This window comes from Artibeus jamaicensis, unplaced genomic scaffold (assembly GCF_021234435.1).
Source record: "Artibeus jamaicensis isolate MK-2021 breed Jamaican fruit bat unplaced genomic scaffold, CSHL_Jam_final contig_482, whole genome shotgun sequence".
NCBI lineage: Eukaryota > Metazoa > Chordata > Mammalia > Chiroptera > Phyllostomidae > Artibeus > Artibeus jamaicensis.
The window spans coordinates 324,363-396,451 of NW_026521857.1; the positions used below are offsets into that span (position 1 = coordinate 324,363).

At 41.7% G+C, this 72,089-nt stretch overlaps 1 long non-coding RNA gene and 1 pseudogene across 2 annotated transcripts; one reads left to right on the forward strand and one right to left on the reverse strand.

The window, feature by feature from the left end:
- Positions 1-682: 682 nt before the first annotated feature.
- On the reverse strand, positions 683-26,505 carry LOC128627879 (uncharacterized). 2 transcript variants are annotated; one of them, XR_008392174.1, is made up of 3 exons: positions 26,420-26,505; positions 20,801-20,925; positions 683-880 (listed from the first exon to the last, which is right to left on the reverse strand). It is a non-coding gene; the product is annotated as an uncharacterized LOC128627879 (long non-coding RNA). The 2 variants fall into 2 exon arrangements; XR_008392173.1 differs by lacking the exon at positions 683-880 and having other exon boundaries at positions 20,644-20,925.
- Positions 26,506-33,875: 7,370 nt separating this feature from the next.
- LOC119040233 (ubiquitin carboxyl-terminal hydrolase isozyme L1-like) lies at positions 33,876-34,549 on the forward strand (annotated as a pseudogene).
- Positions 34,550-72,089: the final 37,540 nt, after the last annotated feature.

The window sequence follows — 72,089 nt, forward strand, 5'->3', positions numbered from 1 at the left end:
TTTGGAACCCGTGCGTCTGGATTCTCGCATCTGGATTCCATGCCTGGGTCCGTCCGACCGGAGTCCTCCTGTGCAACCCCTCACCAGTCGCCGGTTTCGCCCCTTACCGGTAGGGCTGAAGAATTTGTTGTTAACGGACTTCCGAAAAGTTCAATTTTCCGTGTTCTGGTTGTGTTTTCTGATGCTAATATTTAGTTGTCCCTAAACTTGGTTGTGTGAGAAGGCACGGCACATCCACCTATACCTCCATCTTGGTGGAAGTCTAAGTATATTTTATTGACTATGCCATTACAGTTGTCTCAATTTTTCCCCCTTTGCCCTCCTTCACCCAGTACCCCCTTTCCCTCCAGCACTACCTGCTCTTAGTTCACATCCATGGATCATGCATATAAGTTCTTTGGCTTCTCCATTTCCTATATTATTTTTATTTTTTAAATATATAATTTATTGTGTTTCAAAATAATCACTTAATCAACTATTGTTGAACTAAAGCTTGGTCTCATCCTCAGACTCTAATTAGAATGCTCCATTTTACTTTAAATATTTAGTTTTTAATCAAATTCCTTCTTTAAAAAATTTTGTATTTATTTATTTATTTTTCCATTGTTGTTCAAGTACAGTTGCCTGTATTTTCCCACCACCACTTTACACCTCCCCACCTCCCACCTCCTACCTCCCACTTTCCATACTACCCCGATTTGGCTGGGTCCCTGGGTCCTTTATACTGAGGTTTCTTGATGCCACTTCTGTGCCACTTTGGGGACTGGTTGTGGCATACCTGCATCTGTAGGACGACAGTGGAGATTGGGGCTGGGACTCACAGGGCTGGGCCTAGCTCTGCTGCCCCGATCCAAGCCTGTGGCTCCCAAAGCACCAGGAACTGGATAAAAAAGAGGAAAAATGCAATAATACATTTTTGTTGATGGTATTAAAGACCACAGCTGAATAACACTTTCAACCCATTGCAAACAACAAAGGAAGATAATTTAATCCATTGTCAAATGATAATATTATTGAAAATACACAATAACAAAAACAAAACCCCAAAGTTATCTTTCCAAAATCTCAAATCGAAAGAAAACAAAACAAAACAATTGTCTCTATAGTTTACTATCAGAGCAGTAGGACCAGCAAGAGCAGGGACCTCAGATTCGTTGCTCTAGAGACTTACACATTCGATTTCCCACTTTGATGAGTGCCTCACTGTAGGAGCAGGGCACTCACGCCTATTTAGAAAAAAAAAATCTAGATTTGGTTTTGTAAAAGGTAAATGATATTCACATTTTCCTTAAACCCAAAGAGGTAATTTAGACCCAAATATAATTAGGTTGAATTAGCATAATTTCCTGGGGTGCTATTACTCTTCCATTTACTTTGTATGTGACCTATCACTGAGCAAGAAACTGAAATCCTTTAAACTACATTATTGCTTCTTCCACAGGCCTGGTAAAAAATAGCAAATTCTTAAAGCTTATAATCTCATTGCTTTGGAAACAGAAGCTTAGAACCTGACAGCTGAGCCAGCATCTAATTCCACCTCAGGAATTAATTCCACACTATACCTCGAGCTAGTGTTTTAATATGTTTTCTCTCCACTAATGAAAATATTATGAATGACTTAATTTCACAAGGTAATTTCATGCAGTAAGTAAACAATCAAGCTGATCTTCATTTTTTGCTCTTTGACCTGGACTCTTCTTCAGGAAAGAAAAAGGATTTGTATGTCTACTCCAAATGTACTCAGTATTCAGGCATCAAGAATAATTACTAAACAAAGAAATCAACTAAGTGATTCACCTCTAAACATTGTGGGTTTTAAAACATTATTATTTATCACTTTTTATGGTTTCCATGGATGTACAATTTGGGAGTGGCCAGCCTGGGCGGTTCTGGCTCCCATGAAGTCCGTCATCAGTTTTTGGCCAGATCCATAGTCATCTGGTGGCTTGATCCACTCTGCACGTGGCTCCCTCACAAGTCATGGAAAGCTGGTGTGGCCGTTGGCCGGGGTAGGAGGGTGGTCATTTTCTCCCCACCTGCTCCTCCCCACAGAGCTGTTGTCACACTCAGTGTGTCACATGGCTTAGTGGTTAGCTTCCCACACAGCTAGCAAGTCAAGAGTCTAGGGTGATGGGTACTCTGCTGGGAACAGTTTGGATGCCTCAGACCAAAGAAATTTAGTAATTTTTGGAGGCATTTTTTATTTTTATATTTGAGCAGGAGATGGTACTGGCAGTAATGGGTAGAGGCCAGGGATGCTGCTAAATATCTTCCAGTGCAGAGAACAGCCCGCAACTGAGAATTATTTGGTCTAAAGTTCTAGTAGTGCTGCAGTTAAAAAACCCTGGTGATAGGTGGCAGCTGCAATGTCTTTGCGACCAAGTCTGTGTAGTTACATATTGCCATTTCACCATATTCTATTGGTCATTCAGGGCCAGCCCTGGATCCTGGTGGTAGTGATACAGGGTACAGCCGGGGGGGGGGGCACTCAAAAAAGATTTGGAATGGTGTCCAGAACTCAAAGTGTATAGGAATATTGGAGAGACATATAAGATGTCCTCGCCTCTTCCCCCACAGGTGTGAGTTGGAAGGGACACACGGAATAGGAACATGCAGGGCTGTTTTGTACAGCCACAGCCTTGCAGCCAATCCATGGCATGGTCATTGAACATATCTACAGCCTTTGGCGGGTCACTTGGATATGTTAAATGGCTGTGGCCAGGCTTGGAGCCAGGGGAATGAAGTCACTTCCCCAAGATGTAACTGGGGACAGGTCCCCCAAGTTATAGTGCCTGTGTGGAAGCTTGGAGAAGATTGGCTCCAGGACATGGGGCCATACCTGCCCAGACTAATGATGGCAGCCCAGTAAACTTGGAATAATACAGAAATACTGGCAGGTGTAACTGATCATGGGAGGAGTTGGAAATAGGGGTACCGAGGAAGATTGGTGTGGGGATTTAAACCCAGACACGGCAGCCATTGAGGGAGAGCCACATGGTTTCAGTAAAGTAAGGGTCCCCTCTTAGCCAGGTGAAGAGAGAGCCATGTGGTTTTGGCAGAGTGCAGACCCCCTCTTTCCCAGGTGAAGGGGAAAACCACACAGCTTTGCCAGAATGGAGATCCCTGCAGCCAGGTGAAGAAGAAAGACACATGCTTTTGGTGGAGTGCGGACCCCTGCAGCTTTGGTAGAAGAGGCCCAGGCGACTTTGGGGGCCCCGTTTGGCCACGTGGCCTGGAAAGCAGGAGAGACTTTGACTGGAACTTGGTACAAAGAACTCTTGCCAGTGGACTGTGAGAGGGTGCCACAGGACTTTGGATTAACTGGAGATCCTGCCTGGACTGTCAACACAGCTGACGGTGCCAGCGGCCTGCAACACGGACGTGTGCTCTTTTCCTGATTTACGGTACCCAGAGTTGGGACAGTGGGAGAAGGGAGCGCTGTGTGTGTAGGTGTATACCCTAAAGGACTTTGATATTTTAATGGAAGTGTTAGGTCTGAATAGCATTAAATAAACATTTCGTTTCCTTTTCACAAATCTCCAGTGTTGAGAGATTTCTTTCCAATTGGCGGCGGACAGATGAACCCAGTAGGTATTAGTATATTGTCCTTGGGAGGAGCCCCTGTTGTCCTGTAGCAGTTTTTTGCATCCCTTGGTGGGCCAAATATTGCCCCCCTTGGACTCCTGTTCAGTAACAGTAGGGGGCTACAGAGGGTGTGAATAGTGGGAGGAAAGGATTATTGGGGATCATCTTGGAGGTTAGTTAACGCAGCACCCAAGTCTTAAAAGTGGTTAACTTTCTGTGGTAGGACTATGATTGACTTTTTCCCCCTTTCTGCTTGTTTGTATTTTCTGAATTTTCTGGAATGAGAATGCACATTTATATCATACTATATACACATAACTTCTACATAATGCAAAGTAAATATTTAAAACAATGTACTAAATCCATTCAATATTGTCTAATGCTTTGCAAGGCATTATGTACTAAGCTTGTTGGGTCACTGGCCTCAAATAAATTACAATCTGACTAGAGGCCATTTGAGCTCTGACAGCTAGAGCTTTACTTGGTATACACTTTCTCTCTAAATCCTATTTTCCTATTTTGACACTTAAGTAAGACCAAACTACCAAGCAAAACTGTTATATATAAACTTAGATAACACCACCCAGCTATTTCCTCTTATCTCAAAGGTTATTGTTAAGATCGGCTTCCTGATGCCCATGCAGCCTGTCTGGGCTGCTGTGAGCAGAAAGGAGGAGCCACCTGGAGATGGAACCGCAGCCACTTCTGCATGAAGCCATGTTCCCCAGGGCACTGATGGCATGGTGTGCAGCCAGACAATCCCTTCACAAGCTGCCTGGGGCTGTGACAAGGACATTGAGTTTCACAGGATTTCCGAATGACCATGAGGCTGTGTTGCTCACGCCTTGTAGTTGCTCAGTTCCATTTCCAGTCAGGGCACATGCCACCACTGGTACTGAGGTCCTGCTTGGATGCCCCACCCCTCCCAGTAGGGCTGTCCTTGGCACTGCCTGAGAGTCCGGGTAGGGTTTCCAGGGTCCCTTTACTCTGTCAGTGGGCTCTGAGCAGGAACAGCTCACTACATGTGGGAACTACAGCATGGGGGGTGTGGAGTTAACAAAGAGCCACAGAATCTCCCCTGCTCCTGGACAAGATGGTGGCAGAAGGAAGTATTACACTGAGCACACACAAGGCTAGCTACATAACTGGGAAGGAGAGAAGCCCACCTATACCATTCTGGTACCTGATTGGGGGTGCGCTGGGGGAAGGCAGGCACACGTGCCATAGAGGACAGAATGGTGGCAGGGGGCCATACTGGACCAAAGATTCCTGGGAAAAGGAAGGATTGGTCAGGAGGTGAACCCACCTGGAGTGTGTGGAAGTTGAGAAGTTAATTGAGCATTCTGAGAGCACCTGGTCTGTCCTAGACCCAAAACTAGTATAAACCCAGGGGAAGGGAGGGGCGCTCTCTTGTCCGCCTGGTGAATGCACTGGCCATTGTATTAGCAGGACCTTGTGGCCCTAGAGGCTGTGTGGCTAATGGCAGCACCGGCCCCACATGCAGTTTCTAGGAAGAAACCTGAAGTAGACAGCAGCCAGGAACGAGCTAAGCTACCTGGATGACCACTTCGCAGCTGCCTGTGGTTCCCAAAGGATGATAATGTTAAATGGGAACAGGAACTCTGGACACTGCCTTCTGTTTTGGTCTGGCTGAGTATGACTGCACTTTCCCTAGGTTTTCTGGAGGGGTTGGCTTCCCTTCTCCCAGATCATGCAGCATCTGAATAAAAAACCTCTTCCCTTCCTCACCAGCCTCTGCCTCTAGAGTTTGCTGGTTGGTGGTGGCAGGCAGCCAAACTCCATTTTGGTTCTATAACATTCTGACTTGAACGATAAATTACCTTCCTCCTCTGCAAAGCTGGCTGGTCATCCATTGGGGGTCATCCATTGGGGGTACATCAAGGATCTTAAACCTTCTTGTCATCTCTGGGACTTAGCCTCATTAGTCATCTTTCATTCTTTCATTATCTTCAATCTCTCTCTAACTATTGGTCCTTTCATTTCAGCATATACACTTAAACATTTCCATTCTTTAAAACTAAAAAAAAGAAGTATGTAATATTGTCCTTCTCTCTTATATCCACCATTAGTCATTGTTCAATTTCTTGTCTTCCTTTACCAAACTTCTTAAAAAGAATGTCTGTAGTATAGTCTATACTTCTTGAGTTCCCAATACCCTGATCCTCAGCAAGGTCAACAGTCTGCTAAAGAAAAGATTTTCTGCTCAGTGTGTCTCAAAGTCTAGAATCTGCATAGAATCCTCTGCATGTTCACGGCACTACATTTTGGGGTGGGAACCTGGCAGGATCTTACAGTTGCGAGGAGTTTTCTGTAACTGTTGCTCACAGAGCTCCAGGCTCATCCATTAGTGAGATGTCCTTCCCACAAATAGTATTTTGGTGCCTTTTTCAAAGGCAGAGCTGAGTTTGACTTATAGCAGATTCTCACAATGTGAAATTCTATATAATGAGAAACCAAAAAGGAAACACAAACACACATATTGTCCTGAAGGAAAACTTTAAAGTTTGATCTCATTTCCTTTTTCTTTTTTTTGCTAGTTCTTTACAATTAAAATTGAGATTAGTCTTGGCTTCTTCAGACTTTCGTATAAAGGCAGTAGTGGAGAAGACATGAAACTCTGCTGAATAACACAGATCAGAATGACCCACCTGATATTTGACACAGGGGGTTGTAGAGGTAGGGAAATCATTGTGCAAAAATGGAAGTAGGTTTGGAAGACCAAAGTGGTTTTCTCCAACTCTGTCACTTCATACTCTATAGCTTCAGATTTTATCAGTGACACTAGATAACTGATACAATTTATGTGTTGTCTTGAAAACCGTAACTTCCTTAAAAAACCAAAACTATCCTAAAGCAACACCCTTATCTTCTGGTTAAATATTTGCATTTCTTAAATCTGGAGGGTTGTAGACCTGTGGCTGACAGAGCCCTGGGCTGCAGTGAGGGTGGAGATGCATTGTGTGGAGGAGCTGGCAGGGCAGCACTGAGCCTGAGGTCGAGTCAGCAGGAAAACACAGGCTGCTAGGTGGCCATTCTCCAGGAAGAAAGTCTTAGTAACCCTGGGTCCTTGTCACAGTCCCTGTGATTCTGAGCAGCAGCATGGTGGTGGTTCTGGCCTCCTTTTCCTCTTTCAAACAACCTTTTCCAATTCACCCTTTTCTCTCCCACAGGCCCCCGCGCTGACCCCATGCTAGGTCCTCTGAAAAGAAAACAGGAAAGGGGAAAACTCCCCATCTTGCAGCCCCAATCAGATAGGAACATCATTTATGGGGGAGGATTCTGCTTTGCTGGGTTTCAAAGGCAGACCTGGCCCTAGGCATCCACAGAAATGTGGAGGGAATTTATCCCGAGTCACCTTATCTCGTCCAGGTAAAAACCCCAAAGCAGCCTTGCTGCCTCCTTGTACACACTCATTCAAAGCCACACAAAGGCCCAGTTTGAATGGCATTTTATTCTTCTCTGTCAGCCTTCTGATGGGGACCATAAAATGACTCAGAGGACCTTCGTGTCCTCATTTCCTCCTGTTTAAACGATGCCTTGTGGTGGAGAGACAGGGTAAAATTGCCTTTGCATTTGGAGGTGGCATTTAGAGGCATTTAAAGATGGCTGGAGTGATAGGGAGAAGGGAGGGATGCTATACCAGAGAAATGTGCAGTTTATTGTGTATTAACAGGAAGGAATGGAGTAATGCAACTTCTGAGCAGGGAGGTGCTCTGTCCTTTGCTGGTGGACTGCGATCAAGTCTCAGTCACCACACCAGGCTCTCAGAAAAGGCAAAGGAGTTGTACCAAGGTGGGGGTGGCTTTTAAAGCCCTTTTTAAAAAACCAGAACAATATTGTATGTGCACAAGGGGGAGTTTAATGGGGAGGAGCGGTATTCCAGGAGCAGTTTCATAATTTAAAAGAAAATGTCTTCCCATCTCCATCTTTCCACCCCCAAATTGAAATTAAATTCTTCACCCCACAATTAAATCAGTTCAGTCTAGAAGAACTTCCCTTTCATAGTCATCAGGGTGGGTGTCAGAGCCTTCTATATGCAAGTTTGGGGAGGCTGTGCCTCGGGTTAAGCGCACTGTGACCACAAATGGTGTTTTAATGTTTTGGGAAAGAAAAACTCACCCCACAATTACTGGATTTGCAAAGACATTCGCTACTTTCCCCCATTCTAAAAAAAAAATTAGTGTTTAGATTAGTAGACCTTCAACTTTTCTGAAAAGTAGGAAAGGACTGTATGTCTCTTTCCCAGGATATGCAAATGAATGTCTAAATGACCACATACAGATCCATGGGAGATGCAGCCAGCAAGGAGAGAGGCCTAATTTCAGAGCCACTGCGGAAAAATAAAAGAGAGGCATGTGTTTTCTTTACTTTGTCCTTTCATTACTGAGGATACTAATTCAAAAAACCTAGTCCAATGAAAATTGCATCCTTTAAATCTTTATAATAATATATTTTGAAGACATATATAAAGTATACATATAATTTTAAGTAAATAAAAAGGAAGAAATTAAGATAAAAGTACTTTGTGGGCTGTTTTTGAAGACTATATAGGGACAATGCTTCAATATAATGGTGAATTTAAAAACAATACAAAATTGCAAATATAATATATGATAAAAATATATATCGAATATATACAAACATACAGATGTTTGGGAAAAATGACTAGAAGAAAAAAATTCTCAGAATAATTACAGTAGTCTCCTCTTAGTATGATTACGAGGAATTTGTTTCCTCTGATGTATTTTAAAAATTCTGTATAAGTATGTGTTCCGTTATAACATAAAAATAATAAATATCATTTAAAATTATAAACAAGCTCCAGAGAAGGCAAATGAATCCAGGTTAAACAATATTCCAGGACCAGTATGTTGATTTTATTTTTCTTAAATACTTGTGGCTTCACCAATTTTTCTTGCTTTGGGAGTTTACCTATTTCATCCCCCAGCTGCCCCTGCTTCTCCCTGTCCCATGGGGGCTGCAGGTACCCAGCAGTCGAAGTTATTCAAGCTCCATATACCCACAAATGAGCATGCCCCTTTGTGCCCCATTTTAAAATTTTTTATTTACTAATTTCAGAGAGAGAATAAGCAGGGGATGGGGAGAGAGAGAGATATCAAGAGATCAATATCCATTTGTTGTTTCACCCATTCATGCATTCACTGGTTGATTCTTTCCTGGATGTGCCCTGACTGGGGATCGAACCCACAACCTTGGCATAATGGGATGATGCTCTAATCAACTGAGTCATCCTTCCAAGGCTGTTTTAATATAAATTAAATTGTTTTTTTTTACTAATTTGAGAGAGAGAGAGAGAGAAAGAAAGAAAGAAAGAAGCATCAATTTATTGTTCCACTTATTTATGCATTCATTGGTTGATTTGTGTATGCGCCATGACCAGGGATTGAACCTACAACCTTGGCACATTGGGACAATGCTCTAACCAACTGAGCTACCCAGCCAGGGCTGAATATACCCTGTTGTAACTGTGTAGATGTTAGATATGGCCCATTGGGAGAAGTAAAGTGATGCCATTGCATTTAACCCAGGGAAGAATACAGAACATATAAAACAAACTGAAGAGCAATTAGTAAAACAAAATGGAACCAGGACATTTGTGTTTCAGGTAGCAAGAGCTCTTCTAGAATAACAAAGAACATCTGTCTTCAAACTCACAAAGCTGGGTATGACATCTAAGAATAAAGTCCTTTGCTATCCTTTTCGGAACACATTTGTTTCTTCTAGACAGAATCTCTTTTCCAGTGTTGGATCAGGACCCTCATTTCTGACTATGTTCATAATTCTGAACAGAGATCTCTGTAGTGGTCAACCTGCCAGCTACTGGTGTTGGGTGGTGAGGTCATCCAGACTCTGTGAAGTTGGCCTTCTCAGGACTAGTCAGAGAGTTCAGGGAATAGGTACCTATGGCAGTGGAGGACACAGGGACTTAAATACCAACCTGAGGGCAGGTATGGGACTAATAGAGTCCTGGGACAACATTTTGGATCCCTGAAACAAGTGACTTCCTAAAAACCACACTGTTGGTGGTTCAGCAAGGGGAGAGCTGTCTGAAAGGGCTGTAGTCTTTCCTCGGCCATCACCTGTTCTCTTTCTGCTTTATATCTGGATGGTCGACACTCACTGAGCTCTGTTCTCTTACTTTGCATGTTTGCATCTCTACTTGCTAGTCCAGGAGGCAATTCTGCTTTGCAGAGGGTGTTTTCATGTCTCTCCCTTACTTATAAACTCTCATAGAGGAGATATATAATGAGTCTTGGCTATTGATTATTTATGGTACACCTTACTATATTATCTAAAAATGATACTATAAATATAATATTTAGAGCAAAGCATGTCGACACTCATTATTCTAGATAAATAGGGTGTTAGGTTTTTTGTGGGCGGGGTGGGAGGAGCTTGGCGTAGGTGACTGTACTCATATTCCTCACTGTGGAACTTGAACTTTGCTGGGAAGCATGTGGGCATATTTACTCAGAGGTTGGAGAGCTTTATAAAAAATAAAGGATTGAAATTCTTACCCTGTCATCTTCACATATTTATTTTGAATTTTGATCCTTTAAATTTTAATCAAGTATGAATCATCTAAGTTTAGTCTATTCACTGATACCTATAAAAAGTTTACAGCCATGCTGATTTGGGTACTTTTCTTTCTCTTTTTCATGTAGCAAGAGTGTCACCTCTCTCAAGGAGGGTAAACTGTAGAGTAGAGAGGTGACCTAAGGGATGGGAAGGTCTCTTTCTGAACACAAATGTCCTGGTTCCATTTTGTTTTATTAATTGCTCTTCAGTTTGCCTATTTAAAAATAGTCACCCCTTGGTACCTATAGAGGACTGGTCCCAGGACCCTTGTGGATACAAAAATCTAAAGTTGCTTAAGCATCATAAAACTTGCATATAACCTAAATACATACTCTTACATACTGTATATCATCTCTAGATTACTTATAATACCTAATACAGTATAAATGCTATATAACAGTCATTATACTGTGCTGTTTAGGGAATAGTGATAAGAAAGAAAAGTCTGTACATGTTCAGTACAGGAACAGCCATGTAGGCTTAACTATGTAATACACATGTGCAACAACTTTTTTCAGATATTTTCCATCTTCTGTTGATTGAATCTACAGATGGAACCCATGAATATAGAAAGCCAACTATAACTAAACTTATGATGTATTTTAAAGTTTTCAAAACCCTCCTTGAAAATCAGGTTCTTGTCACTTAGGATATTTCTGAAGTTAAAAAATTTCAGTTTAAATTTAATGTTTTATACTTTAATATAAAATACATCTGCATTGTTCAAAATTCAAAAGGTACAACTGGATAATCAATGAAAAAATTTTTTCCACCGTTGTATTCTAGTCATTCTATTCCTCTCTCCAGAGCCAAACAATGGTTTCTAGAGTCTTCTGTATCCTCTTAGAGATATTATTCTAAGTGCAACATATATGAGCAAATCCATGTAATTGCTTGTCCTTTCTTACACAAACAGTGGCTTACAATACATATTGTTTTTCATCTTGGGTTGATTTTTTTCCCACTTAAAAACATATCTTAGAGCACAACAGCAGTGTGAGGCACTTGGAAAAAACTCTCCTCCAAAGAAACATTTATTAAACAGGGCAAAATTAGCAAAGACAATCAATCAAATTCTTAAAAAAATCAATCAAAGTGCTTACAACAAATTGATAAGCACATATTCAGCAAAATCTACAGAGACATGATAAGAACAGTGGGAGACTCTAGAATTTAGGTTCAGGGCTGCAGCTATTTCCCCACGGCTCTGTGCAGTCAACAAGCTACTCCAGCAGGTTTGGCAGCTGAGTTGAGTGGCAGCTCCCATGTCCATCAGCTACTTGGGGTAGAAGAGCTATTCCCAGTGAATGCAGCAGCCAGTAGATATCGACAGATCCCACCTCCCATAGCTCCATGCTGCAGAAGTCCTATACTGAATGGGTGATGAGTGGTGGCAGCTAGATGGAAGTGCCTGTTTTCCTACCGCCAACATAGAAAGAATGTGGGTAGAACTGATGAGAAATGAAACCCCCCATCTTCTCACAGCACTGGTTTGTGACAGAACACAAATATGTGGGCTCGACAGCTGAGAGACAAATCCCATCTCCCTCAGCTTCCTGCAGTAGAAGAGCTATTCCAGGTGATTTGACAGGTGGTGAACATTTGCAAATCCCATCTCCCAACCCAGCCTTGAATCCCAAAATTTTGTTCTAGGCTATGGAAAACCTATACTGGTCAATTGTGCAGCTACCCAGTCCATGCCCCCTCAGTCCTCCACACACACAGTTTTTGCTCATTAAGGAGGATCCAGGTGGTAAAGCTGGTAAAAAGTGAGTTTCCACACCCCCTTACCCCTCTGACCCCTGATTCAAAGCATAGAGATTATCCCCAGGAAATAGTTGGAGTAAACTTCAAGACTGGTAATAGGATGCACTTGCTAAGGGGTTTTACTTTCATTGGATCAAACTGTGGAGCTATTTATGCACAAGATCATTACTGAAAATGATGGAATAATCAACTAGGAATTAGTGTAGGCTAACAACTGGTATGACAGTAGTAGAGGCAGATGAGCTAGAAGCTTAATGATGAGATAAAGGAAAAAGACAAAGAGAGCCCAGCTAAACCCACAGTGATACTTGGTGATCAGAAACATTGTGTGCATGCCCAAGGCTGAGCCACCCAAAGAGTGAATGGAGAGGGAATTTCTGAGCTACATACTGTTTTTCAACTCAAAATTTTCCCCTCACAAAATATCTTGATTTACAGGGTCTTTTCTTTTCCCCTTAAACTCATGGAACAGTAAAAGTAGTCTTCAATTCACACACAGATCCAACAGGAAAGGTGAAAAACCATACTGTTTCAGGGGCCTGAAACACAACCTCTGACCAACTGGAGACTGACATAACCTAGGAGTGACTCAATACTGGCCTGTAGGAAATCAGACTCAATGATAAAACCGAAGGGGAAAATTCAAACAGAGACATGAGAGACTGCACAATGCAAGGAAAATAGATTTCACTTAGGTAGTCACACCAAGTCACTAAACAAATGAAAAAATAACAACAAGGACAATCACCAGGAGGAGAAAAGTTAGTATTCACCATTGCTACAATATGTTATCTAAAATATCCAGTTCACAATAAAAATTATGAGACATGCAAAGACAAACAAACAGGAAAGTGTCATCTATGCTCAAGAAAAAGAGTAGGCAACAAAAACTGACATTAGGGGGTCCAGCTGTTGGGCATTACAAAAAATTTTTAAGCAGCTATTATAAATATGTTCAAAGAACTAAAAGCTACTATGTTTAAAGAACTAAAGTAAGGTATGATGACAATGTCTCATCAAATAGAACAAATAAATAAGGAGATAGAAATGACAAAATAGAACCAGAGAGAAATTTTGAGTTGAAGGTATAATAACTAAAAACAAAAACAAAAACAAAACCCCAAAACATTCACTAGAGGGACTCAACAAAAGATTTAGGATGGCAGAAGAAGGAATAAGAAATCTGGAAGATAAATAAATAAAGATTATGCCGTGGGAAAAACAAAGAGAAAAGAAAATGAAAAAGAAATAAATTGAGTGTCAGAGAAATGTGGAACACCATTTAAAACATAAATATATGTATAATGGGTATACCAGGAGAGGAGAGCAACAAAACAAAAACAACAAAAATATTAAAAATTAATGACTGAAAACTCCCCAAAATTTTTGAAAAGAATTAATCCATATATCCGAACACCTTAATTAATGTTAAATAGGATTAAAGATTAAAATAGAGAGCAACAGCTGGACACATAATAGTTAAATATTTTGAAAGCCCAGATTAACGGGCAATCTTGAAAGCCACAAGTGTGAAATGATGCATCTTAAGCAAGGGTAACTTAATGATATTAATTAACTTATTCTTCAATTAATAGACTTCAAAAACAATGGAGGTCATATTCAATATGAAGGGGGGGAGCCCTGTGAATCAAGAACCTTATGTTCAGCAAAACAATTTTTAAAAATGAAGGTAAAATACTTTTACAGATAAACTAAAAGCTGAGGGAATTAATTGCTTTGACAAAGAAAAAAGGTTGGAGGAGACATATTTCCCTATTTCAACACTTAACTACAAAGCAACAGTAATGAAGACACTGAAATCAAATAGCATTTAAAACAATGGAATAGAATGGAGAGTCCAGAAATAAACCCATGTATCTATTTTTAAATGATTTCCATCACTTGGGTTCTAAGACTTTCCAATGGATAAAGAATAGTCTTTTCAACAAATGGTACCGGGACAATAGCTAGCCACATACAAAAAAGAATAAAGTTGGGCCTTTACCTTACACCACATATAAAAATTAACTCAATAATCAGACTGAGGGGCTTCTGGTCAAGATGGTGATGTAGGAAACATGGCTTACCACTTTGCACAACCACATCAAAATTTCAACTAAAATATAGAGCAACCATTACTCAGAACCATCAGAAATCAAATTGAATGGAAATCTGACAACTGTGGAACTAAAGAAACCACATCCATCCAGACTGGTAGGAGGGGCTCAGCTGCACAATGGGCTGGTCCCACACCAACATGTGGTGGGTAAAAATTCGAGAGGGATATCTCAGGAGCAAAGAGAATAAACCCCACACCAGGACCCCCAGCCCAGGGTTCCAGTCCAGGAAGATAAGTCCCCACAACTTCTGGCTGAAAAAACCAGCTAAGATTGAATTGGTGGAAGAAACTGATGGAGTCCCAAGCACTTTCTCTAAAACAGTTCACATACAGACTCACCCACTCAGACTCAACCTCTCCGAGTTCCAGCACTGGGGTAGTAGCTTGAAAGGTAAGAATGGCACAGGGGGGAAAACTGAAGTGTCTGTCATCAAGGCAAGTAGAGGCCATTGTCCCTTTTCTAAACCCTTCCCCCACAGAGCCAACAAGCTGGTGCCATATCTGAGACTTCTTCAACCTGGCTAATACTGTTTGACTTGCTTTGGTGATCCCCTGAGACTTCCCTCCACCTAATGGGCCCACCCAAGCTGCTTTTCCATACAAATGTGAAGCATGGCTCATGCTTCACATTTTTCTAAATCCTCTCAAACAAGTAAAAGCTGGCCTCACTGAGGCCAGGCACTAGCAGCAGCCAGCCTAGATTCACATCTTGGCTTTGCTTGGTAATCTCCAAGCTTAGCACAAGTAGCAGCCACCTCAGATTGCCTTATAGTTCAGGCAGGGTGGCTGAGGGCAAAACAAAGGTGGGCACTGACCTTGGCCTACACCACCTGGGAAACCCCAGTGCCAGCGCACCCAGTGGACAGCTACAGACCACGTTAGAACATCACCACCCTGCACCTGCACAGCTGATCCTCTGTGGAGGGCTGAGGTTGGTGGTAAGTGGTCACAGCCAATCCTTGCAGCTGGCCTGAGTAAATTCCTCCCATTGATCTGCTAACAGCAACCAAGGCTCAAGTGTAAGAGGAGGTATACTTAACCCAAAAGGACATACCTTGAACAGCTTTGGGGAGAGGGGAGGCTGTGCCGCTGGACCCATACTATAGGACCCATACTACACAAGGCCATACTACCAAGACACAGAGCCAAAGCAGCTCTGTCTAATACATATAAGCAACACAGGGAGGCTGCCAAAATAAGGAGATGAAGAAACATGGGCCAAATGAAAGAACAGATCAAGACTCCAGAAAAATAGCTAAACAAAATGGAGATAATCTATCAGATGCAGAATTCAAAGCACTGGTTATGAGGATGGTCACAGAACTTAGTGAGGACATTATCAGCATAAAAATAATCCAGTCAGGCCCTGGCTGGTGTGGCTCAGTGGACTGAGTGCTGGCCTATGAACCAAATGGTTGCCAGTTCGATTCCCAGTCAGGGAACATGCCTGGGTTGTCAGCCAGGTCCCCAGTAGGGGGCATACAAAGAGGCAACCACGCAATGATGTTTCTCTCCGTCTCTTTCCCCTTCCCTTCTTCTCTCTCTAAAAATAAATAAATATTTAAAAATATGTTTAAAAATCCATTCAGGAATGAGGGATACACTAATTGAAGTAAAGAACAATTTACAGGGTAACGACAGTAGAGTAGATGAAGCCAAGAACCAAATCAATGATTTGGAACATAAGGAAGCAAAAAACAACTAATCAGAGCAACAAGAAGAAAAAAGAATTCAATACAATGAGGATAATATAGGTCTGTGGGACAACTACTAGAGGTCCAACATTCACATCATAGGGATGCCAGAGGAGAAGAGAAAGAGCAAGAAATTGGCAATCTATTTGAAAAAATAATAAAAGAAAACTTCCCTAATTTGGTGAAGGAAATAAACATGCAGGTCCAGAAAGCACAGGGAGTCCTAAACAAAGTGGATACAAAGAGGTCCACTCTAAAACACATCACAATTAAAATGCCAAAGGTTAAAGATAAAGAGAGAATCTCGAAAGCAGCAAGAAAAAACAAGTTAGTTACCTATAGGGAGTCCCCATAAGACTGTCAGCTGATTTCTCAAAAGAAACTTTGCAGGCTAGGAGGGATTGGCAAGAAATATTCAAAATTATGAAAAGAAGGGACCTATAGCAACAACTGATCTACCCAGCAAAGCTATTATTTATCATCCAAGGGCAGATAAAGAACTTCCCAGACAAGAAGACACTAAAGGAGTTCATCATCACCAACCATTATTATATGAAATGTTAAAGAAACTTATTTAAGAAAGGAAGATAAAACCATGAACAATAAAATGGCAAAAAATACATATCTATCAACAACTGAATCTAAAAACCAAACTAAGCAAACAAGAAGAACACAGGCAGAATCATGGCTACAGAGAGTGGTCACAGATGGTTGCTAGATGGAAGAGGGGTGTGGGGGGATTGGGTGAAAAAGTGAGGGGATTAAGAAGAAGAAATAGGTAGTTACAGAATAGGCATGGTAATGTAAAGGACAGTGTAGGAAATGGAGTAGCGTAAGACTCACATGCATGACCCATGGACATGAACAATGGTGGGCAGATTGCCTGAGGGAATGAGGGGTGCTGGGTGGAGGGAGTAAAGGGGGAAAATCAGGACAACTGTAATAGCATAATCAATAAAATATAATAAAAATTAACTCAAAATGGATCTGGACATAAATATTTAAGGTAAAACTATAAAACTCTTAAAGAAAATAGTAGTATAATGTTATGACCTAGGTTTGGGCAATAGTTTCTTGGATATGATACCAACAGAGCTGTCTGTCAGCAAAATAAAAAAATAAATAAATTTAAAAACTCTTGTGTTTAAATAATACTATCCAGAAAATGAGAGATAACCCACAGAATAGGAGAATATACCTAGAAATAATATATATGATTTATCACTGATATAAAGAAGTCTTAAAGCATCAATTAAAAAAAAAGACAAATAACCCAATTAAAAAATGGGCAAAGACTCTTACAGATATTTTACAAGGAGGATTTTTACAAGTGGCCAATATGCACATGAAAAAATGCTCAACATAAATAATCATCAGGGAAATGCAAATTTTAACCATGATGAGATAGTACTTCACACCTACAAGGAAGACTGTAATAAAAAAGACAAATAATAATGTGTATTGATAAGGGTGTGGAAAATTTGAAACCTTTGTACACTACTGGTTAGAATATAAGATGGTGCAGCTGCTTTGGAAAACAGCCTACAAGTTCCTCAAATGTTTACACACATAGTCACCATATGACCCAGCAATTCCACTCAAGATAAAACATATGTCCACGTAGAAATTCATATACAGATGTTCACTGCAGTATTATTCATAAAAGCCAAAAAATAAAAATAACTCAAATGTTCATCAACTAATGAATAGAGAAACAAAACTGGTATATCTATACACTAAAACATTATTTGGCTGTAAAAGGGAATGAAGTATGATTCATGCTACCACATGAATAAATCTTGGAAAAATTATGCTAAGTGGCAGAAAGAGCCACATATTGTGATTCTGTTGATATAAAATGTCGAGAATAAGCAAACCTACAGGAATAGAAAGTGCTGCATAATTAGTGGTTGCCCAGGACTGGAGAGGAGAGGGAATGGGAAGTGTTCGGTGATGAGTAGAGGCTGCGTTTTTGGAATAATAAAAATGTTGCAGAATTAAACTGTGGTAATGTTTGTACAAATCTGTGAATATACTAAAAATCATTGACTTGGACACTGTAAATGAATGCATTTTATGTTATATGAAATATGCCTCAATTTGTTGGTTATATGTGGGCTGGGATTTCTCCTGAGAACTGTCATGTTTGCAGAGAAGATGGGTCATGCTGGGCTGGGGCTGTGTCATCTGAAAGCTTGACTGGCAGGAGGACCTGATTCCAAGATGGCTGTCCCACTTTCACCAGCTGTGAGCAGAAGACCTGTGTCAGGTCATTCTTTCCCTTTGGTGGCCTGAGTGTTCTCACACTGTTAGCTGGGAGATCACTCCTGCAGAGGGAGTGATTCAAGAGAGCGAGGTGGAAAAGAGGTTTAGTGCTTTCCATAACTTACTCTTAAATGTTACACATGGTTGTCTTATCAAAATTCTTTTGGTTATACAAGGGAGTGAAACCCAGAGGAAAAAGCACTGGGGCCTCTCCTGGAGGCTGGCTTCCCCAAGTGGAGATTACAATCTTGCTGTCTTCCAGTGACATCAGCTTTCTTAGCTACTCAGCACTGCCGTAATTAAATACATTAGTACCTTGTGGTTCCTGAGGCCTCTGAAGGAGCATTTCAGTCTTCTGAATGAACAAACATACACACCATGCACACACATACACACTCATATAAAAATATAAATGTATGGATATAAATATATATAATACATACAAATGAATATATGTTACTTTTCAAAAGGTCTATGCATTTTCAGGATTGATTTTTGTTCATCTGGTTTTTCTTTTTCTTCCAAATATTATTTATTCTTACATTCACTCGGCAGAATATATGAATCCATAAGAAGTTCCTTTCCTTGCTGTAGTCCTGTAGCTAAGAGTGCAGAGATCCTGTCCCTCACACTGAGGAATCATGAAAAGCACAAATGAGATCCTGATCCAGAGACCACCCTGTGATGGCTTTCAGATCAATGTAGTGACATCTGCTTGTGTTAGGCAAGATGAAGTTCTATTCTGTTTGTCTACTGATATTTTTTAAGTAATTCAGTTAATCAGGGTTTTTGAAGAAAACAGGAGACCTTGTGACAATCCCCAAAGGCTCATCTGTACATAGGTTTTCTCCCATGTGATTTGATAGGGAGATGTTCAAGGTTGGGCTGCCTTCACCCTGATCTCGTGTAAGATCATTTATTGCCCTCTTTACATGAGTATTGTTTTGTCCACCCGCAAAGCAACTGAATATAAATCAGAAGCTTTCTATCTGGCAAAGAAGGAACACAGCAGTACCCAATGAGTGAATGCAGGAAGTAGGGGAAGGAAAATAGGGCTCCCTAAATGTTGTGACTGCAGGACTAACATTAATGGAACCTGTAGGGAACTGCTTCCCATGGTGTGGAATTGTAGCTCAGCCTCCACCTGGAAAACCAGTGGGGAGTGAGTGGCATGCAGGACCATGCCCATGGAGAGGTTTTCTTGTGGGGAATCAGGCTTGCATTGTACCTAGACTGCTATGAGACTTGCTTTTCCTGAAACTCCCTCACCCTGAATTGAGGCAGAAAGGGCTTACTGCAACTTCCTAAAATCTGAGCTAAACCTCCATGTGTGGAGTGTGACCGGTTCAACCACTTTTCCCCTTGGTATGCAATATCCTTCTCATTGAACTACTTAGCAACATTCTTTCTTGTGTTATCTGTAAAAGGTAATCCCCTGCAGTGAACCTGTGAGTAGTAAATGAGGACTACCTTCCACGAAATGTATGCAGAGAGGCAATAAAAGTCGGTCCAGGCAGGGACTAAGCTCTCTGGCCCTCTCACCCTCTCTGAGAGTGGCCATGCCATCCCTTTTTCTCCATAGGACTTCTGTTGTCCATGTGTATTTGTTCATGAGCAGCCACAACAGACATGGATCCTGTGGGCCAGGATCCACCAAAGGAGCCCCCTGAGTGTCTGATGTCAACATGAGATGTTTATTCTTTTCAGGTGTTTTCATGAGTCTGATCAGAGATCTCACCCAATAATTGCTGGTAAATCCAATGATTCATTCATACATCACACCAGTCCCCTGATGATGGTAGGAGGGAGCCCAGGCATCAGTTCTTGGGTTCCATTGCTGGTTTGCTACTAACTCTGTGACCTTGGGCATATCACTTCCCTGCTGTGAGCCTCATCCTACTCTGTAAAACTAGGGCTGGACTAGCTCCAAAATTCTCAGACATTGAGATCCAGTGACAACAAGAGTTTCCATATGGGGTTTCCATATGGGGTAATCATTTTTTATTGTGGCCAAATAAAGCTATTAAAGAAAAAAGCTTAGCATCTCCAATGACTATAAATTCATTATAAAGAACATTTGACAGCCCCCACTCAAAAAATAGAAAAAGCAAAATCTCAGTGTAAATATATTTCTTAAAAAATAAACTTAGTTTTGCGGCCCTTGAGGGTATAGCTCAGTGGATTGAATGCCGTCCTGCAAGCCAAAGAGTTGCTGGTTTGATTCCCAGTCAGGGCACACTCCCAGGTTGTGGGCCAGGTCCCCAGTAGGAGGTGCATGAAAGAAACACAGTGATGTTTCTCCCTCCCTTCCCGTCTCTAAAAATAAATAAGTTCTGTAAAAAATAAAATAAAAATGTGATAATTTAAACAAAATGAAACAAAAACTTAGTTTCGTAAAAAGGTTAGTGTTTCATTTCTTTACAGACTTTGGAAAAATTCATGGAGCAGCATTTGGAAACCCAGGGATGAATCTCAGGGGCCCCTTCTGTTACAGGACAGGAAATAGGGCGCTGAGCAGGTCTGCCTAGGGCCTGCTCACAGTGTGTGGGTTCTTGACTTCGTGCAGGAAAGATTTCACAACATGAGTCCAGGTCATTTTGAAAGCACATTCATTAAAGGAGGTGACAGTGAAACAAGAAAGAGCTTAGGTTAGAAGAAGTATCAGGAAATAGACTAGGTGAGGCTCCTTTGGTTCTCTAGAAATGTTATAGGAAAGACGTGAGCCAAGGCAGAGCTCCTATCAACTCACTGTGAAGTCAGAGAAAAGGGGCCTTGGAATTAGGTTCAGGGGGTTAGCTTGGGAACAGCTGCCACTTTCCACTGCTCCTCTGGTAGCGATTCTCCTGAGGACCCTTAGAGTCCTGGAGTGCATGCCTGTGAGAGAAGAAGAAGAGACGGGAAAAGCAGGGGTGAGCTCCTGGGAAGGAAAGCACACACTGGGTACTTCCTCTTGAGGTTTTTTTGTTGTTGTTGTGTGTGTGGGTTTTATGTGTGTGTGTATTTTCTTGATTATGCTATTACAGTTGTCCCATTTTTTTCTCCCCTTTATTCCCCTCCACCCTGCTCCTCTTTCCCATCAACACTCCCCCCAATTAGTTCATGTCCATGGGTCTTACATTTAAGTTCTGTGGCTTCCCCATTTACTATAATATTCTTAACCTCCCCCTGTCAATTTTGTACCTGCCGATTACGCTTCTTATTCCTTGTACCTTTTTCCCCTATTTTCCCCCTCCCGCTCCCTCACTTCCTACTGATAACTCTCCATGACCTCCGTTTCTGTGATTCTGTTCTTGTTCTAGTTATTTGCTTAGTTTGTTTTTGTTTTTGTATTTTAGGTTCAATTGTCGATAGCTGTGAGTTTGTTGTCATTTTAGTGTTCATAGTTTGATCTATTTCTTACATAAGTCCCTTTAACATTTCTTATAATGAGGGCTTGGTGATAATGAACTTGACCTTATCTGAGAAGCACTTTATCTGCTCTTCCATTTTAAGTGAAAGCTTTGCTGGATAGAGTAACCTTGGAGGTAGGTCATTGCTTTTCATGACTTTCTTTCCAGCCCCCTTTGCCTGCAAGGTTTTTTTTGAGAAATCAGCTCAGAGTCTTATGGGAACTTCTTTGTAGGTAACTAACTGTCTTCCTTTACTGCTTTTAAGATTCTCTCCTTATCTTTAATCTTGTGTAATGTAATTATGATTTGTCTTGGTGTGTGCTTCCTTGGGTCCAATTTCTTTGGGACTCTGGGCTTCCTGGACTTCCTGGAAGCCTATTTCCTTTTCCAGAATGGGAAAGTTTTCCTACATTATTTTTTCAAATAAGTTTTCAATTTCTTTCTCTTCCTCTTCTTTGGCAGCCCTATGATTTGGATGCTGGAGTACTTAAAGTTGTCCCAGAGGTTCTTAAACCTCTCTTCATTTTTTTTTTTTAATTCTTGTTTCTTCATTCTGTTCTGGTTGAATGTTTATTTCCCTGCTCTACTCCAAATTGTTGATTTGTGTCCCTGTTTCCTTCTCTTTGCTGTAGGTTCCCTGTACATTTTTCCTAATTTCACTTTTCATAGCCTTCACTTTTTCCTCTATTTTGTGACCATACTCAACCATTTCTGTGAGCATCCTGATTACCAGTGTTTTGAACTCTGCATCTGGTAGGTTGGCTATCTTCTCATTGCTTAGTTCTTTTTCCAGAGTTTTGATCTTTTCTTTCATTTGGGCCATATTCTTTGTTTCAATACTCCTGTTGCATTGGAAGGGGCAGATCCTTAGGTATTCATCAGGGCAGGGCAACCTGATTCACTGCATTGTTGTGCTGTATGTAAGGGAGGGGTCAGAGAGGGAACAATTCCACTTACTCAGCTCTCACCCTACTTTCAGTCACTTCTGCTACTCATAAGTGATTTTGTTCCTTCTGGTGCTGATTCCCAGATGGGTGGTTTTGCATACACTCTAGGATGTTGTGGTGTCTCCTGTGAGACTGGGAGTTTATTCTGGCTCCACAGCCCCCACAGGTTTTTACAGCTGGAGGTTTTGTGGCTTTAGTCCCGTGCTGGAACACTGGATTGTGCAGTCTGTCTTGTTCCCCAGTTGTTCCTGCACTCAAATGTGGATCTCAGCTTATCTGCACTCAAATGCGGGACTGCCAGGTCCACCAGCCACTGCCTGGCCTGCCTGGTCCACCACCTGGCCACATGTTCTCTCTGCCCAGCTGCCTGTCTCCACCACCCCCTACCAATCTGGATGAATGTTTCTTCTTTAACTCCTTGGTTGTCAGACTTCCATACAGTTTGATTATCTGGCAGTTCTGGTTGCTTTTTATTTTTCAATTTGTTATTGTTCTTCTTTTGCTTATGCAAGGAAGCAGAGCATGTGAACCACACCTCCATCTTGGCTGTAAGTCCTCCTTCCTCTTGAGGGTTTTAGAGGCTGGGAGCTAGGGGAGGTCTTAGGGAAGGATCTCCATAGAATATCACTAGGGCATGGAGAAAAGGCCACCCTGGGGGCTAGGTCCTGTGCCAGTTTGCCCATCACTAGGCACCTATTGCTAGGTACCCAGGGCTTTCCACTCTGGTGAGCTTCTGTATCTGGCTATAAATTGCTCACCCAGTTTGTTTAGCTATCTGTCTTAGTTTCCCCATTCCACTTGCCAAGGAAGTTTCCCAGCTTCTTACTATCCTTTTTACTTCCATTCTGACATCCTAGGACTCTCCCACAGTGCATGTGGCTCTGACAGTGCTGGCATTCAGCACTTTCTGGTGCCCCAAGGCCTTCCCCAAGCAAGCCTTATAGTACAAGGCTCACAGAGCAGCTGGACAAAGCTGCTCAGCCCTCCCTCAGGGTACTATTCCAAGCCTGGGTCCCCAGGGTTCACTCAGCTGCCTGCTCACACCAGATACAGTATTAGCTGGTAACGTTTCAAGTTTTTCGATTTTATAAGGAAACTCCATAAGGTGGAAATGCCAGATCAAATATGTACCCAAAGTGTCCTTTTGCCTATTTGTTTGCCTTACCAGCACTCTGCCCTGCCTGATGTTGTACGATGATTCTAGACCCAGGGAATAATTTACCACTCCCACTTAGAATTCTCCCTTGGGCTCCATGGCCCAAACCCTGACAGCCGCTGGCCGGTTCTATGGACTGAACTGTGTTCATCCCCAAATCCATGTGCTGACTCTCAACCTCCAACATGATGGTATTTCGAGATGGGATCTTTGGGAAGTAATTAGGGTTAGATGAGGTCATGAAGGTGGAGCCTTCACGATAAGATTAGTGTTTTTGTAAGAAGATACAACAGAATGTTTTCTCTCTCTCTCCCTTCCTTTCCTCCTTGCTGCTCCACAGGCTCAAGAATGAGGTCCTGTGAGGACACAGAGATAACAGCCACCTACCAGCCAGGAAAAGGCTCAGCAGGAATCAAATTGGCCAGCACCTTGATCTTGGACTTCCCAACCTCCAGAACTGTGAGAAATAAATGTCTGTTGTGTAAACCACCCAGTCTCTGGTGGTTTGTTGTGACAGCCCAAGCTGACTAAGGCAGCCAGGCTCCTCAGAGTCTGCTCCCTGCTCAGCTAACTTTCCGGCCCCACCTCCTGCAAATTACCCCTAAACCAGGCTGCAATGATTACAGTCCCCATGTCTTTCTTCCTTACCCTTCCCCTTCACAGACTGGCCTGACTCCTGTTCATCGCTCAGATTTCTCCTTCAATCTTAAGTCCTCTGGGAAGCCTCCCTGGCTGCAAAAGCTGGGTACGTCACCTCTCCAGGATGTTCCCATGCACACGGCCACCCTAGTTTGCCCATCAGAGGGCAGAGGTTGCATCTTGCTCACTGTCATTCCAGCACAGTGCCTGGAATGTGGGAGATACTCAGTAGCTACTTGATTAATGAGTGGGTAAATAAGTGTACAAAACTAAGCAAGGCAACGTCTTGTTGTAGGAGTTTGGGGACTTGCAAAAAGGGGCTATGCTATGGGGTTGCATCCTTCCCCTCCCCTATGCAGTGCTCCTCAAGTGACCTTATGCAGGGATTCTGGGCTGCCACGAGGCCTGCAGATTGGGTCTGTCATGTGCTGAACACTAGAAGAACTAGGGATTCTGAGTCTGGACAGAAGCCTTGGGTTTCTGTGTGGTGAGGAAGGCCAGGAGCATACTATTTCCAAAACTTCTGAACCCTGCTTTGTGGTAACTGGAGCAGAAATCCTATTTCATAGAAGTCAGAATTTTTAAATAAAAAGGAGGTAGTTTCTACTACCTCAGAAGGAACAGCTTTCTACAATCAAACTGAGGACTGGAGGTACATATTAACTGAGGCCTTGCTGCGTGTCCGTGCTTTCTAAGGAAGGGTGTAGCATCGCAATGGCCACAGGAGGAAACTGCCTCAGGGCATGTGTGAGCTAGAACTTGTGGGGAGGCGCCCTCTAGTGGCTCCATGGTTGCCCACTAGAATACCAGGGGCCAAGCCCAGGACCAATTTGTAGATCCGGGAGCCTCCCAGCATCCAGGAGCCTCAGGCAATGTCATCAGCAACTGGTGTCTCCCTGCCTGTTTTTCAGACCTGCCTTCCCCTCTGTCAGCTTCTTGTCAGACAGATCATCTCCATGAAGGACTTCTGAAAGCTTTGGACACATCATCTTATACATTGTGACCCCAGAGAAGAGCTTCTGTTTGCCAATTATTCCCACAAAATTCCCAGTGTTTATCTGTTCCCCCCCCCCCCGCCCCCCAGCCCAGGTCATTCTCGTCCCTGAACAAAACACAACGGTTGGGAAGGTGACAAAGCAGATAGCTAGCCCTGAAAGATGGTATAGCTACGCCTGAGCCACAGAGGTGACACAGTACTTCTCCCTCCCCCCACCAAAAAAATTGGGGGAATATATGACTAACAGAAAAAATAGCATTTTCACATCAGAGAGTTACCCACAGTCATCAAACTAGTTGAACCACCAACCTAAAGCAGGACTTTGTACAAAGGCAGACAGTGAGTGTAGTGGTTTGAATCCCAACTCTGTCCTTACTAACTTTGAGGAATTTATTTAAGACTCTCTGCTTTAAAAAAAAATATTTTAGAGGGAGAGAGGATGGGAGAGAGAGAGAGAGAAACATCAATTTGTTGTTCCACCTCTTTATGCATTGATTGATCCTTGTACGTGTCCTGTATGTGTCTTGTATGTATCAAACCTGCAACCTTGGCATATCAGGATGATTCTCTGACCAAATGATCTACCAGGGCAGGACAAGCCTCTTTGTTTCTGATCTGTAAAGTGGGGATAACAGAATCTGTCTCATAGGATTCTCAGAAGAATCAAATTAATTAAAATAGCTGAAGAGCTTAGAACAGTTCCCGGCAAATCATAAGTGTTAGCTCTGCAGTTGGCCAATGATACATAGACCCATAGGGATGGAAGCTGAAATGCAATGCTTCAGTCAGAACACAGACTTCTCTCAGAGGTGGCACTATGATGAGTGTGACCCTGTGGTGTTGGCTTGGGGCCAGAAGCCGGGTGGGAGAGAGATGGCTGTCTCGTGTTCTGTGGAGCTGTTGGTATGACCTGAGGAGGTAGTGACTCTCCCTGGATTCATCTGGGTGGGAGTCTCTAAAATGATGGCCATGCATCCCGTCTACTTCAGTCTTGAATTCCACCCAGAAAAACTGGGGGCCAGCTAAGGTGTGAGCATGTGCACTTGTCTTAAGTTTAGGGTATCCTAGAGGAAATTTCATTTTAATCCAAGTCAATTAAACAAAGAGTTTCTGTAGTCCAAGCACTCTGAGAAGACAGGAATATAAAGGAACACACGAACATGAGGGAAAAAGCATAGCACAATACAAACTATATGACAGATGCAAAGTGGCAGGTTAGGGAGGTTGGGGAAGAACTTACATCTGGGTGAAGAATTCATGGGGAACAGGACCGTGAAATCAGATGAATCGACAAAGCAGGGGTATCTCCCTCTGAGAAGCAGGGAGCACTGGGGGCACTGGGTAGGGAGAACAGAGCTGCTGGACACGAAGAGGAAGTGGAAGGGGTGGGGGAAGGGAGCTAGTCTCAGCCACTCCTCCCTCCATGGAGGGCCTGGGATGGTTATTTCTGGGTTTGGTGTAACTACACCTATCTCTGAGTTTCTGTTAAACGTATCCAGTGAAATAGCCAAAAAAGTAAACTATAAAACTATGGGCAATGCCTTCACATTTGATGGAAAGTGAGTTCTATCTTCCAAACTTTCAATCATATAAGAGGGTAAGTGAAAAAAAGTTATATACTAAACTCTAAAAACAAATACTTTTTAAATGTCCTTGACCATAAGGCAATGGGAAGATATACTCCATTGAAAAGAGAAAGTAAATCAAGAAAGAAGACAAGTAGACCCAAAATATAGGAAACGTACAAGGGAAATGGAGAGGATTCCTAGGATAACTATGAAGGAAAATTCCAGGTCAGCAATATACCACAGAGAGAAACTAATCCAGGCTGGAACAGGCTGGAAGGCTTCAGGAGATCTGTTTTCAAGAGGTTGAAATGACTAGAACGCTCAGTGCTTCTAAATCTTAAGAATGAGGGGTCTTCTGGTTTCTAGTTAGGCATGTGAAGAGCTTAGAAGTTGCCACTCCATCCCAACAACAAGTAGGAAGTCAAACAAACTGGAAAATCAACAACTCTTCTTAGAATGATGACAGAAGGTCACAGAGCAAATTCCCCCAACCTCTTAAACTGGAGCAACAGATATTTGGATAGAGTATTCTAACTTAGCACAGCAGAAAACCACAAACAGAAACCTGAACTGTTACTTGGAAACCTGACCTGTAATCGATGCATTGCTGGTGGCTCGGTGTGGGCAACTCAGAGATAAAAACGCCAGGGCATCCGGGCATGGGTGGGGGTGGGGTTGTGAGGCATACTTTTTATGAGTTTTACCTCCTTGAGCTCAATCAGTTTCTAACAGTTAACGTCAGAGAAGACTCCCTTCTTGCTTTCAGCATGGGGAGGGAACCCTTCTGAAACATACCAGAGCACCCTGTTCTTAACAAGATCTTTTCTCAGGAGAAACTAGTTCACCAGATCCTCAGTGGCCTGGGAGAAGGGAAAATACAGGCAGACCTTCTTTTGTTTTGCTTCACTTTAATCGCACTTCACAGGTGTTTTGTGTTTTACAAATTGAAAGCAAGTCCCTTCACCAGCAAAAACATTATAACTTGCTTTATTGCTGTGGCCTGGAGCTGAAACCGCAATATCTCCGAGATGTGGATGTGCTGGACTCCAGCCAGCTGTAGCCTTCCATGTGGGAGAAGGGGCATCCCAGCTCCAGCCCACACTAGCCACCCTGTTCCATCTAAGTAGAGAGGTGGGAAAAACAGTGACTCTGAAGTCCAGAGTTCAGGACACAGGCTCATTAGAACACTTTTACCTGGTGTAGCATGTCTGACGATCAAGAGCCTCTAGTAGAATTTCTTGAAACCAGTGCTTCCTGGAACCTAGTTTGAAAATGCTGGCTGTGAAATAGATGACAGTCTTTCAGCCTGTCCCCTTCTCATGGCAATGGAGCCTGTGAGCACGGCTGCAGCAAAATCCCTCACTGTGGGACAATAAAATATCTGCATGCCAAGAAGAAATATTGGGGCACTACTCCTCACCAAATTGGCCAAATAAGAATCTAGGGATTTTCCTGGACTACTCTCCTTCCCCTCACTTGACTTAATACAGGAATTTTTTTCTTAACCTAAAGCTTACTCACAGTTGCCCTATCATCAGTTCTCATCCTTGTCTATTATTTATATGCTGTCATCTTCAGTAATCCTCATAAGGAATAAACCTGGTCATTTAACTCTCCTACTTTAAGATCTCTTCCCACTCTCCCTTTTATTGGGATTGAATTGAAATCCTTCATTTTTCTTTCAAGGTCTCTAATAATGGTGCCCACCTGCCTAGTTGCCAACACTCTCTCTCCACCAGGCAGCAGCCACCCCAAACTCTTCACTGTTCCTGGATAGAAGATACCATTTCATAGCTGCCACCTTTAGACATACTCTTCCTTGAAAGTCTTGCTCTCCATTGTGCCTGGCCTCAAAATCAGCTCAAATGTCATCTACAGAAAGCTTCTAGCAGCCTCCACACCCACAGATACACAACATGACCAATACCCGATTCTCTCCAGGCTGCTTATGTAATTATCTTTATTAGACATAACATAAATCAGGTTGTTTTGTAATTAGATAGTCCAACCAGCTACACTTTAATCCAATCAACTGTAGTCCGGCCACATCTACTATAATTGCCCTCTGCAATCTAATCAGAACCTGAATGTCAATATAGTTCCCAAACCTCATCATCCCTCTTCCTGTTAGCTAACATTCAGCCCTTTAACTCAATCACCACTTCTAAATACCATAGCCAACCAGTCCCCAGAATTAAAGTTTAGTTTGAAACTCTTCTAAAAGACTGACTAGAAAAAAATAATAGAAGGAAGAAGATGTATTCTGAGAGTCTGAAATCCTGATTTTAAGAAGTATCCCCACAAGTTCAAGATGGTAACCCATTGTGGCCTCAATTCTACTGAAAAGTACCTCATCAAACTAAAAGCTACTACTTTACACTCTTTCAACTTTATTATTAACAATAACAACAATGACAAAAAGTGGGTGGGAGCAGCAGTCTGCTCCAGTGAATCTTAGATGCAGAATAAATTGCAAACTTTAATTTAGAGAAAATGTAGCCTCCTTTAAGGTTAGTTACCATCAATACAAATATGCTAACAAACAGCAGCAATTTTTAAAAATCCTACAAAATTAAAAAGCTACTGCTTTAATCGTTTTAACAGAAACAATTCCATTTTCATTGCAAACAAAACAAATAAGAAAACACATTTTGTCTTTACTGGTTTTCTACTCACCTTTCACCCCCACTATCGGGGGCAGATAACACTCTCCTCTCTGGCTCAGCTGGACCTGGAACAGCTGATGGCAGTCCAGTGTCTCTAAAGGTCTGGCCCTTCCCCGTCAGTCCAGATTGGGTCTAAGATGTTCCTCTGTTATGGTAGCAGTAAGGAATGAGTGGCCAGAGAGGAAATAAAGGAAGGGCCCTCACCATTACAATCTAACAAAGAACTCAATACAGGAGGCTAAAAGCAAAGGAAGACGTGTCTCACCCATTGACCCAGTAGTTTGGAGCCTGGTTCTATAAGGCTCCAGGCATTCCAAACAACAAGACAGTGAAGGAGAGGGGGAGCCCTTGAAAGTCTGCGTGTATCATCTCCTCTAGTTGGGAAAAGGAAAACCTTGGGACTGTGTATTTATCCCAAGGGATGGAAGGGAGAAGAGGAGGGGTCTACAATGGCCAAAGAAAAAGCCTATAAAACAACTTTGGTTAACTACCTGCCTTTGGTCACACATGCAAAATGAACAAATAGATTCTGGACCAAGATAAGGATACAGGCTAACAGACCCCCACCAATACAATACATTTCGGTAGTCATGTCCCCCCCAAAAGCTGGTACCACCTTTACCTGTCAATCAATATGTAACTCCCTTACACCCATCCTACAAACTATATAAGTCCTTAGAACAAAGGTCTGGCTCTTTTGGCTCTTGGCCCTTTTGCCACATGGGGGACCTCTGGACAGTCAACTTCTAGCCAGAGGGTCTCTGGCCATTCCCTTTTTTGGTCACCCAGTCTCTGGCCCCCCTGCTTCTGCCACCCCTGCTCTAGCCACACTTGCTGTGGCTCTCCTATTAGAACTTAGCACCAATAAACTTTGCTTGCATGCTAGTAGGCTTGCTAATCTATAATTTTCTACTGAGTCGGCAAGAAGAACTGAGTTTCTGGGAGTTTCTCTGTGACACCTCCCGGTAGCATCATCACCCAAGGATCTCTCCAGCAGCCATTACTGAATTCTGAACAAGTTTTCTGAGCAAAGTCACAGGACTGGGCACTCAACCATGTGCCCAAAAGAAAAACAAACAAACAAAAATCATCTAACCAACTGCTGCATGACTTGAACAAAATTCTGTAACCAGACCAGAAGTTCTTTATACGACATTTAAAAATAAACATAAAGATGACTTTATTGAATGCTTTCTAATGAGGGGAGTTGAGAAAAATGTCTTCCAACATTTTCTTGGGAGAAATCTAATATTTTGGCATGCTTGAGGGTAGAAGAAAAACTCTCAAGTGTTTAAATAGAGGGAAATTCAAAATACATTAGATGCAGAAAGCAACCCATGACTTTCATGTGTTCACTAGGAAAAAAAATACCTAGGTCCTGGCCAGGTAGCTAAGTTTATCAGAGTGTCATTCCAACATGCCAAGGCTGCAGGTGTGATCCCCAGTTAGGATGCATACAAGAAGTGACCAGCGAATGCATCCATAGGTGGAACAACAAGTCAATGTCTTTTTCTCTCCCCTTCCCTGCCTCTCTCTCTCTCTCAAATCAGTAAAAATTAAAAACTAACAGAAGGTTTCCAAGTAGATTCTGCACCAACTGCACCGTAAATGTCTCTGAGTTCTATGAAATGTAACTTTTTTCTTAGGTTTTTCTCCAAGTAATACTAATGCACGGTTTAAAAAAGAAGTGATGCTAAAAGGATTATTTTAACACACAAAACAAAAGCAAGCAGTTGTTGCCCTGGCTGGTGTAGCTCAGTGGATCGAGCGCGGGCCCGCAAACCACAGGATTGCGGTTCGATTCCCAGTCAGGGCCCATGCCTGGGTTGCAGGCCAGTTCCCAGCAGGGGACACATGAAAGGCAACCATACATTGATATTTCTCTCCCTCTCCTCTTCCTTTCCCCTCTAAAGATCAATAAATAAAATCTTAAAAAAAAAAAAGAGCAAGCAGTTGCCAATTTTATCACTGTTTTTTTTCCTAGAAGCAACCACTTTCAATCCTTTTTACATTTTTCTCCTATTTACCTTATTTTTCAATATCACTTATATTGCTATTTTATGACTAACAATTTTATTTTATATATTGGCTTCCTATAGTAGATGAAGATGTAATTTTCCCCTACAATTGACTAAAATTGCAAACCCATGAAGAAGAGGGTATTATGGAGGTTGTTAGTATTTAAGGCAAATAAGAATGCAAGAAATTAAATCATACACCAATCTTAATTATATAGTGGCAAAAAATCCAAATAAAATGTTAGCAGATTGAATCCAGCAGTTTATGAATATAAACATATGAACTGATGAAGCAGTCTTCGTTCAGATAGTTCAACACTAGAATCTCTACCTGTGCAATTTACCACATTAATAACATCTCAATGTCTGCACATGAAACTCAAAAATATATTTACAAACTAGACTACCCTGGCCAGGTGGCTCAGTTGGTTGAAGCTTCATTTATCCCATACACCAAAAGGCTGTAGGTTTGACTCCCAGTCAGAGCACATACTCTAGGTTGCGGGTTCCATCCCTGGTCAAAGCACATTCAGGAGGCAACCAATTGATGCTTTTCTCTCATAATAATGTTTCTCTCTCTCTCTCTCTTTCTCTTCCTCCCTCCCTCTCTAAAATTAATAAATATATCCTTGGATAAGAATTTAAAAAATGAACAAACTAGACCTAGAAGGGACCTTCCTTAAGTTGATAGAAGACATATTTGAGAAACCTATGGCTAATATCATTTATACTTTTATGTCCTTTATCATTTCCTCAAAAATTAAATTACAAGGAATTTTTCCTGTGCCTCATTAACTACAAGCTGGGTGGAATTAAACAGGATCCCACGGGCACTTTGTAGGTGAAGGGCAGATAGGAGAGGAAGCTTTGACCCTTTTTCCTCTTTCAAAAGATGTCTGTAGAGAAAAAGTGCCATAGAAAAGTCAGAAAAACAACACTGGCTGGTGTGGCTCAGTGGACTGAGTGCCAGACTGCAAAGCAAAGGGTTGCTGGTTCTATTCCCAGTCAGGGCACATGTCTGAGCTGCCAGCCAGGTCCCCAGTAGGGTGTACAAGAGACTACCACACATTGGTGTTTCTCTCCTTCTCTTTCTCCCTCCCTTCTCCTCTCTCTGAAAGTAAGTAAGTAAAATCTTTAAAAAAAAAGTCAGAGAAATAGAAAAAGCCAGGGGCGTGACCAAAAAAAGAAAACATTCTGAACAAATTGGGATTGTCCCCCCTTTCACAGTAAACTTAGAGGGGAAAGAGTAGAAACATGTAGGAAGCATTACCATACCGCAACACAGTTTTTTTCCAAGGAGGTATCTGTATCTATAGATCTATATCTTTATCTAATCTACATCGATATTTGTTGCAAGCACTGTGTATGTGGTTTTTTATACTAAATCTTAGAAGACTTGTCCAAGTAAGAGTGAGGCCTGGTTGAGTTGCCGTTCACGTGGGCATTCAGATAAACTCAGGCACTCTGTCCACATCTCCTCTTGTTTTAGATATTGTCATAAGCGAAGGTTATTGGCATCTAAACACCACCCTGATCTCCTTGCTTTGCTGAAAATGGATGGCTCAGATTGTGCAAAGGGGTAATAGTGGGACTGATTAATTACCCTAAAAGTCTTTATTTTCTCCCAACTGGGAGTGATTAGCCAGAGCATTAACTGCTGCTTTGCTGACCCTTTGTCTGGGGACCAATGGCAGCCACAGCTGACACTGTCCATAGCCAACACGGAGCCACCCTACCGCACCCACCCCCAGTAGTGTCACAGGGACCAGCATGCTGGAGCCACCTGGATTTATAGAAGAAAAACCTGTTTCTGGGGTGCTGCTCAGATGGTCCATGTAGGAGTCATGGATAATGAGATCAGCAGAGCAGAAATTACCCTGAAATACCAACTTCTTGGCAACTGGAATGGTTGGAGGATATTGCCCAATAAATTCAGGAAATTAAATTCTGGACTCTATTCTGTTCCACTGAACTGTGAGTCGGTTCCTTTGCTAATATTAAACTGCCTTATAGCACTGTAGCTATACAGCAAGTCCTAAAATTGGTTACTATGAATCCTTCAGTCTTCTTCTCTGAGAACTTTTTAGATATTCTAGTCCCTTTGGCTTCCCTTATAAATTTTAGAACCACCTTGTGTATCTGTAAAATTCCTTCTTGGATTTTTATTAAAATTGCATTAAATTTATGGATCAGTTGGTGAGGTCTGGTCATCAGCTTCCCAATCCATGCACATTGTGCGGCTTTCCACTTACATAGGTCTGCTCTGAGTTCTTTCATCGCCATTTTGTCGTTTTTAGCGTACAGATCCTGCACAGGTTAACTTTATACCCAAGTATTTATTTACTTATTTCGGAGCTACTTACTGTCAATGGTGTTTTTAAAAATTGGTTTCTAGGTTGTTTTCCCTCTTCTCCGGGTAGTGATTTCACCTGCGGTTTGCACAAATGCAGCTCCCACCCATGCAGATTAACCCCGAGGTGCGGAAGAAGCGCTGGCCCGGCTGGGAGTGGCCGGCCAGTGGTGCGGCTGGAGGAGGAGGCTCTGGGCCTGCGCGGGCAGGCGCGGGCCTGCACGCTGCTGCTGCCGTTTCCACTCACTGACCAGCACGAGAACTTCAGGAAGAAACAGAAGAGCTGAACGGACAAGAAGTCAGTCCTAAAGTGTACTTCATGGAGCAGACCATTGGATACGCCTCTGGTACCATCGGACTTACACACGCAGTGGCCAATAATCAAGACAAACTGAAATTGGAGGATGAATTAATCCTGAAACAGTTTCTTTCTGAAATGGAGAAGCTGTCCCCTGAAGACAGAGAAAAATGCTTCACAAAGAATGAGGCCATCCAGGCAGCCCATGACATCATGGCACAGGAAGGCCAGTGTCGGGGAGATGACAAAGTGAAGTTTCATTTATGGTCTTCAGCAGTGTTGATGGCCACTTCTATGAACTTGATGGATGAATGCCTTTTCTGGTGAGCCAGGGCACCAGTGCAGAGGACTCTCTGAGGCAGGATGCCGCCAAGGTTTGCAGAGAATTCACTGAGCGTGAGCAGGGGGAAGTCCACTTCTCTGCGGCAGCCCTCTGCAAGGCTGCCCAATGCCCTGTGGGAAGGGACTAAGCTCTTTTCCTCTCTCCCCTTCACCATCGAAATACATCCCTACCAATGCAGTGTTAAAGTGCTTCCGTACTTGTGGAAAATAGCTGTTCTCCTTTGGTTCTGTAGCTGTACTCCCCCTCAACCACACGCAAGCACTAGCAGAGATCAGCTGTCAGGGGACATTTCGGTGTAAGCTTCAGATGGTGAAGCATCTCCCCTACCGTGTGCCTCATACCTCAGGATCTAATGCTTTAAATGGCCACTTGGTTGTGTGTCTCTAAAGTAAGGCCTTGGATGTGGTGTGAATTGTTTGTCCTTATGAAGAATAAAACTTTTCTGCCAATAAAAATAAAAATTGGTTTCTAATTGTTCATGACAACACAGAAATATAATTTGTTTTTGCCTGTTAACCTTATATTTTCTCATTTTTCTATACTCACATGTTAGTTCTATGAACATTTTAGTAGATTACTTGGGATTTCTATGAAGATACAATGTTTCCTGAGACAATTGTCTGAGAATAGGGACTATTTCATTTCTTCCTTTCCAGTCTGTAAATCATTGACAACTTCTTCTTCTTCTCCTTTCTCCTCCTTTTTCTTCTTTTTTTGCCTTACTGCTTTGACTAGAACTTCCAGTATGATGTTGATTGTGTAAAAGTGGTGTTATTTCTTTTTTAAACATTGGGCATAAGTTGTTGTTACAGTCTTCTGATCCTGGAGTGACGTGTGCATAGCCCGCAGTGCCTGCAGCATCATGGATGAGATATGAGACAAATTCACATGGACTACAGAGTCCTGTGGAGGAAAAGGGACAGCACGGCTACTCCCTCAAGGGGGGAGCACCTCAGAACAGCCTGGCCACTTTCTCAAGGGAAGAGCCTGCTGACCCTTGCCTAGACAGGTTTTTATTGGGTTTAATTTGTGCAGGATTACAGGTACAGCTCATTAATCATTGTCAGGCAGTAAGGATCAAATGGTAAATAGCATACAAAGAATTATTAGGGTCTCTTCTGAGTCAGTGTCTATCAGCTAAAAGGCTACAAAACTTTGGGAGACAAACTCATTTCCTGCTTGGGCCTTTATCAGTTAACTAAGAGCATTCTTAGCAAAGCAGGCTTCATAGGATTTTACATATCCCTACTCAGGCATAATCACCCGGGAGCCTGCCCTTTCCAGCATAGGGCTGCACTGCCCTCTGTCATTGTTTCAGGCTTAAGTCAGGAAGAGGAGGCAAGATAGCCAAGGAATTAGGAGAAATGAGGACTCAGGCTTCATCAAAGCTGAGGGGTGAGGGTCCATTACCCCCTTTCTCCATAGCCCCCCAAGTCCTTCCCTGGGGCCTCCATGTGATTATGCCTGTCTTAGGTCGTCCCCCCCTTGGGGAATCTTACCCATCATTGGCTAATTGATCAAGCATTGGGGGCCAGTTATGAGAAAAGGAGCAGAAGTGGCACTCCTGCCAGGGAGATAAGCTTTGTCTCCTTAGTGGTTTATAGTCTAAAGGTCGCTCACTCAGCCTTAGCCATGCGGGGGTTACAGCTCCTAAAACCAGGCAGGGTGGTTCCTACACTGAAGGGTTTATTTTATTTTATTTTTGGCAGCTTTTTTTTTTAAATCCTCACCCAAAGACATGCTTATTGACCTTAGAGAGAGGGGAAGGGAGGGAGAGAGAGGTAGACACTGATGCGAGAGAGGAACACTGATGTGAGAAAGAAACATCAATCGGTTGCCCCTTATATGCTCTCTGACCGGGGACTAAAACTACAGCCTAGTCATGTGCCCTGACTGAGAATCAAACCTGCAACCTTTTGGTTTATGGTATAATGCACCAACCAACTGAGCTACACCAGCCAGTGTGGGGGCAACTTTTCCCGCAAGCTCCCCCCAACCACCACAGATGAAAGTACACAAGACATGATCTGCTTGGGGAGGAGAGGTGGCCGATCCCTCAAAGGGGGAGGGTCTTGAGCCCCTTCCTCCAGGGTTGTAACACACGGGAATACTGGGCGGCAAGGATCAAATGGTAGATAACATTTCAAAGAAATCTGAGGGCTTAGTCTGAGTCAGTGTCTGTCAGGAAAGGGGGTTTTACAGGAACTTTTAGCATTTCCTGCTCGAACCCTTAACAATGAATGAAAGCACTTTTAGAATAGCAGATTTCATGTTTTTCTCAGGAATTCTTTGTGATGCCAGATTTCCCCCCCGGGATCCGCTCTGGCAAGGCAAGGAGCTGCGCCCCTCTCCATCAGGTATTCAGGCTTAAGTGGATTAGAGCCAGGAAGAGCTTCTCTCAGAGGACATGGGGACTCGGGCTATGTCACATAGCTCGGGGGCACGGGTTTATTGGTCGCTCTTTGTTGCGCCCCTCGAGGCCTTCCATGATGATGGCCTCCCAAGTGATCATGTCTGGCTTAGGTTGCCCCTCCTCTGAGGGCACTTACCCATCAATAACATAGACCATGCTTTGGGGGCAGAGAGAGGAAACTGAGGCAGCATTTGCTACCAGAGACCAGCTTTGTCTCCTGTGGCTCGCATTCTGGAGGACACTTGCCCATCCTTAGCCACCGGAGTAGAGTTACAGTTCCTGAAACCAGGCAGAGCAGTGCACAACAAGCCAGGGCTTGGCAGCTTTTAAATTACAATCTATTTTATAAACATAGATAGAACTATTTAGGTGTTCCTATTTCTTCTTCGGTCAGTATTGATAATATGTGACCCTCAAGGCTTTGGTACGTTACATCTAAGGAGTCTAATTTATATATATAGTTTTGCCTTATTCTCTCATTATTCTTTTAATGTTGATAGCGTTTATAGTGATTTCCACTTTTTCATTTCTTAAATTGGATATTCTGTCTTTTTTATTTATGTTTGTGGAGAAGTTTACCAAATTTGATTGATCTAATCAAGGAACCAACTTTTGATTTTATTTATTTTATCAACTGTTTTTCTGTTTTTATTTTCACTGATTTCTGCTCTTTATTTTTCTTTCTTCTGTTTGCTCTGGGTTATTTTGTTCTTTTTCTAGTTTCTTAAGGAGGAAGCTGAGACTATCAATTTGAAGCCATTCTTATTGTCTAAGATAAGCATTTAAACCTACAAATTTTCTAAGCACTGTGTTAACTGGATCCTTCAAATTTTTATATGTTGTGTTTTCATTTTTATTCAATTCAAAAATATTTTCTAATTTCCCCTGAGATTTCTTCTTTGACCTATTGGTTATTTATTGAGAAGTTTTTTCAAATGTCCAAGTATTGGGAGATATCGCAGTCTTTTTGTTGTTGTTGTTACAATTTCTAGTTTAATTTCATTGTGATTAGAAAACAATTCTGCACAATTTTTATTCTTTTAAATTTGTAAGTATTGTCCTATTAATCCTATTGATAAGGGAACTCAAAATTTAAAGATTTGAGCCACAGTTTAGTTGATAGGCTTAAGTGATTAATGCATGAAAAAATCCATTATTCCAGGAACTAGAATTCATGACTCCAGGAGGTTGAAAAGCAATTCAACCTATGTGCCCAAGGGGGTCTGCAATTGACCAAGATGGTAGGTGAGCTATTGTGTTCCAAGGAGGGAATATCCCCGATGAAGATAAAGAATTGTTGATCAGCAGATAAAAAATACTAGGAAATTTGCTGCTGGACTGCTACTGTTATCTGATTAACCTTCTCCCAAACCCTTTACCTACCCTTACCCTTTCCTTTAAAAGGTTGGCTTGAGACGAGATGTTAAGATTTTTTTTTTATGGTACATAAACTGCCATCTTCTCAGATCGTCAGCATCTGAATAAAGCACTCATAAAGATTCAGTCCTTGTCTCTAGTTCTTTGCTCTGGTAGTGACAGGAAGCATGAACCTTGACTTTTACAGCTTCACTACAACTCAGAATGTTGTCAATATTAGTGAGTGTTCCATGCGTCTATGAAAAGAAGGTGTGCTCTACTGTCGACTGGGGTGCTCTAAAAACGTCAGTCGGACCAGTTGGTCCAGTTTTGTATCCTGCTGATTTTCTGTGTACTTGTTTTATCAATTACTAAAATAAGTATTGAAGCCTTCAATTATAACTGGATTTTTTCTTTGTATCTTTCTGTTATTTACCCATGTTTGCTTCATGTATTTTGAAGCTCTATTGTTAGGTACATATGCATTTAAGGTTGTTATATCTTCTGGGTGGATTGACCCATTATCATAGTCTCCTCCTTAATCTCTAGTAATTTGCCTTGGGGTATCCAACCTGAGGCCCATGGGCCACATACAGTGGCCCAGGATTATAGGGAACCCATCCGCTTGGAATGGCAAATGTAGCTCAGCCCTATGGGAAAGCCCATAAGCATGTGGCGGCACGCAGGATGCCCAACGCATGGATTGGTTCTCCTGTGGGAAACCAGGCCTGCATTATACCTAGGCTGCGTTGAGGCTTGCTCTTGCTAAAACTCTCTTGCCCTGAGTTGGGGCAGAAAATGCTTACTGTATATCTTCAAAGTAACTTGCTGAAGTCTGTGCTAATTCTCCCAAGGATTAAAGTGTAACCAGACCAATTACTCTTATTGTTCCCTTGTATCTGCAACATTTTTTCCTTGTTAATTTGTAAGGAGTAATCAGTAACATCCTTTCCATTGCTATGTATAAAAAGTAATTACCTAAACCAAACCTAAGTATAAGGAATGAAATCCTTCTTTGATGTATGCTATTAGAAAGCCAATAAAAGCCTGTCAAGGCAAGGGTCAGGGTGCTTTCCTCTTGAGAGAGTGGCCAAAGTGCTCTGAGGTGTTCTCCCCCTGAGAGAGTGGCTGTGCTGTCTCTTTTCCTCCACAGGACTTGGTAGTCCTTGTGAATTTGTCTTGTCTCATTCACAACGCCACAGACACTGCGGGCCAGTGTCCACATCACAGGATGGCTATGAATTCAGCCCAACACAAAATAGTAAATTTAATTAAAACCTTTTTTTTTTGCTCATCAGTTTTCATTAATGTTTGTGTATTTAATGGGTGGCCCAAGACAACTCTTCTTCTTCCAATGTGGCCCAGAGATGCCAAAAGTTTGGGCACCCCTTTGTCTGATATTTATATAGTTACTCCAGCTTTCTATTGATTACTATTTATATGACACATCTTTTTTATCTTTTACCTTTAATCTACCTATACCAATGTATTTAAAGCAGGTTTTTGTAGATAGTATAAAACTGAGTCCTTTTTCTAAAAAAAAAAAAAGTGACAATCCCTGTCTTTTTATTGGTGTGTTTAGAACCATTTACATTTATAGTTTATATGTTAGGATTTAGGTTTACCTTTGTTTTGTTCTTTCCCCTATTTTTATTTCTTTGTTTCCTCTTTACTACCTTCTTTTAAATTATTATTATTTTTTTAGTATTCAAAATTAATTGGTCTACTAGGTTATTCTGTAAATGGATTTTTGCTATGTATTTTTGTGGATTTTTAGTGGTTGCTCTGGGGATTACAACATATATTCCTAATTTTTCAGGTTACTTGAATTAATATTTTACTACTTTAAGAGTAATGTAAAAACCCTACCACCATATGTCCCTTTACTCTTTTCTATATATTGTAATTGTATATGTTACATTTACATGCATTGAAAACCCCATCAGATAATGTTATAATTTCTGCCCTCAAGCACCATGTATAGTTTACAGAGCTCAGGAAAAGAAATCAATTGATTATATTTATCCAGATATTTATCACTTCTATTTTTCTACCTTCATTCCTAAAGTTACATGCTTTACTCTAGTATCACTTTCCTTTCATCTAAAGAACATTGTTCTTAGTATTAAGTGACCAATTTTTCACCTACATTTTCAACAAAGTTGGTCTGTACCTTCTTTTTATAATGTGAATCTACAGTGGAGACAAAATGTTCACCCTTCAGTACATTGAAGTTGGTTTCAAGGACTGCAGAAAACAAATGAGAGAACACCACACAGGCTTTCTGAATCTACTAATAGCCATGCTTTCTTTGTAGCCCAAATTAACTATCTGGGATCTTTGCCAAGCCAGTGGAATAATTGTGCCAAGGGTTAGACCTGGGTCTTGGTGTCTGCGTGATGATACAGCTTGTCCTATCTGGCAAGACTTACCATAAATGCTACAGAGAATGCTAAGGTTGCCATAGTAGATGAAATATAAGAGGTGAAATCTTTCCTTTTTGGCTTTCCAAGATTCCTATCAGACCACCATCCACAGGGGCTGCATCTAAGAACTAATGGCAATGGTACATTGCTACAGGGTCTTCATAAAACTGTGTGTTTCTCAGTGATGTACTAATTTTCCGTACAAGGGTTGCCATGACCAAGGGCCAGGAATCCAATGGGCAGGGCCAGATTGACTGGGTAGGCAGGTATGGCTTAAAATTATTTCTAGGTTATATGGTCCCTTGCTATGCTGTGTGTTTTCATTTCTCCTGCTCCTAGGACTGCCATATTATATATGCTCAATAAATGTTTGATAAATGAATGAAAGAATGACTATCATATTGTTCGATTATATGACACTGCAGCACTACTGATAATAGCAACATTAGAAATTCCAGTAAAAGTGTTTTGTGCTACCTCTTTATTATCAATTCTCTATTTAGAGTTGAAGGTGTAAAAGATCACTGCTAAAAAACCCCTCAAACTCTGCAACCCTGTAGCTGGAATGCGGTAGTCAAAGATGTAGCATGACAGAAAGGAGATGGTGCCACATGGAAGCCTGGGTTCTCATGTGGGCTCTACAGTTTGTTATGGCCTCAGGGCAGTCACATAACTTCTCTAAGCTTCAGTTTTCTCACCTACAGATTACAAACTGAGTTATATGATCCTTTTGATTTGTACAGGTCAAAGAGAACAGAATCCAGAATCCAGTCAAGAGAACTTCCTCATAACTCATCTAAGTTGATGACAAGACATGGATCACAGGAACCCAAGCTTCTTTGTTGTGTGACTCCTCCTTGCTCCTTGTTATCTAGAACTCAGAACTCCAATTCCTGGCAGTAGGGGTGGGGAGATGGAACCTTAGCCAAAGGCATTAGTTCATAGGATCACATCAGACTTTGGCTGGTCATAGCAGAGTTGGTGTGTTATCAAGTTAGTCCAAAGACAAGTCCAAACGGTTGGGGAAGGGATTAGAATAGGTACAAAAAACTCCGGTTTGGCAACAGAAGACTTGGGGCAACCTCTAGTCTTCACAACCAGAACCTGGCAAATGGCCACTTCTCATACTTTTCAAGCAATTCTGAACACCTTACGTAAGCGCTTACTCCAGGAGAGTGAACGTGAGAAACTAATCTCTTACATTCACCTGAAGCTGATAAAAAATTTTCCATTCCTGATTTCTTGGTTGTGAAAGTTCCGTTCTTCTTCACCCCTAATTCTCCAGGGACCTCTCCCCTTTGCTCATGCTAGCCCTCCAACCTCACTCCATGAATAACTATGAGATGGTGAAGTGTCTGGATCTCACAGCTGCCCACTTCCTTCCTATCACCTTCCAAACCATGACAGTCCCTGTCATCCGCCAGATGCTTCATCATCATTCAGAAGCCAAGGACGAGAGGGGTACATTTCACTGTCAAGGTGGCCACAGATTATCCAACCCAAAGTTATCTCCAATTTGTGCATATTTATTTTAAATTAAAAAATTTTAAACTACATAAGTTTTGTACAAACTTTACATAACATAATCTCTATGCAATCCTTCACCTAATAGAAAACCATTATAATAGTTGACATTTACTTTCATACTTTAAATGGATATGTATCTATGTATGTTAATATAAATAGGATCATTCTGTACATCAATGACCTCAAATGATATGTCAGATATCTTTCCATGCTAACACTTGAAGGCCTTTCAGATCCTTTTTAATGGCCCTAATGTAGTATTTCAATATAAGAATGTATCATAATGTATTTTATTAATTTTCTATTTTTGACATTTAAGTTGTTTTCATTTTTTACTGCACTATAATTATTATTCTTATACCCTACATCCCTGTGAGAGAATTCTTAAAGAGACTGACATTTAATAGGCATTGGTTATTATAATTATTAGTAATCTTTTATAACCCAGTGGCCCTTGAATTTCTTTGCTCCTAAGTTCAGCATCTTTTCATATGTTCTTTATACTTCCTGATCAAATCTTTTACCTACTTTTCTATTGAGATTTCATCTTTTCTTATTGATTTACAAGAACTCTATACATTAGGAATACTATCCCTTTGTCAAACAAACTTCAAATATCCCCCCTCAGCTTGTTCTTTGCATTTTAACTTTGTATATGCTGGGGTTTTGTTTTGTTTTGTTTTTTGCCACATAGCAGTTTTTGTATTTTTTTTATAGCCAAATCTGACAGTCTTTTCTTTTATAACTTTTAATATATATATTTTAAAACTCAGTTTTGTAGGTTTTTTCTTAATATTTGTTTCTTTTAAAATACATAGTTCATCTAGCTAGGATTTATTTCTGAACATATTATAAAGTAGTGGTTTAATTTTTTTCCAAAAGAAGATATTAAATTAAAAGAGAAAGTTTGGAATCTTTCTCAAGCTACTCTCAAACCAGGGACCATAAGTATTCTTGTTAATAAGAAGTAATAAAAATAATAATAATTAATGTTATTAGAGGGATCTGTAAGTAGCAAAACTTGTTTACATAGTATGTCAGTAGGAAATCTTGCTTTTCCAGGTAAGAGGAAGACGGGCATAAATATAAAATTTAATCACTCCTTCTCTGGAAGGACCAGAGGTCACATGGGCGTTGGATGGGGCTTGATTCGGAAGTTCAGTAATCTTACCATTCCTCCTTTCTGTTTTAGGCTCAGTATCAAAACAGGATGTCTAGAAATTTCCAGAAGTTACAAGCTATCCCATTCATATTCAGGACAAAGACGGATTGTTCCTTTGATTGCTCTCTCAGAAAGCAATTCTTCCAGGATTTCTTTCCCAGCTCTCGTAACAAAAATTTCCCTCCTTTTTTCCAATCACAGTGTCCAGGAAATGATAAATGGTCTCTTTAGATTTACACAACCAGAGCTCATCCTACAGCAGGGGGCAGGGGCATGGAGTCAGTGTGAAGCACGGGATGGTTGGGGGAAGGTGAATGAATATCCATCCAAACAGAAACAGGGATTGCATTACTGAAAAGGGAGATGGAAACCCAGCACTCATATTAGCAAATGACCACCACATGTGCTACTTACACAAATCCTGTGAGGTTTGGGAGTTGCTAATTTCCCTGTTTTATAGCAGGAGATACTAAAGATTAGAAGTTATGTGATTTGCCTTGATCACTCACATAGTAAATGGCAAAGCTCAAATCTAGATCTTATGACTCTAAATTTTCTATTTTTCCTAGTACTGTAAGTTACCTCTCTACAGGCTTGAAACCCATGCTGAGTATACAGGACTGCATCTGTTCTACAAATTAATTTTTAAAAATTAAACAATCAAAAGGAGATATTAGTTATTGGCCATATTGATTCTCCTAATGGGAACAGAACATTATGTGAGGTTCCATCACAGTGGCTTTAAAGGAACTGGAAGTGAAGACCCTATTCTAGCTTCACCTGGGTTTCCTCAGAGAAGAGTATGACACAAAGCCTTGTACATTGGGTGGCTTGTTTGGGAATGTGGTCACAGGGAGCAGGAAATGAGGTGGGAGGCTGAGGAGGAAAGCGAATACATCTTTATAGTTTCTGACCTACAGTTACTTGTGGAAGCTTTATGAAACGTACCCCCATGGAGCAGGGAGAAAGGGGAAACATTTACCCAACAGTGCACATCCCCAGTCGTCATGGTTGCTCCATGTTAACAGCACTGAATTTCTCAGTGAGTTCCCAGTGGGTTGCCTGGACATACCAGCCAGTTACTGTATTAGAGAAGTGGGGACACGGGAGGAGGTCCTCAAAGGGTGCTCCAGTGTGAAGCTGGTTGAAGAGAGCAGCAGTGGCTGGAAGGAGATGGGAACAGAGGATTTTTTTTTTTAATTTTTAAATTTACTTATTTTTTTGAATTGATTATGCTGTTACAGTTGTTCTATTCCCCCCTTCATTCCCCTCCACCCTGCCCCCCCCAACCCCACCATTACCCCCCTTTAGTTTATGTCCATGTGTCTCAAGTCCTTTAGGTTCTATATTTCCCATACTATTCTCGCCCCCCCCATCTATTTTCTATCTACTGTCTATGCTACTTGTTTTCTGTACCTTCTCCCCCCATCTCCTCCTCTCACTCCCCTGTTGCTAACCCTCCTTGAGATCTTCATTTCTATGTTTCCACTCCTGATCTAGCTGTCCTTTTAGTTTGCTTTCGTTTTAGGTGTGGTTGTTAATAACTGTGAGTTTGTTGTCCTTTCACTGTTCATGTTTCTTTAACTTCTTTTTCTTAGATAAGTCCCTTTAACATTTCATATAATAGGGGCTTGGTGATGATGAACTCCTTGAATTTGGTCTTATCTGAGAAGCACCTTATCTGTCCTTCCGTTCTAAATGAAAGTTTTGCTGGGTAGAGCAATCTTGGTTGTAGGTCTTTGGATTTCATGACTTGGAATATTTCTTTCCAGCCCCTTCTTGCCTGTAAGGTCTCTTTTGAGAAATCTGCTGACAGCCTGATGGGGACTCCTTTGTAGGTGATTGTCCTCTTAGCTCTTGCTGCTTCCAGGATTCTTTCCTTCATTTTAATTTTGGCTAATGTAATTATGATATGCCTTGGTGTGTTTCTTCTTGAGTCCAACTTTTTTGGTACTCTCTGGGCTTCTTGGATTTCTTGGAAGTCTATTTCCTTTGCCAGATTGGGGAAATTTTCTTTTATTATTTGTTCAAATAGTTTTTCCACTGGTGGTTGTGTCTTTCCCCCTTCTGGTACCCCTATAATTCGGATATTGGAGCGTTTAAAGATGTCCTGGAGGTTCCTAAGCTTCTCCTCATTTTTCTGAATTCTTATTTCTTCATTCCTTTCTGTTTGATCATTTTTTTCTTCCTTCTGGTCCACTTCATTGATCTGAGTCCCAGTTTCCTTTTCATCTCTATGGGTTTCCTGTGGAATTCCATTCATTTCCCTTAATTTAGCCTTCATATGTTTCTCTAATTTGTGGCTATAATCCACCAGATCTGTGAGGAAGGTGATGACCAGTGTTTTAAACTGTGCGTCTGAGAGTTTTGCTATTTCTTCATCATTTAGATTTATCTCTGGGGCTTTGAGTTCTCCCTGCGACATTTTTGGTCTGTTCTGGCCCTTTAAGTGGGAAAAGCGGCGCCTTGGAGTCCCAGGTCGCTGGGTTGTGACGCTGTATGTGGGGGCGTGGTCAGAGCGGGGAACAGAGGATTTTAAGTGGAGCATCTGAGGTCTTCAATACGTAATTCATTATAAGCTAATAATGCAAAGCTGGAGTCAAGAAAGTGATACAAAAACAAGCCTAAATTCCTATTTCCCTAGTTAACATCTGATACATTCATACCTTAATCATAAAATTACATAATTATGAATGACAACCACCTGCTAAAAAGGTCTTCTTAGTTAAATGAAGTTTTTCCTCACTAAACTACTTCAATAATCTTACTAAAATACAATAAAAATGGAATCTCCATTTGGTTATCATTTTACGGAATGGTTCATCACTCCCTACTGTTTGCAAGATTATGTACAAATTCCTTTGTGTGACATCGAATATTCTTCACAATTGGTTTTACTGTAATTAAATAGCTTTACTCCCCAAAACTTTCTTGGCTAGACTCAAACCAGTCTAATTAATTTCCTTACTTTTTGATAAATGAGCCAAGAATTTTCTTTCTCTGTTTCTTTGGTAATATTGGTTCCTCTAACAGACAGGAATGATATACAAAATGTTTACCAACTACTGTGACAGGCACCGACCAATCAGCACAGAGATCAGCACAGAGACTGAGTCTATCAGAGCTGATGTCAGGGGAAACTGACAATGTGGGCTGACCCTCTGATTCAGCCCTGCCCTCAGCATCCATTCTCCTAACAGCTGAAACCTCATCTCTCCTTTTTGCTCCATGAAGTTTTCCTGAGCCACCTCTTTTTTATGCTGGTTTCTTCTTCTTTGGGATCAGTTACTACTCTGTGCCCCGAATATTCTTTTTTTTTTTTTTAAGATTTTATTTATTTATCTTTAGAGGGGAAGGGAAGGAGAGAGGGAGAGAAACATCAATGTATGGTTGCCTTTCGTGTGTCCCCTGCTGGGAACTGGCCTGCAGGGAACCTGCCTGCAACCCTGGCATGTGCCCTGACTGGGAATCGAACCGCGATTGTCTGGTTCGCAGGCCCGCGCTCAATCCACTGAGCTACACCAGCCAGGGCTGCCCCGAATATTCTTGATGTTCATAAGATAATGTAACAGTTTAAAGTGCCTGTACTTTCTGAGAGCATATTCTTTATCGCCTCTCATGGCGAGGTGGTAAAAATTTCATATTTTCTATTAAGAGAATAGAAAGATATAATTCAGTCTTTCCCATAACATGGTTGATCAAAATTAATTTTTTATTATTGATATTTTAGAAAAGCTTCAGCTTCAGAAATTCATGACTGATAATGACATAACTTTTAGACTTTTGTCACATATGAGGAAAACCTCTATTAATTTCTTTCTCATGTATGAGATATAAAATTTCAGGAGATTTCAAGTCTCCTTGGAATGTTCTCTGAATTGCCTTTAGATACATGCCTGGAAAGTGTTCCAGTACCACCATGACCAACATGGTCCCCATTTTCTTTGACGCACCTCCCATTTGGAGATGGGGTCTACCTCTCCTTCCCTTGAATCCAGGTGGACTTGTGACTTGGTCGTTACCAACAGAAAAGTAGATCAGAAAAAAAAAACCAATTCAGCTACTGCCTTATTCTCTGGGACTCTTGCCTTTGGGAGCCTCACATATGTTGTAAGAATTTCAGATCCTCTGTGGCTGCCATCCTTTAAAGAAGCCTGGGCCACATTTAGGTGTTACAATCCACAGTACAGCTGACAGCCAGCACCAACCACCAGACGTGACTGTGACTCCCAGCTATGAAGCATCATCGTACTGCTGGGTCTTCCAGCTGAGGGCCCAGGCATTGTGGAGCAGAGACAAGCTGTGCTCTGTCCAAATTTCTGCCCCACAGAAGCTGTGAGCATAATAATATGCCACTGAGTTTTATGCCACCGAGATTTGGAGCAATAGTTACACAACAGTAGTGGCCAAAACAACTATGACAAAAGTCCCTCCTAATATTGTGTGGCCCCAGGTTTGAGCACACATGGAGGTCTATATATTGTATGTTTAAATATTTAAAAGTCTTATAAGTTAACTATTATAAATCATGCTAATAAACTATTAAATAAATATGTTCTCCCTTCCTTGAAAAATATGTCTTCATAATGACTGGAAGGTCAAGTTTGAATTCAGAATTCCCAGTGAAGCTCATAACTTCCCCTTCTTTACCCACCCTGGCTCTGTCCGGTGCCCTGGGGAGCCTCACACATGTACTTGCCCATGTTCCATGCATACTCTATGAAAGCAATGACAGGCCATTCCTGGGTCTATGGGTACACACCCAGCAGTAGAGTTTGTCATCCACAAGAGGGTAGATTCAGATGAGAGATACTAAAGATTAGAAGAGTTATGTGATTTGTTCCCTGGGGTGAGTCCAATAGCTTGGTCCTGCAGATTTCTCCCCCCATGCCAGTCACTGGCCAGTGTGAGGACAGTCTTACTGTGGCCCAAAGGTATTATGTGTGTTAACCACAAACATAAGTCCTCTCTACTCAAACTAAATGTGTCTTCAACTCAACTTCCCCTTTTTAGTTTCTCAAGAATATCCAATGCCACCTGAGATGAGGGGAAGCGTGACCATGGGGAAGTCAAAATGCAAAGAGGCAGAAATCCTACTCAGTTGTGGTTGATGTTTCTTACTTTGAAAAACACTTCAGCAATAGATGGCCCTAAGAAGGGGCTCAGGCAAGTAAGGGGCCAAGGAGCTACTGCCAAGGTCAACTTCATGGAAAGTCTTCTCTATTTATATCTCTCCTCCACTCATCCCCTCTTTTTTTGTTTTGAATGTGTTTTTTTATTTAAAAAATTTTTTTCAATTACAGTTTATATGAATGTGTGTTATTTTAATCTACTAAATGTGTGGTGATATTGTTATATAGCAACAGGTAACTAATGCAACTAGATAATACGAACAGAAAAAATTATATTCTCACTATCCAGAGATTATCATTTTTTATAGCTTTGTGTATATTTTTCTGGGTAATATTAATATATTACCATTGAAAATTATAATTAAACAGAATTAAGTAGTTCAAAAAAGTAAAGTCCCTTTTTTTCTTTACCTTGTTGTCTTCTTCTACTTCTCTGAGAAAACCACTGTTCACAATTTTGCCTCTCTCTCTCATCATAGAGTCATATATTATATATTTACATATAATAAAACTGAACATATGTAGTATGCATATATAGAATACACACATGTAGATGTACAGTTTACATATTTTTAAATAGAGATACACACGCACAGTTTTAAACAAACAAAGACAGTCTTATGTTGAGGCAGGATAGTAAGAAGTTAGGACAATTCTTTGGCAAGTGCAGTAGGGAAAGTGAGACAGACAGCTGAACACACTGGCTGAGCAATGTGCAGCAGGGTGCAGGTGGTCACCAGGGCATAAAGCCCCAAGTGCTTGGCAGGGGTCAAAACTGGGAAGACAAGGACCTCACCCCCAGAGTAACCTTTCCTCCCCTGGGCTTTCTGCCCTAGAGATAACATCTAGGAGATAACATCTAGGCCTCAGTTGTGTTTCAGCTCCAGGCCCAGAGAAGCAGCAAAACCAGACAAGTGACTCCACACTGACCTTGGGACCAGTTGCACTGAATAGTGATCCCCTGCCCTGGCAGCAACCAACCAAGAGACCATGACTCTGAGAGGACGCACTTGGGAAGCTGATGAATACCCTGTTGAGATCGTCCCCTGGGACCTCCCCTAAGATTGCCATCCTTAAAAAGCTTTTAGGATGAAGGACCCAGTGTCTAGAGCTCTGCCACCCCCTCCCTGAAGCACACCCATACCTTTCCCTCCTCGTTCTTCTCCCTCCACCCTAGGACATGCACCTCCTAAGCTCCCGGAGAACCCTGAGCCTTGTAACTGGGGCAGCAATGGGCAATGTCAGTTGCCCGAGGCTCCTTTCCTCTGATTTCCAGTGAGCTAAAGCGGCCTGCCAAGGCTCATTTCTAAGCCTTCCTGTTGCTCCTTCTATGTTACGTCTGCCTTGTTATACTGTCCAGGCTTTAATAAACACAGCCTTCCTAGTTACCTGGACTAGTGTTGTGAATCTTTCCTACATGAAGTCAAGAACCCACACACTCCCAGCCAGGCTTAGGCAGACCTGCAAAGGGCCACGTCCCCTTTCCGGTAACAATGTTATGTTTTTCTGTACCAGATGCTCAAGCCCCAAAACTAGGGGTCACCTTTGTTTTTCTCTTTCCCTTACCCCCTACATCCAAGCCATCTCCTCTTGATAAGCACTCTGGGTAGAACAAGTTCATGGGATATGGCTTTCGTGGCCCTGGAAAGAGTTTCAGCTGGAGCAGAGGTCAAATTGAGTGACCCATGGGCTGCATTTGATCTTGCAAATGTGTTTTGATTTGGCCCATGCAGTGTTTACAAGTTTTTTTTTCCTCTGAATAAGTGGCTAGTATTTAAAAGCAGGGAGATATCACATTAAAATGTAGATGTTTGCTTTTCCTGGAAGTGAAAAAGAGTTGGAAAAGTGGGCCTGCATCCCACAGAGCAATAGGCGCTGCTCCTCAGATAGGACACAGGCTCCTGAAGTCTCCATGGCCTCGCCAGCCCTCAGACCCATCTCATTCCTGGGCGTGCTGGGCATGCACCATGTGAGTTAGAGCAGCATGGCAGGGACATAGAGACACTGCAGAACAAGACTGTGAGTGAGACAGACTTTGCCCTCACAGATGGCAAAGGGTTTCCCATTTGTTGAGTGAGTAAATGACTAGAAAAATGAAAATTTGCAGTGAAGTTTTAGTAAACAAATGCCAGGAGGACAGAGAGCGAAGCAATAATCTTAGCTCTTTAGCATCTTCTTTAAAGAGCAAATCTAGTAGAACTTTCTTTTTCTAATTACTTATTTTATATCATAATATTGACTATATGCCACTAATAATAGAGTCTAATTTGACTGGGTCCTTAAAGAGAAGAAAGATTGTAAAACTTCTCAAAGTAGAAAAATGAGAAAGAAAAGGCAAAACGATAGCACATTACTGAGTTATGAAAGAATCGTCATGAAACCTAAGTATATTATGATCTTTTAAAAAAATTAACCATAGGATTTGAAAAGTCACCTGTGCATCTTATATAGACCTTTAAAAAATAAACACAGTGGTATGTTGGTTTCTCAAAAACTTAAACATATAATTACCATATGATCTAGCAACTTTACTTCTGGAGATACGTCCAAAAGAATTGAAAGCAGGATCTTAAAGAGATAGCTGTTAACCTATGTTCATAGAAGCATTGTTCACAAGAGCTAAAACGTGAAATCAACTCCAGTGTCTATCAGCAGATGAATGGATAGAACAAAATGTGGTATATGAGTGCAAGGAAACATCATTCAGCCTTAAAAATGAAGGAAATCCTGACACATGCCAAAGCATGGGTGCACCTGGAGGACATTACTGTAAGTGAAATAAGCCAGTCACAAAAAGACTAACCCTGTTGGCCAGGGGACCCAGACAAACACAGGAGCAGAAGGGATACACACCACGCAGCGTGCCATGACGTGCACACAGAGTTTCTAGGGTGGCGCCCAGTCCTCAGATCGGCTCCCAGCTTCCAGTTCACCCCCCTCAGACTATCTGGAAGCCCCGGGCGCTGAGGGGTCCTGGGAAAAGAGCTGAGACCCTCAACCCCCTCCCTTTCTGGCCAAGCAAGGTGGGGGGCCAGGAGAGACTTGTTTGATAAAGTTTGCGGAGAGGGTGCGGAGGACAAAGGGCCCCAACCAAGGACTCTGTGGTTGCCAGCCCAAGAGAACTCAGAGGTGCAGCCTGGGGATCTGAATCCAGTAGACACGGCAGCCTGGTCTGCTTCACACCCAGCTTGGCAGCGAGCCCAGAATTGGGCAGAGGGCCTGGGGCTTCCCAACTGAACGGGGGCAGGTCTGTGCTCAATCCTGAGGGAACCAGGCAACTAGGCCGGTGCAGGTGCCCGCAAACACAGCAAACCAGCCTATGACGGTAACCCCTGGGAGGGGAGCGCTGTGAGGAAGTCCTAGTTCCACATTGTAGGGAGCTGGGAAGAGGCGCCAAGTGTCTGGATCCTGAGAGGGGCTGGCTGAAAAAATCACAACAGTGGACCCTCAGCCAACTGCAACCAGAAAAACCGGTTCGGCTACTTTGAAGCCAACAAGTGACATTTCCTTTTCTGATGTTGTTTTGAGAGATTATTTTTGTTTGTGCGTTTTTTGTTTTTGTTTTTTTTTACTTTATTTTATTTTTATTCTTTCTTTTTTTTTTTTTACCTTTCTTCCTTCTCCATTTCTTTTCTTTATCTTTTTGCTTTTTTAAAGTAATCTGTTATTTCTTTTAAACTTTATTACTGTTTCATCTTTCCATACTTTTGTCCTCTTTTCCCGGATTTTCTGTTTTATTTCTTTTTCTTTTCTTTCTAAACTTATTGCTCTTTCTTCCATTCACCTACCATTTTTTCTTTCTTCCTTTTATTTCTTTCCTTATCATTTCTTTCTTTTACCCACAAGAGTCACAATCAACTAAAAAATATGAAAAGACCAGAGCTGGACCCATAGAAGAGGCCTCCCAATAGTAGTCAGAGAGACAAATTGCACATTGTTGTAGGAGAGAAGCCAAAACTTGCTGCATATTTGAGTAGGTGGAAGCAGAGAACAACAGGATAACCAAAAGAGGCTGCATCACTGAAATTCACAGGCATTCCACCACAAATGTTCACACCATAAACTCAGGGAGTCAAAACAGATTAATCTAAGAAGCTGAGGCTAACAAGAAGAGTCTCACAAACAATGGGAAGACAAAGAAACAATCCCCAAATGAAAGGAAAGGAGGAATCCTCAGAAAGAATGTTAGATGAAATAGAGGCAAGTCAACTATCAGATACTGAATTCAAAGCACTGGTGATCAGGAAGTTCAAAGAGCTCACAATCAGGTACCAGAAACTACAGGGGAGCTACAATGATCTCACTGTGAACTATATCAACATGAAAAAGGAAATGGAAATTATTAGCAAGGGCCAAGAGGAAATGAAGAATACAATTTCTGAATTAAAAAACACAGTGGAAAGCATTAAAAATAGGGTGGGTGAAACAGAAGATCAGATTAGTGAATTGGAGGACAAAGTAGAAAGCATCTCACAGAAAAAACAGGAAAGGGAAAAGAGGCTCAGAAAGAATGAAGAGAGATTAAGAGAAATGCAAGACAATATGAAACGTAATAATATCCGAATAATAGGAATACCAGAAGGAGAAGAAGAAGAACAAGGGATAGAAAACATATTTGAAAGAGTAATGAGAGAAAATTTCCCTAATTTGATAAAAGAAAAAGTCACACAAATCCAGGAATCACACAGAGTCCCATTCAAGAGGAACCCAAAGAGGCCCACTTCAAGACACATCATCATTAAAATGGCAAAATTCCAAGACAAAGAGAGAATCTTAAAGGCAGCAAGGGAGAAAAAAGAAATAACATACAAGGGAGTCCCAATAAGGTTAGCCACTGACTTCTCAATGGAAACACTCCAAGCAAGAAGAGAATGGCAAGAAATATTCCAAGTAATAAGAACCAGAGGCCTACAACCAAGGCTACTTTACCCAGCAAGGCTCTCAATCAAGATAGAAGGCCAAATAAAGAGCTTCCAAGACAAAAGAAGTCTAAAAGAATTTGCTGCCACCAAGCCAGCTCTACAAGAAATACTAAAAGGTCTGCTTTAAGGAAAGGAAGGAAAAGAGACAGACAGAGAGGAACACAGGTACAAAAATGGCAATGAATAAGTAGCTATCAATAATAACCTTAAATGTAAATGGCTTAAATGCTCCAATCAAAAGACACAGAATAGCGTCATGGATAAGAAAGTATGACCCACACATATGCTGCCTACAAGAGACCCACCTCAGGACAAAAGACCATCACAGACTAAAAGTGAAAGGCTGGAAACAAATTTTCCAAGCAAATGGACAAGAAAAAAAAGCTGGGGTAGCAATTCTCATGTCAGACAAAATAGACTTCAAAAAAAGAGCCATAAAGAGTGACCCAGAAGGTCACTTCATAATAATACTCAAGGGAAGAATCCACCAAGAAGACATTAACATCATAAATATATATGTACCCAACATAGGAGCACCAAAATATATAAGGAAAATCTTAGAGGAATTCAAGAAAGATATAGACAGCAACACAATTATAGTGGGGGATTTTAACACCTCACTATAAAAAATGGACAGATCTTCCAAACAAAATATCAACAAAGACATTGCGGCATTAAACAACACCCTTGATGAAATGGACCTAACTGATATATACAGAGCTCTTCACCCCAAAGAAGCTAAATACACATTCTTTTCAAATGCACATGGAACATTCTCAAAGATAGACCACATGATAGGACACAAAACAAGCCTCAACAAATTCAAGAAAATTGAAACCATACCAAGCATTTTTTCTGACCACAAGGGACTGAAACTGGAAGCCAACCCCAAAGGAAAAAACCCAAAACACCCAAAATCATGAAGACTGAATGGTATGCTATTAAACAATGAATGGGTCAAGAATGAAATTAGGGAAGAAATAAAAAATTTTCTGGAAACAAATAAAAATGATCTCACAACAACCCAAAACTTATGGGACACAGTGAAAGCAGTCCTGAGAGGGAAGTTTATAGCAATACAGGCCTACCTAAAGAAAACAGAAACATTTCAAACAAATGACCTTACTCTACGCCTGCAAGAACTCGAGGAACAACAACAAAAGCAGCCCAAAGCAAGTAGAAGGAAGGAAATAACTAAGATCAGAGCAGAACTAAATGACATAGAGACTAAAAGTACAATTCTAAGGATCAATGAATCCAGGAGTTGGTTCTTTGAAAAAATAAACAAAATAGACAAGCCTTTAAGTAGGCTCATCAAGAAAAGAAGGGAACGTGCCGCGGTCCAGCCGCAGCGGGTCAGGGGGTCCCACAGGTGAGGGCAAGGCGTCGGCGCTGGGTAACAGACGACAACACGCCTCAAAGGACAGTGAAGCTCTGTTCCGTTTATTGAAAGTACAAGCAGGTTTTTATAGTTTTTATTTCAGGTAGTGATTAATATTTGCAGTATAACATGATCATTTAAGCAGAAAAAATCAACACAAAGGCAATCAGTAAAAGTACAAAAGTTCCCATAGATTTAGTTAAAAATTATTTTAACCAGGACAGCCATTAATCAGACAGTCAAAAATATCTTATTGTATATTAAAGTTTTTCAGAATTTGGTATAGGGCATAAAGATACGCTAGACTGAGTAGAGAAAATAGGAGATTTATTATAAAGCCCTCGTGATGTCTAACTTAGCTATCTACCTTTTTTTTGCTTAAAATGTTTTTTCTGTGTACTATAAATTCTGACTCCCTAGTGACTGTTTAGTTTGTAATAACTAACTAGCTTTTCTTATTACTTTGCCTGTTTAGTTGATATATATTCCTATTCAAGGTAAAGGAGGGGCTGTTCCTATGTTGCAGGGGGCTTTCAAGGGTACTTCTTTTAAGTTTCTCTAGGAGTTCTTTTTATAAACATGTTTTGTACTTTAATTCCTTCTAAGAAAGTAGTGAGATCATCTCCTGATTTCCTAGAGTATTCTATCTTATCTTGGGTGTTTTTCTAATGATTGTTATTGATTAAGCCTGAATTCTCAGATTGTTCTGATTGTTTCCTTGTGCCTATATTCCCTGACGTTCTAGTATGATATTATTATTCTGTTTATTGAGCCGGGAAAGGTCCAGGCACACTATCTGAATCACTGCCAGGGTATTCATAATGATTAAAGCAAAAAGGTCATGATCTCTAAAGCAAGCACAATCACAATAGGTATTGCAAGGCCTTCCATGCCACGTCCACCAGGTTGGAAACTGCTTCCTTGAAGTCTTACACCCCCTCTCAGGACCTTGTCACAGAGAGAGGGATCCAACAGTGGACGTGGCAGTGGACGTGGCAGGAACGGACACAAATAAACACAATCAGAAATGAAAGAGGAGAGATTACAACTGACACCACAGAAATAGAAAGGATTGTAAGAAATTACTATGAAGAACTGTATGCCAAGAAATTTGAGAACCTAGGGGAAATGGACACATTTCTAGAAAAATATAATCTCCCAAAACTCAATGAAAAAGAAGTAGAACACCTGAATAGACCAATAACAGCAAAAGAAATTGAAGCAGTAATCAAAAAACTCCCATCACACAAAAGCCCTGGACCAGATGGATTCACAGGAGAATTCTACAAAGCATTTAAGGAAGAGCTAACCCCCATTCTCCACAGACTATTCCAAAAAATCCAAAACCATGGAGAACTCCCAAACTCCTTTTATGAAGCCAGCATCATCCTAATTCCAAAAACAGATAGAGACACAACAAAGAAAGAAAACTTCAGGCCAATATCTCTGATGAACATAGACGCTAAAATCCTCAACAAAATATTGGCAAATCGCATCCAACAATATATCCAAAAGATTATACACCCTGACCAAGTGGGATTCATCCCAGGGATGCAAGGATGGTTCAACATTCGCAAAACAGTAAATGTAATTCATCACATAAACAAAAGCAAAGACAAAAACCACATGATCATATCAATAGACGCAGAAAAAGCTTTCGATAAGGTACAACACCCATTTATGATAAAAACACTCAGCAAAGTGGGACTAGAGGGAACATTCCTCAATATAATAAAGGCCATTTATGAGAGACCTACAGCCAATATCATACTCAATGGGCAAAAACTAAAAGCTTTTCCACTAAGATCAGGAACAAGACAAGGATGTCCACTTTCACCACTTCTATTCAATATAGTATTAAAAGTTTTTCACCACAGCAATCAGGCAGGAAAAGGAAATAAAAGGCATCCAAATAGGAAAGGAGGAAACAAAACTGTCACTGTTTGCAGATGACATGATAGTGTACATGGAAAATCCTATAGACTCTACCCAAAAACTGCTCAAACTAATTAATGAATTTGGCAAAACAGCAGGATACAAAGTCAATATCCAGAAATCAAAGGCATTTTTGTATACAAACAATGAATCAGCAGAAGCAGAAATCAAGGAAAAAATCCCATTCGATATAGGAAAAAGAAAAATAAAATATCTGGGAATAAACCTAACCAAGGAGGTAAAAGACCTGTATGCAGAAAACTACACAGCACTGAAGAAAGAAATCATGGAAGACACAAACAAATGGAAACATATACCGTGTTCATGGATTGGAAGAATTAACATCATCAAAATGTCCATACTACCCAAAGCAATATACAGATTCAATGCAATACCTATTAAAGTACCAATGGCATATTTCACAGACATAGAACAAACACTTCAGAAATTTATATGGAATCATAAACGAGCCCGAATAGCAGCTGCTCTTTTGAGAAAGAAGAACAAAGTAGGAGGGATCATAATACCTGATATCAAACTATATTACAAAGCCACTGTAATCAAAACAGCCTGGTACTGGCATAAAAACAGGCACCTAGACCAATGGAGCAGAACAGAGAGCCCAGAAATCAACCCAACCCTTTACAGTCAATTAATATTTGACAAAGGGGGCAGTAACATAAAATGGAGTAAAGATAACCTCTTCAACAAATGGTGTTGGGAGAACTGGACAGCTACGTGCAAAAAAACGAAACTTGAGCACCAACTTACACCATACACCAAAATAAATTCAAGGTGGATAAAAGACTTAAATATAAGCCGTGACACCATTAAAGTCCTAGGGGAGAACATTGGCAAGAAAATCTCAGATATTCCACGCAGCAACATTTTTACGGATATGTCCCCTAGAGCAATGAATATAAAGGAAAGAATAAACAAATGGGATCTCATCAAAATAAAAAGCTTCTGCATGGCTAAAGAAAACACTATTAAATTAAAAAGACAACCAACTGTATGGGAAAACATATTTGCCAATGATACCTCAGACAAAGGTTTAATCTCTAAAATATACAAAGAACTTACATGACTCCACTCTAGGAAGACATTGAACCCAATTAAAAAATGGGAAAAGGACTTGAACAGACACTTCTCTAAAGAGGACATACAGAATATCCAGAGACACATGAAGAGATGCTCAATATCGTTAGCTATCAGAGAGATGCAAATTAAAACCACAATGAGATACCACTTTAAACCAGTCAGGATGGCTATAATAGGCAAAGCAACAAACAACAAATGTTGGAGAGGTTGTGGGGAAAAGGGGACCTTAGTTCACTGTTGGTGGGATTGCAGACTGGTACAACCATTATGGAAAACAGTATGGAATTTTCTCAGAAAAATAAAAATAGACCTGCCTTTTGTCCCAGCAATTCCACTGCTAGGATTATACCCCAAGAATCCTAAAACATCAATATCAAAGAACCTATGCACCACAATGTTCATAGCAGCACAATTTACAATAGCCAAGAGTTGGAAGCAACCTAGGTGCCCATCAGTAAACGAATGGATCAAAAAATTGTGGTACATATATACAATGGAATTCTATGCAGCAGAGAGAAAGAAGGAGCTACTACCTTTTGCAACAACATAGATGGAACTGGAAAGCATTATGCTGAGTGAAATAGGCCAGGCATTGAAGGACAAATACCATATGATCTCACCTTTGACAGGAAGCTAAAGAATAAAACAAACAAGCAAACAGAATAAAAACAAAGACACTGAAATAGAGGACAAGTGGGCAGTGACCAGAGGGGAGAGGGAAGGGAATTTAAGGGGAAAAAGGGGGAGGGATTTTGAGGAACAAGTATGAAAGACACAGAGATGAGGACTGGGGGGCGGGAATGGGAGGGAGGAGGGAGACCGGGCGGGGGGGTGGAATGGGATGGGAGAAACAGATGAAAAAAAAATGTACTTGAACTACAGTAAATGTATAAAATATGAAAAAAAAAGACTAACCCTGTATAATACCACTCATATGAGGTAATTTGTGCGAATTCATGGAGACAGAAAGTAGAAAGGTGATTGTCAGGGGTAAGGGGAGGGGAAATGGGGAGAGTTAGTATTTAATGGAGACAGAATTTCAGTTTGGGATGGTGAAAAAAGTTCTGGAGATGGTAGTGATGGTTGTACAACAATATGAAGATACTTAACGCCATAGAACTGTAAATTTAGAACCAGGTAAGATGGGGGACAGGGGCAGCCGGGGTGAAAAAAAAACAGGTAAGATGGTAAATGTAATGTTATGTGTATTTACAAACAATTAAAAAATAAACACAAAAGATACATTTCTCACTTAATGTCAAAATTAAATTCAGCTTGCTTCCCCCAGAAGCTGTGGAACAGCTGTCAGAAAGGGGATGAAATGGCTGGATGAAACCCAGGTTTACCCGGCTAACTGGCCAATTGCAGCGGCCTCATAGTCCCTTAGTTAGAGCCAGCTTCCTGGCCCATAAACACCTCTTCCTCTTGGACTCATGTGGAGAGAATCAGAATTCAATAGTTTCAACCTTTTTCAGAATAACTATTATCCAAAGAAGATTCAGGAAAGCCAATTAAATATGGACAAGCCTGGCCTAACCAATATTTTTAGAAAATAGTTGGCATCACCTGGTCAAAGTAATAACACCATAGCCCAGGAAACCAGCATGCAGGATCATAACTAGGGATGAAAGACCTTGCTTGCTCTTCACATGCGACGCCTGCCATTGCAGAGGTTCATTCTGGAACCAGCCAGAGACATAGACCCAGGCTTGGGAACCAGGGGCTCCTGGAGTGTTAAATAGGAATATTATTTGCAATACATGCATATTTACACTGCATATGTACTAAGTTGAATATTTCCATATCACCTCACTGTGGCTCTAGTGAGCATAAATGTCAAGTCTCATAATGCCAAATGTAATTACACTAAAATATACATGGAATTTCTGAAATACGTACATGCATTTTAGAAACTTATACCCTTATTTATAATATACTCATATCACGTGGCGCATGTACACCCACCGTGAGGTGTTCAGAATCCTCACAAATAACCTAGGCTTTGACATTTGCTAGCTATGTGACCTTAGCAAGTTACCTTCTAGTGCCTCGGGTTTTTTACCTGTAGAATGGCAACAACTGATCTCAGAGAGTTGTGAAGATGAAATGAACTGTATGAGTAAAGCCTTTAGAGCTGGGCCTGTCACATGGTAAGTAAATTTAGCAACACGTGTTTGTGAGCAGGTAAGCTTACCTTCCAAGTAGCTGAGTATCTGGCCAACTCTTGCTCCAATCCACCTGAGACCTTCCCCATATTTACAAGTCATTGATGTTTTAGTTTCAAACTCATGTATCTAAATTCTTGGTTAGACTTTCCTTTTCCTATACCACTTTTTCTCAAGGTCAGGAATGTTGAGCTGCAGGGGGAGAGGCAGAAGGGAGAAATGTTGCAGGGGAGAATCACTAAACATGGTCACAGATTGCATCTGCATTCATCAGCGTCTTAAACCTCAGCGGGGCTTGCTTTATGAAAGCCCTCTCTAAAGTGCGAATTCTCTGTGAGTGTCGAGAGTGGACATGCACAGCGCCCCCGCTGCCACCTTGGCTGGGACCTCTCCCGCATCTGGCACCCTGAGCATCCAGCTTTTCAGATGAGATCACCACTGTCTGACCCAGGGAGCTGGGCCAGAAAACTCCAAATTAAGCCAGATGGTGTGCTTTCTGTCGAGATGGGAGTACATGTGTTCCCGTTTTGCAAGGAAAAAGCAACTTGTGACTTCATGTTTTGATTACACTTGGCTCCCACCTCCTATAAAGTGCAAATGTTTGTGGAACAGGGAAACAGCTTCGAGTCAAATGATAAAACTGATATGATTCATGAGTCTGTCAGGAGGAAAGGAACAGGAAACAAAGGGCCTGGCTGCTGAGGCCATGACATCACCACACTGGCATCCCATCCCAGTCCAGGAAAAATGCAGCTTGCACCGCCTTGAGGATTTCGAGACACAGGAGACAGAAGCTATTTGGTTGCTTGGCCAACTTCTGAGTGCAATAAACTTGAACTTGAAAGTTTTATCCATGAAAGTGAGTAAAGGGTGAAATGTCGGTATGTGGACTGTCTCCAAGAACTGCTAGGAGAAATAAAAGACGAAACAAAACCCTTCAGTTGAAGCACCAGTGGAAAAATACTTCTTAAAAACAAACAGTGACAAGCACAATGTGCTTTTTATTGTGCCTGGAATTTTTTTAAACGGGCTTTGGAAAAATAGCTCTTGATGTTTATAAAGTTTGTCCTGAATAAAGGGCTCCTCCAGGGCAATTGAGAATGTGGGTTCGCGGCCTGGGAACTTGCAACTCACTATTTCTTGTGAGGGTGGAAGGCAGGTGTGTGGGGTGCTGGTGAAGGAAGGGAGGAGGAAGGTGGCCAGTGTGAAGTTTGCCCTCCGGCTAGGAGGCGATGGCATTTTTACCTCCCTTCCTAGAGGAGGAGCAAGGTTTATACAGGTCTGTGCTTTGCCCAACGTGAGACAGCTGGAGAAGCTGATGTCAGAATTGAAGCCCAGACAGAAGGGGACTCTGAGATACGTGCTATGCATCTAAATCTGGGAGAGGGAGGAAATCCTGCTTTTCTCCCTTCACAAACTTATGTCACCAATAGCATCTGCAAATCAACAGGTCTGGAAGAGAGGACAGTGAACCTACTTGGCAATCCTCACTCTGCACTATAGTGACAGTGTGAAGACCACAGCTCGCTGGCCAGTCTGGCTTGCTGCCTGCTTTGTAAATGACAGTCTACAGGAACACAGGCATGCCATCCGGTGACCTATGTCTGAGGCTGCATTATGGCTGTAGGCAGAATTGAGCAGTGGCAACAGCTGTATGACCCACAAAGGTAAAAATATTTAGTATCTGGCCTTTTATGAAAATGTTTACTGAACCTTAAAGCAAGAGAGCTACCAGGAGAAGACAGCCCCCTCTCATCTCAGAGCCCCTGTCCAGAACCAGGCAGCAAGAGTCCCGCAGGGTGGCTGCCCTGCCAGTTCCTCCCCTTGGCAGAACACCACACTTGACTGAAGGCAGTGGAAAGGGCAGTCTGGCTAAATAATACATCAGTGGGGCTGCCTCTGTTCTCAGTTTTCCTGCAGTCTTGGCCGGGCCATGCAGCGGGGCTGGATTTTAGCTCGGTGCTGCAGGGACCACGCTGTTCTGTGGCGCTCACTTCCCTGGTCCGTGTGCTCTGCAAGAGCAGGCAAATACAAGCTCATGTTTGCATTCCTTGTAAATATGATAGGCACTTGACAACTTTTATTTTAATTGATAAATAAATACACAATGAATTATTTTTTTAAATTATTAAATAAGTGAGTGCCTTAACCCCAACTGTTGAGACCCTTATCCCAGGCAGAACACCCAGAACCTCAATTCAAAAGGACTGGACCCAGATATGGGGCCCAGGCAGCTTGAATTTAGTCTCACTTCAAGCCAATATCCTTCTAATGTTTATTCCACTTTTATTTAGCAGAAAAAAACAGATTTTCTTTTGGTAAAAATTGTATGTATGTTTACTTCCATCTAGAGGGTTATTAGATACATTGAATATAGCACAGCATCTAAACTTACTATATTTGGACTTGTCTTTCATTTCAGTTTTCCCATCACCTGTGACTGCATTAGTTAGTCATTCACAGACAAAACAAATTGAAATAACACAGTCTTACTCAAAATAGGTTTAATAATGATTTTTCCTGGCTTTCATTACCCCCAAAACATTTCCCATTTTTCTGGAGTCCTTATTATCTCTAGGGTTTTCTTTTGCATTTTTCTGATCATGTTTTTTGGATACATAGTAAAGAGTCTAAAATTTACATAGAAAAACAAACTATTCAGTCCCAGGAAACATTATTGGGTTTCAGAGCCTCAGCTGACTGTGTAGTCAACTGCAGCCAGAGAGACCAGTGTCTGTGCCTTCAACACCCACTCACAGAAGAAAGATGAGCATATTCAAGGAGTGTCGTCTCACTTTCCACTTGGAGGGATTGACCTTTTTGGGAGGTACAGAACCAATTTATGTTTAGCCATTTACCTAAGGAGTCACACATGGAAATCTGAATTAATCAATCCCACATTTGTGATGGATTCCAACAAAACTTGAGCACATCTATAGTTTGGTGCCTAGGTAAGTTGCCCAGATATCTTGCCTATTAATCCAGCTCGGCCTGCTTGTTCACCTCTCTCACAAAGATAAAATCAATGTACAGCGGTGCAGTGATAGACGGCCGTGACATAGTGATGGTAATAATAGCAGCTGCACCAGAATGTGGGCTCTATCAGGGCAGGCCCATTGCTAGTTCCGTTCACTCACTCCTGCACTGCCAGCTCCCAGGGCCGTGCCTGGCACTGCTTCTGGCAGAGGCAGGTGGGGTCTGGCTAAGCAACACCTCAGGGTACAATAAACAGGAGCTCCATGAACAATGAATGATTTTGCTGAAAGATTAGTGTGGGTAAAGCATTACGTCCATTTAACAGGTAGAAAGATAAGGTCCAGAGGTTGAGTTGTCAAACATGTACACACAGCTGGCGAAAGAGAGAGCTGAGCTGAGGCCTGTCTGACCTCAAGCTCTTTGCTCTTTCCACAGTCCCACTTGATCCCCACGACCATGGTCTTGGTTACATCAGAGAAGCAACCAATCAGAGTATTCTGACTAGTCTGGCACAAAGAACACGCATGGGAGTATTTGCTCACCACAAAATATTAATCACCACAGGGAGTTAAAGGCAATTTGTAGAGCAGCAGAAAGCCTTTTTTATTGTCCAATGCAGATGAAGACCAGCCAGAACTTTTAGCATATCAGTCACAGGGAGGTGTGGCTTTACATGACTCTCTGGGAAGGTCTTGTGAGGTAGAGAGGGCCAGGAGTCTGGTACTACAGACAGCAATCTATGAGCACATTCTGAACATCTCTTAATTTGTCTAGCAAATTGTTGGTTTTATGACAGGTCAGCATCCCGACTCATGGTTCTATGAGCGGGCCGGGAGGACTGTATTTCATATGTAGTGTCCTCTTGGGTCTGTGTGTGGTGTGCTGATTTTCCACATCACATGGCACACATACGTATCTGTAAGCGTGTGTGTGCATAGATAAGCGTGAAACGGCACATGCCAAGCTCCTGGCAGCAGTCGACATTAGCTCAAAACAGCATATCTTGAAGTAGAATTCAGTGGCCACTAGCAACAGAATCACTGAGGTGGGCAGGGAGCTTGACAAAAGTGAAAATCCTCAGACACGCTCCAGATCTGGTAAATCAGACCCTCTGCGGAATGTGCTTTTTAATGTGTTCCCTAGGTGGTTCTTGTATTAAGAGATGAGAATCCTATTTAAAGAACCTATGGGTAGAAAGAGGGATATTCACTTTTTATGTTTAGATGTATGTCGTATTTGATACTTTTTAAAGTAAAAAAATACAGATATGAGGGGAAAAAGGAATGGAGGAGAGCAGAAAAAGACAGTACAGTGAGGAAGGGAGGGGCAGAGGTATAGGAGCCCACCTCCCAGTTTCAACCTACTTTTTCATGCTGTTCGCTCTCTGTTAAATATGGCCACCACCACCAAAGTCCACAGGGCCGCAACACACGCCTCCAAAACCAGAGCAGCGCCAGACCAGTGTGTGTAAGGCTCCTGTGCTGGAATAGCCGGGCTGGGTGCAGAAACAGACGCTAATACTTCGTGAGCAGTAGAACAGAGCCAAACCTCACAAGAATTGTTTGCAAAGCTGCCTTTGTAGTATAAACAAATAAACCCATCATCTCCAAGCTTCCTGTTGATGTGGTGTTTATTCCACGCACTATATTACTTAATGAAGGTTGTTTTGTTTTACTTTTGAAAATGAAGTTCTTTCACCTCAAAACATGGAAGAAGTCCATTCCAAAGAGGAACTTAAATTCTAAAATATTAAGTTTTGCACAGCTGTAGTCTTTAAAATAAAATCACCCAGTTCCCAGCTTCCTGGAAGGGGGGAACTAAGTAATACACTAAACTGATCGCAGGCAATAGAAAGGACGGTGTTAGGAGGTGCGTCTCTCCCCATCTGGGTATTTTATACTGGCAAACATTGACCCTGCTATCAATCCCTCTCAAGTTCCCCACCCCCACCCCATTGCCCAGGCCTCTTGCCAACTCTGTTCATTAATTGAGTCTCTCATGAAGTACCCAGGTACTTGGTTCTCGCTAACTGGTCTAAAACCCCAGAGAGGTGGTTGGAAGAGCGAGACTGATGAGGGTCACACAGCTGTGTCTTGCACACATGGGCTCTGAGCCCTTAGAGCATGTGCTTTGACCATCATAGCCCACTGCCACCTGCAGCTTTCTGGCTGGTTCCAACTACAGTGCAAGGGGTGAATGTAACTCCTCTGTTGTGGGTTCATCTGTACATAGTGGCTGAATGGGTGGAGCCCCTTTCCAAAGTGCCAGGACCCATCCATTTAGAAAGGAGGTCCTGTACCTGGACTGCACACTGGAATCACCAACGAAGACTGGGAGATCTGATCCCAGGCTACGCTCCAGCCTAATGAAGGCCTAGGCCTCAGCACTTTGTGAAAGTTCTATGGATGATTCCAACATGCAACAGAGGTGGAGCTCCCTGGTTTTAGCTTAAGCCAGGCTTGCACGATACCCAGTGCTAGCAGCAAGTGTTGGCTGTGGACCCACAGCACTGGGGACACCTGGGGGCCTGTGAGAGAGGTCCACTGTCTTGTTTGCGCATTTGTCGTTTTCAGTTATACATCCCACAGATGAGTGAAGTCATGTGGTGTTTTACTTTCCATCGGACTTATTTCACTTAGCACTATATTTTCACGATCCATCCATGTTGTCACAAATGGCAGGATTTTGTCTTTTCTTATGGCTGAGTATATTCCATCGTGTATATATGTACCACCTCTTCTTTATCCAATCACCTAGGGAGGGACACTTCTGTTGTTTACATGTCTTGGACACTGTGAACAATGCTGCAGTGAACATCGGAGTCCACATATCTTTATAAATAAATGTTTTCAAGTTTTTCAGGACATACACTAAAGAGAATTTGCTGGGTCATATGGCAGCTCTATTCCTGAGGAGCCTCATACTGTTTTCTGTAGTGGCCACACCAGTTTACATTCCCACCAGCCATGAATGAGAGTTCCTTTCTCTCCACAACCTCTCCAGCACTGATCGTTACTTGTCTTATTGATGACAGCCTTTCTAACAGGTGTGCGGTGGTATCTCACTGTAGTTTTCATTTGCATTTCCCTAATAGCTAGGGAAGATGAACATCTTTTCATATATTTGTTGGCCATTTGTATGTCTTCTTGGGAAAAAATGTTGTTCATGTCCTCTGTTTATTTAAAACACTTTTCCCCTCATTTTTATTGATTCTAAAGAAAGGGGAAGAGAGAGAGAAAGAGAAGGAAAGAATCATCAGTGTGACAGAGAAACGGGTTGTTTCTTGCACACGCTCCAAATGGGGACTGAACCCACAACCCAGACATATGCCCTGATCAGGAACTGAACCGAAGGCTTTGCAGTCTGTGGGACAATGGCCAACCAACCAAGACACACTGTCTGGGGCTTCTGACCTTTTTTAAATTAGACTGTTTTTTTTGCTGAGTTATGTGAATTCTTTATGTGAGTACTTTGGGTATTAACCACTTATCAGACTTGTTTGCAAATCTACTACTTGACTGGTTGCCTTTTTGTTTTGTTGATGGCTTGTTTCGCCATGCAGGTGCTTTTTAGTTTAATACAGTCCCATTCATTTATTTATTTTTCCTTTTGCTTCCCTTGCCTTTGAGGTCAAACTCATACAAATATTCTCTAAGACCAAAGTCCATAGTTTAGTACCTATGTTTTCTTCTATGTAATTTGTTGTTTCAATCTTGTATTTAGTCTTCGATGCCGGACGACAGTATGGTTGTTACCAGAGAGGAAGGGGTGGGGGAGGTGCTGAACGGTAAAGGGGGTTAAATATATGGAGACAAGGAAATCTGACTTTGGGAGAAAAACACACAATGCAAAACACAGATGATACATTAGAGTTGTACATTTAAAACCTAAATAAGTTTATTAACCAATGTCATCCTAATAAATTTAATTAAAATAAATTAAGCTATATAAAAAAGAAAGTCAGACTCTCAGGTCCAGCCCAGATCCTGGGTGGGAGTTTGCATTTTAACAAGGTCCCTGGGGGGGCTCCCACTTTAAAGTCCCTGCAGTACTGAGAGTCAGGACACCCTCCCAGACCTGGGCAGGGGTGGTGTCTTAAGCCCCTGTCAGAAGCACCCTGAGACGCCGAGGTACAGAATGAAGGGATGTTCCCTTCAAGGCCGCCCCCGAGACTCCTGCACCCACGGGAATGGGAATAGGGCCCAAGAGAAATCATACTTTACATGACAATGACATCACGGTTTGCTGCATTTTCTGAAAATAGATTATCACTGTGAAAACAAAGGTTATTTTCTGTTATCTTAATGATATTTTGTTATGAAACAAAGCATATTAACTTAGTAGCTGAAAATAAAAACTATTTATTTGCTCAAGTAACAACTAGTTATTGCTCAAATAAGTAACAACTATTTGATTCCTCAAACTCAATCATTTATTTGAAGCCTGTTGTTTAGCAATTTGGGCTGAGATCACTTAGAAGGTTCTTCTGATGGTCTTACCTGGGGTCACTGCTGCATCTGTGGTCATCTGGTGGGTCCACTTGATGTACATGGCCTAAGATGTCCCCATTTACATACCTGGTGGTCAGCTGCAGTGCTGGCCAGGGAGTCCTGGCTCTCCGGCACGTGGCCAGGGGAGCCTGGTTCTCTCACGTGGCAGTGGCAGTGGCAGCAGCTTTCCACAAGCGCAGGAGTAGAAACGGCGAGATCTCTTACGACCAGAAGTTGTACAATGTCACTTCTAACACATTCTAGGGAGGAAGACTATTGCTCTGTGTTCGCACTGTTTGCATTCACTCACGATTCCAAATAACCTGATTTAGGGCAAGAAGAGGAACCTCACCTGACTCTTTGGCAGTTGACAGTGCTTTGGGGTCTTTATTTGGCAGGGAGAATAATAGCATACTTTTGGAAGATAAGCAACTACCCTTTAGAGAAAATCCAAGGGGAATAGGAGGATAGAAATGCAAATTCTCAGGCATAGGCCTGGAACTTACCTGAAGAACCCACAAAATAACAATGTTCCATTGGCTGGGTGCCCATTAAAATTTGTAAGGAATTGCAGAAAGCACTAATTGAGTATGCTCAGGTATATTAAGACAATATGATCTTTGTTTTTTTTTAATTTAATTTATTTATCTTTAGAGGGGAAGGAAAGGAGAGAGGGAGAGAAACATCAATGTATGGTTGCCTCTTGTGTGTCCCCTGCTGGGAACTGGCCTGCAACCCAGGCATGTGCCCTGACTGGGAATTGAACTTCGATCCTTTGGTTTGCAGGCCCGCGCTCAATCCACTGAGCTACACCATCCAGGGCTAGACAACATGATCTTTGAATGGGGGAGGCCCAGAGACCTTTTCAAAAGGCTTTGTCGTAATGAAACTAAGATGTTACTATTGTTAAGTAAAACTGGATTTTCTAACTACATACCTGAATGAACAGAAAGCAGAAACCCAAAAGAACCTAGATCATTAAAGATACCCATTTCTTATGTATTTATGAATTATAATGAATATGGCCTTCTACAGAAAAAGGAAGGAAGGGCAGGTCTCAGGGCTGGGCCAGATTCAAGGAGATGGGAAATAAGCTTCATCTCTTGGTGGGAGTGTTAGCAGCAGAAAAATGGCACCAGGTGTTAACCTTGGTTCAGCAACCTCGGTCCTTGAGGTCTGGCTAAGAGAAGGATGCATAGCTATGGCTAGGGGATGTGGAACAGACCCATCCAGATTCATGGGAGGCCCACAGGGTCTTTAAGAGAGTGGTCCTGGCAAAAGCACCACCAGCTGAGGCCGACAGTGGCTAAGACAGGTCAAACTGAAGAGATCTTCAAAACCTTACATTTCTGTGGGCAGGAAGCCAACTGAGAAAGGGACTAAGCTGCGACTGTGAATGTTTTTATGAAAAAGGAAGGACCTTTCAGAGAGTAATAAAAAGACCGAAGAACAGCGGCCCTGAGAACTGCTCCTAAGGGACAGAACTAGCCTCTAATCAGGAACATATCTGATGCCCCCACCCTCTTGCCCAGCTGGACTTCAGAATTGCTGTGTGCCCCTGACTATGTGCCTCTTATCCCTCCCTTTTCAATGTGGGTGCCCTGTTGCCTCATTATATGTTGGGTAGTGGGAGAAAGGCAATCTGTCTTTCTAGTTCACAAGTCTCCAGATCAAGAGAAACTGCATGACTTTCTACCTCCAAGAAGTGTCACCTGCATCTGGACCCAGCACAGAGAGTGAAGGACAGCTTCTGGGCCCAGGGACAGGTGGGACCAGACTTCAGGGGGTCCTAGGCTGGGTGAAAGCAGTTTGCATGTGTGAATGATGTAAATAATTTTGTCCAATGGGTGGAATGGGGGTAAATTAAAGATAGACACATCTCCTTCAACTTGGCTATGTCAGAATGCTTTGGGACAATGCTCTTTAGTTTAGGTGAATTTTAACTTTCAAAACTAGTAAATCTTGGGGCCTCTATATTTCCTCTAAACCCTGCCTGCAAATCCAACAGTTTTTTCTTAACTCATCTCTCTTTTGCAGTGTTTTATCATAGTCAGCCAAAAACACTCAACTGATCCTCAGCATTCTATATAGAGATGTTCTTACCCAAAGCTACAAGTTCATTAACATTTTTTATTTTTTAAGTTGCCACAGATGACATTTTCACCATGTCCCGCCATATACAACATGCTCTGCCTTTATTCCAGCCTCAGATAAGAGCCTCCTTGCTGGCTCTCTGGCCTCTGCTGACAGTCTGTCCACCACTCCAAGCTTTGCTGTCACACTCCTCATTGCTTTTCCAGACTCAGCCTGCCTGGTCCCAAAGATGATGCCACATTCTTGCATTTTTTTTTTATTGCACTGTACTTCATTCCTGGTAACAATTTCTCTATTGCCCACTATTGCTGCATTTCATTCCACGCAATGTTCATTAAGTAATGTAAAGCAACATCATTTATTTGCTCAAGATTCTGCCATTAGGTCTGGGATCAGGAGGGTGGTTCTTCTACTAGCCTTGTCAGGGGTCACTCATGTGGCTGCAGCCATCTGGAGGGCCCGTTGGGTGTGGTCTAAGACTGTCTCACCCTCATATCTGCTAGTTAGCTGGGGCTGTTCATTGGCTCTCCAGCAAGACAGCAACAGGAATATTCCACGAGGGCATGAGTAGGAGCTACAACACCCTTTGAGATCTTGTCTGGGAATTATGCAAGGTCACTTCACCATATTCTGCTGGTAAAATGAAGTTGCCTACCCATGGAATGAAGATAGAATTTGGAGCCATTTTTACTTGACCACATTTTTGGAAAAGAAATTAGTTTTAAATATAACTTGGCATGCAAACACTTTGAAATCATGGGGACTGTAGGGTAAATAATATCAAGCAGGTGCTTGGTAACAAAGGTTAAGAGCTACAGAGACTTAGGGAAATGGAACTCAAGGCTCCTCATGAGAGGAAAGTGTGGGGTGGGAGAGAGGACAGGATGCCAACACGGAAAGTTTTGAAATATTAAAACCAAGATTTTGAGGTCTTAAAACCAACTCCACTGTGACATCATAAAATGAAAAGTCTAATTTGTCTCAGATTTTGGAATGCAGAGGTGTGTACAAGGTGGGGCAAAAGGTTGACAGGTGAAATACAAAATGTATTCTTATGTTATTATTTATCAATTATTATATTATTTTCCATATAAATTACTGTAAACCTACTTTTTCCACATCCTGCATATTATTGTTTTACCAAAGCACTCATTCACCAAACAGGTATTTAATACAGAATAAAACATTAATTTAAGACTCAAAACCAGGGCTCGTTCATGTACAATGCACTTGATAATTCAGGACATCATCATGAAACCATCTGGATATTGGTGTACATATGTGACCAAAATAGTGAGATATAAAATAATCCTACACACCATATTCTATGACCCAGGCGAAATCACGCCACCTCCATGGGACTCAGCACCAGCTAGCTCTGAGAGTCCGTGATTCTTGAAAATTGACTTTTACTTTTGGGTTTTTGGCCTCAGTGATATATCCGCCAGCTTCCAGCTTCCACCTGTGGGGCTGTGGAGAGCCTGTCCTAAAGCCAGATTCTAAAGTAACTGACCAACTCACAGGGGAAATGCCCAGCCTGATGAGCACTTTGGGTGCCTTGGTTAATTCCTTGTTTGGTTTCATTTGCAGCATAGCTTTGGGCTGCCTGCACACTGAAAATGGAAAGGCTGAGCCCTGGCATGTAGCAGTGGGCGGCTTCAGCTGCCTTCCAGAGCTGAATGCTTAGGAAAGTTCCTGAGGGCAGAGCTGGGGGTGAACACAAGGTCATAAAATTGTCCTGTTAAGTCTCTCTCTGCTTTGCTTATCCTTCAACTTTTTCTCTGCATGCTGCCTGCACCTATCATCCATCCATCCATCCATCCATCCATTTATCTATTTATAGTTGCCTGTCTATTGTATCTAGCTATTATCTATCTATCTATCTATCTATCTATCTATCTATCTATCTATCTATCTATCATCTCCCTCCTCCACTCTCTTCCTCTCTATTTCCTGCCTGAGTTACTTTGCCACAAAAGTGTACAATACAATTATAGCAACATAAATAAATAAATAAATAAATATGTCATAAATCACGAGAAAGGAAAATGAAATCAAGAAGAGTAGAAAATCAGAGATCCTTCTTAGTTTTCAGCACTACTGTAGGAAGTTCCCCATCAGAGCATAAATACGAAGCCCTGGCCTTATTGGGTAGGGCCCTGTGGAGGCCCTCAGCATGCTCAAGTGTGAAAGCAGAGGGCAGAGTACTTATGTGCCAGCAGTTAGGGCGCCAAGGATGCATGTCTGTTCTGCTCACGCTGGCCAGGCAGAGACTGACAAATTCTTGAGGAGCTGATGGTCCCGGCCCCTCCTCAGTGCCCCTCCTTCCACATTACTAAATACACATGTGCAAGTTCAAATGCTCCGCATCTTTAGAAGCTGCTGTTAGAGCCCCAATTTCAAGTAAGCACTCACAAAGACTCAGGGTTGATCCCTGCAGTTACTCTGGTCCTGGGTCTCCAGGCTGCCTGTGTCTCCCCATTATCTCGGCCACAGTCTTCTCAGCATCTGGGAGTGAGACATCAGTCATAAAGAGGACACTGGTCTGGCTTGGACTTGGTTACAAGTAAAATAGGGGACACTCTGG